The sequence below is a fragment of the Engystomops pustulosus genome, chromosome 2 (assembly GCF_040894005.1).
Source record: "Engystomops pustulosus chromosome 2, aEngPut4.maternal, whole genome shotgun sequence".
NCBI lineage: Eukaryota > Metazoa > Chordata > Amphibia > Anura > Leptodactylidae > Engystomops > Engystomops pustulosus.
This window is the reverse complement of record NC_092412.1, coordinates 129,469,603-129,541,691: the sequence shown is the minus strand read 5'-3', so window position 1 is coordinate 129,541,691 and position 72,089 is coordinate 129,469,603. Positions and strand designations below refer to the sequence as shown.

Here is a 72,089-nt window from a genome sequence, read left to right as displayed (position 1 = left end):
TTCTTGACCACTGGATATATATAAATGCCAATCCAAACAATGTCTATGTTGTTCGAATATCATGTAAGGTGTAAACTCCCTTAAAAGCAATGTCACCAGTAAAGTCTTCTTCACCAACACAATATGAAAATATGTTATTTGCTACAGAGCGTCTCTAAACTACCTACTGTAAAAAAAATGGGAAAGATTTCTCCAATATTAAGTTAGTTGAAAACTTTTGCTGGTATGTTTTGGGTTTACTTATGAAAAAAACTGATATTTTATGTAAATTTGGAAAAATTCTCGATTTTCAAATATTCTACTTTTTCAACACATAGTCATAACAGCAAAAATACTTGATAACTAACATTAACCGAATGCCTGCTTTATGTTCAAGGTTTTAATATGCGTCCTCTCTTTTTTAGGAGGTTATGGTTTGAACTTTATGTGTGATTTTTCACATTGTGTTGCGCCATTCAGAGCAGATTATGCATTGTCACTTTTTAATGGCTTATTGATGAGATTTTATTAACTCTTGAATGTATGGAGGAAAGGAAAATCAACAATTTTGGTTTAGTTTCTTTTTGTATTTTTTGGAGGGCTGTTCACTGACACTAAAAATACTATATTATCTTTATTCCATAGATCACTACGATTATGGTGATACCTCATTTATATAGTTTGTGATATATTTTTACAATTTTACTGAGGAAAAATTAATATAGAGAAAATCTTATTTATTTTTGTATCGCCATCTTTTCGGAGACATAACTTTTATATTTTATTGTTGACATAGCTGAGTTATGGCTTATTTTTTATATGTTGAGTTGTCCTTTTCAGTGGTCCTATTTACGTGCACTTAACTTTTTTTGATCACTTTTTGGAACTTGTTGTGAAGGGATTTTCTGAAAAATGTACATTTTTGGCAAGTTTCTTTGGGTTTTGTTTTAACAGCGTTCACCAAGCATGTCCAAAAATGTTACTGATTTATTGTACAGATTGTTACAGACACAAAGATATGAAACATGTGTGTGTGTGTGTGTGTATGTGGGGGGGGGGGGTTTCATGATTTTGTGTTTTTAACTTTATTTGGTATGTATAGGGGTCTTTTACTTTATTTGATTAATTCTTTTTATTAAAAAATGTTTTTACTCTTCATGCTCAGTGTGCTAGGAGGCAGGACCCGGCTCCCGGACAGGATAGCGGAGCCCCAGGGCACTGGCAGACCCTGGGGCTGCCATCGGAGCAGCGGACCACCGCAGTAAGCATCATGGAGGGGTCCGATCTAGTGCAGAAGACCCTTGCAAGCCGCTGTCAGTTAACATACAGTATATGGACCAGTTCATTATTTTGCATTTTGAATATTGATCCAAAATACATTGTTATCTATGATTTGTCAACAAGCTAACTGCAAAATCCAAGAAAATTCCCACCATATCATCTTAGTACATATCAGTATGTGTAAGTTATTATTATTATCCTAACTTAAAAAACAAATAAAGCTATACAAACTATAGTAAAATAACAAATATCTGCATTTAGTCCACATTTTCATCAGTGTCTCGCATAAATAAATGTTTGTATTCCAGCAATTGAATTTACAGAGAAAAAATATAAAGGAAAGATTTGTACAGTTTTTTTAGATCTACTCTTGATATTGGCGTGCAAAATAAATAATAAATGAAACACAGTAGCAGACAACAGGTGTCCTTAAACCCGGCTCTCACCACCGCTTTGGACGAATCGCCTCAGACCTTGATAAAAAAAAACAAATGGCAGTCAAGTTAGGCCCATATCCGGACAGGTGAAGAAGTAAAACATAACTTTTATTAAAGATATTTAAATAATTCCTCAATAGTTCAAACTGATGTGGCATAAACCACTGGGTGCAAAGGACTCAAGTGAATTAAGAACACAGTGTGATCTGAGTCACAGGCAGTTACATGCAGTCAATATTAGATGCATGGGATAGGGAACACGAAAAGAGTGCTAAGCCTCTATAATTGAACTGCTGTTAGTGCACTAATGGCCAAGTGTAGTAGACTGTCATAAGCAGCGCTGTCATCTTAGGGTAGTGCAGCTTATAATATGTACTGAAGCCCTAGGCTTGAGCCCTGGGCTGAAGAGGCTCAGGTGTTGCCTCAGCTGCACCTACAGGGGCTGCTATAACAGTAGAACTATGCTATAGTAGATGCTACATTCCAAAATCTGACCCTACAGACTGCGATTTATAGGCTTGTAAGGTTTCATATGATTATATGTGTCCCTATCGCGGATAATTAATTTAATAGTAATAGCTACTGCCTGTTCAAGACTTTGCCACACTGCTAATTAAAATTGACAAACAATAGCCCCCTGACATGTTTCGCCAGTACGTCTGGCTTCATCAGGGGTTCGGGCTAATGAGGGGGCAGCTGAGGCAACACCTGAGCCTCTTCATCCCAGGGCTCAAGCCTAGGGCTTCAGTACATATTATAAGCTGCACTACCCAAAGTTGACAGCGCTGCTTATGACAGTCTACTACACTTGGCCATTAGTGCACTAACAGCAGTTTAATTATAGAGGCTCAGCACTCTTTTCGTGTCCCCTATCCCATGCATCTAATATTGACTGCATATAACTGCCTGCGACTCAGATCACACTGTGTTCGTAATTCACTCGAGTCCTTTGCACCTCAGTTTGAATTATTGCGGAATTATTTTAATATCTTTAATAAAAGTAATGTTTTACTTCTTCACCTGTCCGGATATGGGTCCTATTTTGACTGCAATTAAGCAGTTTTGTAAAAGCTTTGTCTGTATGTTCCTGATGTGGATTTTAGCTTTCGGAAAATAAAGATTGCATTTTATATCACCGAAATACGTTGTGCTGGACCTGTGATTCTCTCCAAAATAAATAATGTCATGTAAAAATGACCTCATAAAGTAACTTGTTTAAAATCTTGTCCAAAAATGTAAAATTCTATCATAATAAATTTTGCAATACATGCCACTACAGAAAAATTCTTTTCTTATCAAACTACTCTTCACCTCTTCTCATAACACTCAACTAACTGGTAAGTATTATTATCAAGAAGGATTATCAGCTCACATAGGAATGCCGCTACTGCTGCTACTTATAGGTATATATTCAGAGAAGTGCAGAGAATTGCTGCAGAGAGTAAGCAATGTGTGCTGTGTATTGGAGGATGTACCGGACTGAAAGGCCCTGGGCCGTGCAAGTGTGATGGTTCTGATGGCTTGTCCTCTATCTATCCAGGATCAATGCATGTTCATGTACTCATGTCAATAATATGATCTAATTATGTATACAAGTTCTTAATCCTATTACAGATTGTTTCTAGTTGTAAGTTATTGACTAGAGTATCCTCTAAATTTGTTAGTTCCCTGCTATACTTAATGGTCCATTAGTATTTTTCTGCCTGAATTCTGGTGGGCTTGTTTAACCCTGCAACATGTCAGCTGGTCCCCACCTACTCCTGATATGAGTTATGGGCTAAGGCCATCTGCTCACAATTTATATTATGCATTGAAAATCTGCCGTATAATGCAGATTAGCAGCACAATTTTAAAAGATGATTTTAAAAGGAAGATTACCACAGTCACAGTGCTTGGATCTTTGAGTAAGCGTCTCTAGTTTATCAAGCTTGAGCATGATCTTTTTTTAAGGAAAAGGACCTGTGTAAAATGTATGATACCTGATCTAGTATCCATAAGCCTTTGATGATTAAGCCACTTCTGTCAGTCCTAATATTTCCACATGCAAAAATTACATAATGTTTTATTTTTAACTTTTAAATGCCAAATTTTTGGTATATAAGTCTCAATAATTAACTTTTTTAACTCTTTATAGGAAGGGAAAAGAAAAACTACTATTTTGTTGTTTTTTGTAATGCTATAAATTTATAACATACCATTTGACATAACTAACATGATGTATGGCGACAATGCCAAAGATATATATATATATATATTTGTTGTGGGCCCAAAACAAATCTCTATTCTGATTTATTGTTTTTATTGAAGGGAAATTCATGTTTTTGGTGAATTACCTTGTTTTAATATATTATTAAATATATTTTTAGAGTTGTTTATAAAAAAATACATTTTAAGCCGACAAAGCCCCTCAAAGTAAATTATTGTCACGTGCATGGACATTAACAGTAACTGTGCTCTAAAAGTGGTAGCAGTGCCCCCATAGTAATAGTAAATATATCCCCAATGTTAAGTATCCCCAAAGTTGATAGGAATGGAGCCTTCAATAGCTAAAAGTGCCCCAATAGTTGATAGTAACAGTGCCCCCATAGTGGATAGTTCAAGTGTGCACCTTTAATATACAGTGTGTTTCACAATTGAGTCGTTGTATTAAATGTGTCACAAACTCCTCGAATACCTCTTGTTGGGTACCAAATAGTTTTGCCACTCATGACTACTATTATAACCACTATGTTGTACAGATGTCATAGAATCTAGCACTATGAAATATTTCTTCTTTAATTCTCAATCATATTAAAATATTATACAGCATTTTTTTTGTTCCATGGGTAACAGCCTAACATTTCAAGTATCTCTACTCTTCATCATCTACTACTCATAATCTCGCCCATTTTAAAACAGTTTGGAAACAATTAGAACCACTATAAACCACTACATAGTGACTTTATAATACCACAAAAATTATCCTGAATAATACCACCACTCCTTGACCATTTCCACTACATAAAGAAAACTAATCATTAATCATTTATTGGCTTTCCATTCCCAGTGTTACATACCTCCTTCAACTATTTGGCAATTTAGGTTTCTTTAGATCTAGGAGAGTATATAGAACTAAATTAGCTTTTTTTGTTTTGAATACTTTGAGACACAAGAGCAAAGTTTAAAGTAAAATTCCCTTTCATCAGTAGGTACAGGTGTAATTGTAATGACCATTATGCACCCTCACACCCTGTTACTCATATTTGTTATCAAATAGTCCAGTCTGAATTAAGAAAATAAATGTTAGTTACCTTTTAAAGAACAATGCCCATGTTAGAGTTTTTTGGTCTCATAGATGTTTTGGGTGAAAATTTGGTGGCTGAATTGAAGCAAGTAAAAAGAAAACTGTTTCCAGCTGGACATCAGAAGTCGATTTTTGGATAAAATATAGCAAAATTTATTTGGAATCCATTAAAAATGACACAAATAGTGTATGACTCAGCATAAGGAATAAAAATAGCGTCAAAGCTTACGCGTTTCGGTAGTTATACCTTATTCATAGCTTGACAACAGAAGTCGATTTTTGGATAAAATATAGCAAAATTTATTTGGAATCCATTAAAAATGACACAAATAGTGTATGACACAGCATTGTATGCACCTGTGGCCGAGGTTGTCCGTGCTGGAGTGTCCAGAGTCAAGACCTTGTGGATTGTTTGAACGGAGTAGTTGAGCTGATTTCACAAGATTCATGCCTGTGACTGTTTTTGTAATTGAAGCAAGTATGTTTATGATAAGGCAGACACTACATACTTATGGGTTTCCTTGATGTGGTGGAGAGTAGCTCACTCTCTTCTTTGCTCCTAGTATTGGAACCTTGCTGTTCAGATTGTGGTGAAGATGAAAAAATGTTCAAAATGAATAGATTAACAGTGTTTACAACTTTGTGGAGTTGCGTGTTTCTGTGACCGAGTCCAGAGAGCCACTGTGCATAACATAGGGGATGTCCCATATTGTGTCCTATTATGGTGGTGGCTGCTTCGCTTTCAATGGAGAGGGCTCCTCACCCCTCCTCCTCCTGGTCTTTTTAATTGTGGTGGGGGTATTACTAAAAAACAATATAAAACACATTGTGCAGCGTTTATCAATTGTGGCAGAGGGAGCTTTTTTTTTAGCAAACGATTTGTGCTAAAATTTACACAAAGGAACAAGGGGTTAATGAATTGGCACAAGACCAAAACAGTTAGAACTGTCTCCACATTCATGATGGAAAAATAGAGCTCTCTAGACTAGACTAGCTTTTTGCAACTCTAAGCAGTGTTGGGAAACTAGGAATGGGAATCCATCAGAATCCATCAGAAAATGGTCAGAAAGTCAATAATAAATGCCTCCCATTATGACTGAATAAATAAATAAATGCTATAACAGATTTGAAGTTGCAGCATAGTATTAAAACAAAACAAGGACATTCTAAAATCCAATATGTATTTGATATATTTAAATATTTAAACTATTTATATTTTTTAAGATTTAAACTATTTTGGAGCAATTTAGAAAATGTCCGTTTTAAATGAATCAATAAAAATGTTTTATGAAGACTCCTCATCTCTAAATTAAGTGCTGATGAAATTCCAAGTGCCTGTGAACATTAGCAGACTTCTGGTTCTCCTCCGTTTGACAGATTTAGCTTTAGTATGTATATCTGATCATTTATATTACAGAAAAATCTATAAAAACAACATACTGCTACACCTTGTATTTAGTCTCTGGGTACATTCATATTTTTCAGTTAAGTTGCATTTTTTTTACCTAAATGGGTACAAAATCAAACTGTTGTGGTTTCACTCTAATTTGACAAAAAAAATCAATATTTGGCCATGATTTAATGGTAATTATTGCACTAAAGGGAGTCCACTGTTTACTATCCTCATCTTCACTGCATTGAGAAGGTGCCCTTCCCAGCAGTATCCAATGTGTGCCTAATTTTTTTTTAAATCAAATATATTTTTATTGAATGTCATTTACAGTTATTTTTCTAATTCCCCATATTTTTTAGTACTTCAACATGCTCTTACATTTCATATATACTCTGTTTTCCAATTTGATCAGATTGGTCGTTCCTTCATGGAATTCTCCTACTGATGGGGGTGAATTATTTAGACATTTAGTAGCAATCAGCTTCCGTGCTTGATATAAAGCTCATTGAATATTACATTAAATATACTCATCACCTGGGAGATCTTCCATATAACCTAATATACAATATATTGGCTGATAGGGATACCCTAGTAAGATATTCTTAGTCAGCATTTAAGACATCATTAGGTAACAGACCTTCAAAATTACAAAGGAATCAAAGGTGTCTTTGCATAAAGTGTATCATGAAACAGCACAAACTCTAGTTTGCAATCTTAACTATAAAAAGTATGTAGCAACCCACCTGTATCAACATAAGGGGGGATATTTAAGAAGGACTAAATATTCCTAATGCAATGTGTAACAACACACTAAAAAATAAACATATCTTTTCAGGGAAGATTAGTTCAGTACAAACCATTGTTAAGACTACGTATGGTATCCGCCTATTCTAATGTGTATAAAAGACAACTATCTGTTCAAATAAAGTGTGCTTTTTGCTCAGACTAACTTTGAGTCTGTGTTGATTGCATGTTGCTTGTTAGCTCCCAGAACCATTTAATAATTCTGCTTCCATCCAATATACTCACTGCACTGGTCGACTTGAGACCAGAACCAACATGGCAATGCCGAGACAGAAATTTGAAACACTGCCATGCCAAAACCTGGGCTGAGGCACACAAGTCCAATACATATTAATGTGATCTGCGGGTTCTAAATGGACACTCAGCATTAGATTTCGGCCCAATCAGATGAAGAAAAGCAGGCATTCTATACATCTTATGCAATAGGTAAACCATAGGGACTGTCTCCAAATTAGCATCCATTGCTCCTCCGAAATTGAACCTATATCAGTTTCCCATTTCTGTTAATGAGTCAACGGGAATTGCTTAAGGTATTCACTCAACAGGAAACTATAAAGCATGGAGATAAGCTTAGACATGGGTCCCTGAGTAGCCAATAGTTTTATTTCCACAGAGGAGATCACAGTCAAGTCTACGGACTCTGCCTATGTCTGCCATGCATGCATGTCGCAGTTGCAAATATTTATAAAATTGGCTACGTGGCAGCTGAAACACAATCTGGATTTCTGCATAAGTTTTAAAATCTCCAGCGTTCTGCAACTGTGCTATATAAGCTATCTCCCACTCTCCCAGGAAATGAACCCCTCCATAGAAATCTGGCAGGTGTGGAACCTTGAGTAGGTATGCCAGATAGCCGCATGAAACTCATTGGTTTTTTACCCCGTTCATCCGAACATACACTATGTTGGTGTTGAGACGTTTTATGCTGAAAGAAGAGAATGGAATAAATTTTATTACACTGGTAGTTCCATTGTCAGAGCTGGATTAAAGAGACTCTTTCTCTACTCTATCCATTTAGCCTAATGTGGCTACACTGCAGCCCCGAATTCGTCTAAAAAGTTGCAGGTAAGAAGAAAACACACTTGCATTCCTGATAAAAGTTTTTGTTTCACACCATTCCCCCATTATATATAACTAAGTTATGGCATTCTTACTCAAACTCTTACTGAAACGTGGAAGGGTTTTGTTATTATACTGCTAATACACTGACGCACATATTACAACCATCTAAAAGTGATCTTTGATCTCATTAGCTTGGTTCATGGATGTATAGTCTAACGCTTTGTAAGGGAGTGCATAATATATCTACGCGAAACATAGTGTAATTTTTATCAAATCTTTGGTGCATTCCGCAGATTTACCTTTCCCTCTGCTGCATATTTTTAATGAATATACACATGTGGGGTATGTATGAACTCCTCACATCTTACTCTTTTTAGGAAAGTACATTTTCTTTATATATATACAGACAGTCCTAAACTTTAAAACAAACTTATAGGCGACCCCCTAGTTACAACGGACATTGGTGCTCACTATGACCTCTGGTGAAGTTTTCTGGATCCTTTACTTTAGTCCCATGCTGCTACGATAATAATAATTCCTTTATTTATATAGTGTCAACATATTCTGCAGCGCTACACAGAGCTTGCCAAATCAGTCCAATGATCAACTGTAAGGTGTCTGCAGTGAAACTTTATTGTTAATAATTTAATTGTTAATTTTATTGTTAGTATCCAGTTGTCACAGGTTCCAAAAATAATTTGGCTGGAGTTGCACACTAAATATACCTGTTCCGACTTACATACAAATTCAACTTAAAGAGGTTTGCCCATGAAAGAAAATTCTCTAATTATAACCCCATAGGGATGTTTACACAATAAAGTGTGGTCGAGAACTCTCTAAGCAAACACTTTGTGATCCCTGTGTGCTGACAATGTGGTTACATTTTATTATTATTATTCACTTATACAGTACTATTAATTACATGGTGCTGTACAACCAGTAAGGGTTTCACATACAATTACATTAAGACAAGAACAAATGCAAGTACAAATACAAAACTACAGTGATCAAGAGACAAGTGGAAGGAGGACCCTGCCTGTGTGGGCTCACCATCTATATGGTAAGGAAGATGGAAGGTGAGGGAGCAAAGCAGTTGAGTTATTGCGTATTGTAGGCAATCCTGAACATATCGGTTTTCAGGTTAAATTTGAAGATATGAATAGTGGGGGACAGTCTAAATGATTTTGGTGTAGAGTTCCAAAGTATGGCAAAAGCACGGGAGAAGTCCTGGATACCGTTGTGAGAAGAGCAGATGGTAATAGAGTGAAGCTAAAGGTCCTGTGAGGAAGGGAGATTATGTGTGGGATGGTATTGGTGGATGATTTCAGAGGTATATGGTTGTAGACAGCTTTGTAAGTCATGTTAAGTATTTTAAATTGAATTCGCTGTGCAGTGGGTAACCAGTGGAGAGACTAACAGAGAGAAAAGACAGAGTAGAAATGAGGAGACAGATGGATTGGCCAGACAACAGAGTTTAGTATGGATTGTTGTTTGTAGACTCTGAATTGAGGAAGGGTCGGATGTGAGATATGTTCTAGAGATGCATGTGGCAGGTCGTAGTAAGGGTCTGTATGTAAAACTTAAAGGATAAGGCAGAGTCAAAGATTACTCCAACGCAGCAGACTTTGTGCACTGGGTAAGGAGTGGAGTCATGAATTGTGACAGTAAGGTCTGGTGGGAGGGATGTGTTAGGTGGAGGAAAGATTATGTGTTCTGTTTTGTCCATATTAAGTTTTAGAAAATGGAAAGAGAAGAAGGAGGATATAGTTGATAGGCACTCTGGAATTCTGGCTAGAAGACAGGAGATATCTTTGTGTCAACTGCTTAGGAGTGGTATTGGAAGCCACGGGACGTAATTAGATTTAGATAGTGAAGAGTAGAAGCTCAGGACAGAAACTTGGGGGATACCAAGTGATAGCCACTGAATGTCCAGTTGGAGAGGTAGAAGAGATCTGACACATAGAACAAGAGAGATGAGAGATGATGAGATCTATGAGATGGATATAAAACACAATAACATTCTGCTAACTCAGCTATAACAGAAACAGTTAGCTCTTCTATATTCCCCCCCCCCTCTCCGGATAAAGACCTTATCTTGCTTGTAGCTTGTAGAGTAGGTCTCTGCACATGTGATGTGCCTATGTATCTGTGAGTGCCTATGTGAGCTCATCTTGAAATGGAGGGGGAGGGGCAAAGCTCACACTACATGGAGCAGACAGGAGAAGCAATTCATGAGAAGAATTTGTCTTGCCCGACCATAAATATCAGAAGATTTATGGTCGGATCCCTGCACAACTGATATTGTATACCCCGGGACTGATAGAGATGGGTTGGAATTGTATCTGTTATATCTGCTGTATTTTGTTAATAATAGTGAATTAGAAAATGTGTATACTACATGGGGCTGGCTGTATACACATGGGGGCTGGCTGGATATTACTGGGGGATGGCTATCTGTATACTACTGGAGGCTGGCTCTCTGTATAGTACTTGGGGGTGACTGGCTGTATACTACTGGGGGATGGCTGGCTGTATACTACTTGGGGCTGGCTGGCTGAATACTACTGCTGGCTTTAATGTGTGTTTCATGTAAAAGTGTGTTTTCGTGCCTTGTTTTTCTTTAATAATTTGTGTTTGTCACAAAGTTGCATGATGATGGCACGGGATGTCAACTGTCAATCAAGACAAACAGAATTGCCAGGTTGTCTTCTATTAAAAAATGTATAGCTTTTAAAGGGAACCTACCACCCTGATTCTATCTATAAAGGTAGAAGGGGTGGTAGGTGGATGAATGGGACGTGAGGATAGCCCTTTTTGGGCTAATCCTCACGTCCCGGCTATCTTTTAGAAAACTTTATTAGGCATATGCAAATTTATTTTTGCGGCTACAGGGGCGTGGAGTAGCCGGACATGAGGCTACTAGTCGCGGCTACTCCACGCCCCAGTAGCCACGTTACTCCGCCTACCATTTAATCTTCGGCGCGCAGCTACGAGGAGCTGCACGCCCTCGTCCGAGTCCCCCGGCATCTGCAGAACGCAGGGGATTAGGATGAGGGCGCGCAGCTACGAGGAGCTGCGCGCCGAAGATTAAATGGTAGGCGGAGTAAAGTTTTCTAAAAGATAGCCAGGACGTGAGGATTAGCCCAAAAAGGGCTATCCTCAGGTCCCATTCATCCACCTACCACCCCTTCTACCTTTTATAGGTAGTATCGGGGTGGTAGGTTCCCTTTAATGGTGCCTTTTTACATTTAGCTGTTTAATCACTATATTTTGTATTGTGTGACTGTCTTAAAATGTCTAGCTATAGAGCAGAATTTTGGATATTTCATTTTTAGTGATTTTATGATGATTTATTCATGGGGACATATGACAACGAGGTATCTATGAACTCTACACATGTTCATAAATTACATTTAGGAAGCAAATTATTTTGGACACATTTTTTGCCATCAAAGTACATTTATTTGCATTTTTACATTTTACAATTTGAATCAAAATTCCATTAAGGTGCCTATGCTTATAAACTCCTTAATGCAATTTTGAAAATGGGGCATGTGTCTGCTTTAAGAAAATATATGGTTTGTTGGGGTTTAGTATAATTCTTTATGCTGTAATTTCAGTTCTATTTGTACTATGTGTAAAATTGCTCTAGCCAATAAGGCAACAAAATTTCCAGAAGCAACTGGCAGTGAAATGATTAATAAAGGAATATGTCAGAAACAGAAAAATGGACAGATAAAATAGTATGATGGAAATAACAATGACTTTCTCTACATCAAGCTATAAAGTTTAGTGGGTGTGGTTACTCCCACAAAGACAAGATTCTTAACTGTACTGTAGGGTAACAAAATAACACATTCTCTAATTCAATATTATTAACAAAAATACAGCATTTCACTGAAATCTGTTTCTATCAGTCTTGTGTACACAATTTTGGTTGCCCTTGGACCTGGCCCCTGATCTTCTGACTTTAGGGTCGGCAGACATATTGTTCTTCTGTCTGACACTGCACTGAGCTGGATGCTCACGGCCTCTAGCCCCCACCCTTGAACTCCATCACAATCTCACACAAGCACACACTGACTTTCTGCCAGCAAACAACAGCAGCATGATGAGGAGAGTAAAGCTACAAGCTACAGGCAGATAAGATTTTTATCCAGGGCAGAGGGAGGGAGGTATATAGCAGATCTGACAGTATTTAATGGCTGTGATAGCAGAGGGGAGAATGTCAATACTAGAAGAATTTTTAGAAGCTAAATGAATGTGTACATAAATATGTACCCTGATAATCTAACGACGTAATGACACAAAACTAGAGGAATCATGAAGTGTCTGGTTAAGAACTTTTTTACACTGGCCAGCCTAGGGAGTGGTAGAAGCTAAATCAGCAATAAAACTGAGTAAAATTGTAAAGTAAGGAGTTAAAAATTATATTTATTGTGTAAAAATCACTAGGGGATTGAAATCTGAGAATTTGCTTTCATGGGCAAACCTCTTTAAAGGAAATCTACCATCAAAATCAAGCATGATAAACCAGGGATACTTTAAAATCATTTAAAATTATGCTACTGAGCCAGAAGGGTTACCCTAGCCCTTCTGATACACTGTCCCCCTGCGCTGACATTACCAAAGTGAAAAAGCAGGGGTATGACAAAGTGTGACAGCCTGTAAATTCACAGAGGAGTTAGTGTGGCCCCTGAGGCTCATTAGCATTATTGTAAAAGTTGATTTTTGAAGAAAGGAGTCAGTGGATAACAAATATAAGAAGATTAACAGAGTGACAGTGCTCGGATCTATGAAAAAGTGTCCTTGGTTTATCAAGGTTGATTTTGATGGTAGTTTTCCTCTAAAGGAAATCTACATCTGCTTCATACTTCAAAAAGCAGTTTCACTGACTGAAATTGCTGTGCACCCCGATGAAGGATCTGGATTTTTCATATTTTTTATGATCTCCTTTTCCTAAAAAATATGTTTTGAAATAACACACCTGGGCTCTGAGTGCTACCTCTGTACTATGATAACCAATTTTCCTGCTGGTGATTTTTTCACTTGTATGAACAAACTGTTTTCAAACAGTTATTCAGGATAAATAATATTTTCCAGTGGCCTCAACTACAACAAAATAACTAAATAACTAATACCTACCACTATCATTACTTCTAATTCAACATGGCTCATTCTGTCATAGCCAGTTTTTGTTTTTTTTACAGAAGCTAAGCAGTGAAATTGACATTGAAAGCACCTAATATTGCCCTCAAGCAGCGCATGTACAACAGAGGCTGATGGTGATGGGAGGAGTCACCCTGGACTATAATTGAAGACAGAGGTAAAAAAAAAAAAAAATAAAAAAGAAGGCCACAGAATCTTTGTCAAGCATACATAGAGTGTGCACATGCACATATGTATACACCCATTTCTTAGTGACATCATTTCCGGTTATAGAAGCTTTTTTTCTTTTTATCACAAATTCATATATTTACTATTATAATATTATATATATGAATTTGTGATAAAAAGTAAAAAGCTTGCATAACAGGAAATGATGTCACTAAGAAATGGGTGTATATATGTGTGCATGTGCACACTCTATGTATGCTTGACAAAGATTCATGGTGAATCGAAACGTTGCAGTTTTTTCTATGCCTGTGGGAATAAAGGCTTAACCTTTTTTTATCATATTGGATGCTGTGTCCTTCTCTCTGTTTTTGTCTTGGACTATGGATCCTGCACACTAGGACCCTGGGCTGCGTGCATCAAACAAAACAGCTTTTGGTAAATACATGGGTTGCTGTTTTTTTTCTTTTTTTGAAGACCGAGGTAGCCATTTGCTTTTTTTACATCAGCTGAGGACACTAATAAAAAATATTTATCTCTTTTAATATTGTGCCTCTGCATTTTTAATATTAAAAAATCTTATATATTACAATATTAACAAATGGTGTGTACTTTGTATCTATCCAGGTCAACATCTGCAAAGAGTTTCAAATGTTCTCTCCGTGTTTGTGTGGGTGTTCTCAGGTTTCCTCCCACACATGGTAAGCCCCATTACAGCTCTGTGCAGCGCTGTGGAATCTGTGTGCGCTATATAATTTAAGGAATTATTAATTAATTATTATTATAGCTCTAAAGGGTACAGTGTGTATAGCACAGGCTGAAGTATTGCAGTATGTAAATGAAGCCTTCTTAGCCTGCCATCTACCTACTGCGTATAGTGATGTATAGCTCTATCCCAACAATAATTACACTATTTATTTCCTCTCCTTTGCCCCCCCCTCTTATATTCTAAAACCCCTATGTATTACACATTTTAGTTCTGATATAGATTCAAATATCAGTTCAAAATATTAATTGATGGCCTTTCAAAACAAACAACTTGTGTCTCTTAAGGTTGAGGTTTCATTTATTACAATATTATTACAATATTTTCAATAGACATCATTTCATGGTTAATAAATCATTATTTCTCATAAAGGTTCTATTACAAAAGAATGAAACAGACTCTCAGTTTTATTGCGATTCTCACTACATTGCATTTTGCACTTGTTCTTTTAGTGTAACAATGTCCATCTATTTACATGCATCTATAAGATTCCAGTCAGACTGTAGAATAGATTTATGAGTATGCATCCTTACATATTTCACGCATAGGATATATAGAAGTTTATTCAGTCACAGTTCCCTTGCTCATCTGAGCTTACAATCTTATCTTCAATGGGACTCAGTGTGAATTGTCCAATGTAGATATTCAGATAAGTAATACATAACATCTTTAGTATTGAGGTACTGTAGAAAAAAAATCTAAAAATACAATGACCTGAGATTTCTTTTTTTTTTCTTAAATACAAATTAAAACCCCTCAAGAGGAAACATTGTAAATCCTTGATTCATAATCATCCTGATGTTTTTTTTTATGCATACATATTTTGTGTACATTTTTAAATAATTTTATAACTCTAGTATGGAAATAACTTAAAATATATTCAAATATACTATTTAATACAATTATTTATTTCTGTTCATTTTTAAATAACTTGTAATAATTACATTTTGATTGTCTACATGGCTTTAATACAGTGTGGAATTTGGAGAGGTCTTATTAAAGGAATAATGTCTTCAGTTGCGTTCTTTTTACTAAGCCATGAACTTGGTGAGGAGCAAATTGTATACAGTATACATTTTTTTAATGCCCAGGCGAAAATCCAATCTGTTTCTAAGAAGCACAAAACACCAGCTCAACATGAGTTGATTCTGTACTCCTTTAGGATAATGATGTTAAATAAAACACAAACAATGAAATCAGCAAATATCTTGAAAGAGGCAATATTGTCTCAACCCCAGAAGTGAAGATTTTTCTACCATTCAGTTTTTGAAGAGGCCGGAAATTCTCAACCATTGGGTTATTATCACCATACTTAAGTGCATAGAAATCTTTCATCTGTAAAATAACAATTAGACTAATTATTGTTTATGAATAAAGTTCCAAACTATAAAAGACAAATGCATACACAGCAAAGCCCTACAAAGCTATTTCAAGTGGGATACATAGCCCCCATGCTGGCAAGTAAGACTGCCTCTTAAAATTATGTTTTTTAAGCCAGACTAAACCTTTTAATTCTTGACCATATCGTTTACCATTTTTGTATATCCCTTATTACACCCCCTGTTCCAAAAGCCATATTTTACAGCTTAGAGTTGTATAAGGGCTTGTTACCTGTGGAACAGCATTGTAACTCCTTATGTCAGCATTTAATATTAATGCAATGTACTGGGAAGCTGAAAAAATAGTCTAAGTTTAGTAAAGGGAGGATGAAGTTTGTAAATGCTTGCAGTATGTGTTTTTCTCCTCCAATTGTCCCTTCTTTACACTATGACACTTCTTCTGTGCTCAACTCTTATATACTGAGACCCCCTTTTATTTAATCTGTAGTGCATCTACATTAGATTTTACCTTCAGCATCAAAGAGACTTTTGGCTGTCAAAGAACAGTCTGCCTTCCCCCAAGCAGGTCATGGGAATGGTCAATCTTATTAATGTCTATCTATATTTATTAAAGCACTATATAATGCCATTTTCACTCTGGCCACTTAGCATAATAATATATACATTTTTAAGCTGCAAGTAGGATTTATAGTACAGTGTAGTACAAAAATTAAGTACAGGCGGTCCCTGACTTACGGACACCCAACTTACTGATGACCCCCTAGTTACAGACAGACCTCTCTGGTCACTTTGACCTCTGGTGAAGCTCTGTAGATGCTTTACTTTGGTCCCAGGCTTCAATGATCAGCTGTAAGGTGTCTGTAATTAAGTTTTATTGATAAATCAAGCTCCCTTGACAGCACAAAATTTAAAAAATCCAATTGTCACTGGGACAATAATAAAATGTTGTCTTCCTTTTAAATGGCGAACTCTTCAGGACATTTAGCCATAAGGGGGGACTCTTCTGGACATTTTATTGATGATGAGGTGCTGCTGTTGGACATTTTATAATCATAGTATATAATCATAGTATATAAGGCTGGAAAAAGACACAAGTCCATCAAGTCCAACCTTTAAGAATTAAATAAATGTTTTATCCCCATAACCCGTGATATTTTTTCTCTCCAGAAAGGCATCCAGGCCTCTCTTGAACATGTACATAGAGTCCGCCATAACAACCTCCTGCGGCAGAGAGTTCCACAGTCTCACTGCTCTTACAGTAAAGAACCTTTGTCTATGTTGATGGTAGAATCGCCTCTCCTCTAGGCGTAGAGGATGCCCCCTTGTCCTGGTCACAGGTCTAGGTATAAAAAGATCTTTGGAGAGATCCTTGTACTGTCCGTTCAGGTATATGTACATTGTAATGAGGTCTCCCCTCAGTCGTCTTTTTTCTTAACTGAATAAGTTTTGTAATCTGTCATTGTATTCTAGTCCCCCCATCCCCTAATAATCCTGGTTGCTCTCCTCTGCACCCGTTCCAGCTCTACTATATCCTTTTTATACACTGGTGCCCAAAACTGTACACAATATTCCATGTGTGGTCTGACCAGGGATTTGTATAAGGGCAAAACTATGTCTTTATCATGAGAATCTATTCCTCTCTTGATACATCCCATAATTTTATTTGCTTTAGCAGCAGCTGCCTGGCTCTGGTCACTAACATTAAGTTTCCACCAATACCCCCAAGTCCTTTTCAGCTCCTGTTATTAAAGAGTAGTTGCTGCATTTCCTACCCTAGGCTTATACTTAAGTCAATACATTGGCCCAGTTGTTTTGTGGCAAAATTAGGTGTCTTGGCTTATACTCAAGAATATACGGTATACCTATTCAACTTAAGTACAAACTTAAGAACCTGCCAAGTATGTATTGTAGAAAATGATTTTCAGATAATATTTACCTGATCTTTACTGAGCTCAATTACTTCAGGAAACACAGTCCAAGTAACAGTCTCAGCGCAGTCAGGAGTAGTAAGTGAGCCTTCATATCTGTAGAAAAGTTTTAGACTTTCTTTTTCTGGAATCAAGTCTTGTAGCTTTACTTTAGAGATGGTAGTATTGGTATCTGCAATGAAAAATTACAAATGTGATCACATGGCTTTCCGCATAATGACTTAGAAAAATAGAATGAGATTTAATTTGAAGAAGTTATCTCTCAAAATTGACCTATGGGCCCCCTTTTAAGAGAATCTGTCACAGACATACCAGCTGCAATCTTGCTAAATGTACCCTAAGGAGTTTGTACCATTCCATCAGATTATCAAACTGTTCTCATCGCATGATCAAGGAGGGATCATTGATGTAATTTTCTGAGCTTAAGTAGAGCTTAAAGCTCAAAAATATGGTGAACTCCACTATTAAAATGTTATATTTTATTAAATTAATTTTGTTTGGAAATGTTTACATAAGTGACAGAACATTAAAAACTGAATTATAAAGAATATTTCCGTTCTTAACTATAAAGCTACACTTCTGTTAACTAGGCTGACTAAATAAAGGAAAGGAGATAATAATGATTAATAATTAATAATTAGAAGAGTAAGCAATGACTGATTACCATGTTTAGTGCAATGTTGCATTAAAATGTAACTTCACTTTTTTTCTCCCTTTTCTCCTACATTTATGACTGGTTATAAAGAAACTGCCATTCCAATATCACATAGACAATAAAAGGAGTTCTTAAAGTTTAAATAACCTATCTCCTTAGAGTTACTTGATTGATGTATCTCCTTACAAAGCTGGATAAGCAAGTGAAATATTCTATAGGCATGTATGAAGTTACATTTTGGCAGCCATCGGTTTGCTGTGTATGGACTTTGTAACTACTCTAGATAAATTGGTCAGTGCGGAGGAAAAGGAGTGGATAATATAATACAAAAAATCATGTCGTTCATAAAGTACATTACAATGAAAATTGGTCTTGTCTCTTGAACAACATGTATTCACTCAAATATTATATTGAATAGTAATATTACAATACCTGTATCAACAACCTTCTTCAAGCCATCAATTATATTTTGGTAATTTTTATTGGAATTACCCTCCTGCAAAGAGAATGGAAATAGTCAATTGCAAAAAATCCTGGTTTGAAGGGACCTAATAGTTTCTCCAAAACACAAGTTGCTACTATAATTTTCCCTCCTTGTCAAAAACTAACTAGTTAACATTAAATGGATTTCTGCAAGATCTACACAGACATTACCAATCTAACAATGGAAGGTTTCTATGGTATTATTAAGTAATTTTATGTTAATTTAATCCACAGATGCAAATTCTTCTTTGCTCCAGAAATTATATCTTTAGGTCAGGTGTCTACTGTAACTCTCAGATACCCATGATACAGACTTCCACACACATCATATTTATTTAGACTCTTGACTATTCCTAAAGCAAAAACTGTTAATTATTTATACTGAGGTTTTAGTTTAGAAAAAAAATGTAATAAGTTTACATATTTTGCCTTAAAAGAGAAACATGACAGCCCCCGGCAGTTCAGGAATCATCACCTTAAAATAGCGCTGAGTGCATCACGTTCCGGGACTGGCATCTGGTAAACCCTGCTACAATTGTTGGAGAAGCTCATCATCCATATGAGGTCATGACAGTGTCCTAATTATAAAAGGGGCAAGTTTTGCCACCTTTCCAATTCAATATTTCATTTCAATATCAATGAGGGATAATTTAACGTCTATAACGATTCTGATGTTTTACCTACTTTAATACCTAAATACATTATCTCCTGGGAAGATGGTTTTATGCCCAAGTCAGGGTTTTTCCAATCTTTGAGATTACTAGGTGAAGCTAGTTCCAAGATCTTGCTGTTCCCCACATTAATTTTATGCCCAAGAACTCTCCAAAATCTTGTATAGCTGAAAATACACAAGGGAGCTAGCCCACAGGATTCGATAAAAACAATATCACGTCATCTACAAATAACACTATTTGACCACTTTCTCTCTGCATTGAATACCATCATACAAGGGTATCAGTGCAATATCAAAAAGCAAAGGTAATAGACTACATACCTGGTGAGTTGCTTTTAGAATTGGAAAAGGGGTTGATAAAAATCCCTGTGTACTAATTTGGACCATGGGGCCATCATATATACTCGCCAAATACGTAAAGAATCTACCCGTTATTCCCATATAATGCAGCACCATCCCCAGCCACTGCCATCTGACTTTATCAAATGCTTTCTCTGCATCTAAAGCCACCAATATTGTTTTTTGTACTGTCTGAGGATTACGCTGGACCCTATCCAAAACCACAAGCACCTTGCATATGTTAATGACTGCTGAACGCACTTTTACATAGCCCATCTGTGATTTATCTAGCTAGTACCTTTGATAACAATTTCATAACCACATCAATTATGAAAATTTTCTTAAAAGAACCTAGAAATAGATATTTACCTGGTTTTGGCAATAGATTGTTTTATGCATTTTTGAGTCCCTTCTATGTACACCTGTCTATATGACAAAGTTAAAATATCTCCTCATTTAAGGTACAACTAAATCACACAACCCCTAGTAGAACACGCCAGGGTAGCCATCTGGCCCCAGAGATTTACCCCTCGCTAACATAACCCTTAACCTCATCCTCAGATATGATCACACTTATTACTTTGCTCTTTATTTAGCTAAGGTAAATTCACCTTACTGAGAAAGTCTCTTCCTTTTCCCATGTCACAAGAACCATCCTGATATAATTCACTGTAAGAATCTCTGAATAGAGAGTTAATCTCTTGGAGTTGAGCCCTGACTATGCCAGCTGAGTAATGCAGTGCTCCCACATGTGGTACCACATGGTACCACATGTTTATCTTAATTTATTGTATGTTAGCATACATTTACCTTCAGCTAACTTGGCCAAGCTTCCCTGCCTTGTCACCATATTTATACAGTTTCACTTTCCATTCGGAATGGTAAAACTCCTTACGCTGTACCCAATTATCAAATTCCATCTTTGCCAGCAACAAATTCTCTTTCATAGTTTGTATGAAAGTAGAATAGGTTGTGCCTAAATGTTGGCTAAATCTAAGGAATTTAAGCTGTGCCTCTCGCCTTTTTGCCTTTGCATATGATATAACTCCCTCCCTTACCATAATTTGGGCTAAAATGCAGTAGAGGCAAGGGTCATCAATGTATTGTTGGTGCATCTAATTAAATTCAAGCCCCCATCCCTTAAGCGGGGACATAAAGAAAACTTTAAAAAAAAGTACATAGATTTCTATATACCAGTGCATTAGGCTTCTATTGACGCTCTTTGCAAGAGAAAATTGTCCTATACACATCCGTTGGGGTACATTTACTAAGGGTAGAGCACTGCCCTTTTGTCAGACCATGCAACTTTCTTCATGGTTAAAACTGCTTGCACAGGTATTTAAAAAGTGTCTACACTCCAGTTGTGTCGCACGCGACCCTCTTGTGGCGCAGCTGCGCTGGCTTCCATGATTTGGACCGAGCGCCATATTTAACTTTCAAATTGTGTCCTACACTTGCTACCCATCTATAACCATGGATATAAGACAATTCAGCAGTCTAATAATGCTGTACATTAGCACAATGATATAATGTCCCACCACAAACACTGACTGTATTGGATGCACTGCAAGCAACAGACTACAGCCAAACATATTGATGATCACATGACCTGCCCGGCCAGGTGCAGGACATGTGATATGGGTATGTGACCAGTGGCTTCTATCCTGTTTCTCCTCCACAGGGACAAAGTCGCAGGACCGATTAAAGGGCCAGTAGCATTTTAATTGTTCATTGTAATGTATGACCACTACATTTTTTAGCTTATATTTTAACGACTCATTTGAATATGAATTATGCTTATTCCTGGAATACCCCTTTAAGACCTCTTGCACAAAGAAAATTTGTATGCACAATATCTATTCTATGTCCCTTTTCTCTATTTTGTACAATTTTACGAGAATGTTATGAAACAGTTTGTGATTTCATTTGTAATTATTATTCATTTGTAATTCATTATTCATACGTGCAATAGCTTGGTTATTTAAAAGGTATTTCATTTTACATTCTTTTAAAATAGATTACTTACTGTAATTTTCTTGGCTGGAATATTGAGCAATAAAAAAACTCTGTCCTATAGTACTAGTATCAGGAGCTATTTCCCTAATATCATAAAGGCTTGACATATCTATAATCTGAATGCAAATGTGTAAACATACCATAATTGTATTTACGGAACTTACTTTTAGGAAGAATCCAAGTACTGCTAAACCTCCACTTTCAGTGCTTCCACCACTAGGTTCTGATCGTTCAGTTAGTTTTGAGTGTACTATGTGAAGCTGTATAAAAAAGATAAATATCTGAATTACTACTGGGAAAATAAAGGCAGACTCCATAGGGGTTCCTTGTAGGATCAAAATTATCATCTAGGTACTCCACAGTTTTTTGCCATTCATCTTATTGCTTATATAACAGGATAAGTTAACTCTCTGGCATAACAGCAACATCACATTGATATAGTCTTGATTTATTTTTACTATTACTATTTTTAAAATATATGTCTTGCAGAACAAAAATTCTTATTTCTTTCAATTTCAATATATTTTTTTGTTGAATTGCTACTTTCTATGCTGCAGAACCTTTTTATTTTTTCTGTCAAGGTTGTGCAGCCTTTTTATTACTACATGCAATCCCCAGGTTAAGTACAGAATAGGTTTTGTAGGTTTGTTCTTAAATTTGTATGTAAGTCAGATCACGTATATATATCATTATAACTCCAGAAAAAAAAAAAACATTTTTTTTGCCCCTGTTGGATTTTCAAAAATCTGGGAATTAAGTATTTTTGATCATTTAAGCTTTTAAAGATTTTTTGGTTATAGACAGGAAACAACAATTGATGCACAAAACTTCAGTTTGTCATGGATGTGAATTTCATTGTGATTGTGCAGGGACAAAACAGCCTTTAGGGACACTGATATTGCTGTAGGGACAGTGGAATAGTCTTGTGGTTGGCTTGGTGCTTACTGGGTGAGATCAATCACTGCATCACAGTAGACTCTAAATTCTTACTGCTGTTGTTGAAACTACTGGCTTTGAATTTTGGGGTCTTCGAAATTGTCTGCCTTGTCCCTAGTGCATTGCTGTCAATTGGTACTTCATGATAATGGAACTTGACTTGATTTTTGCACATTACATACATTTTGGGGGCAACCCTGAAACGTTGCAATACTTGAATAAACCTCACCTTTGATCCTGCAAATTGGAGTGCTGTATCTGAAATGCAATGAATTATCTGCCAGGTTCTAATTGCTAGTGGAACAATAATTTATTGGGGGTTCATTTTCTCCTTAAATATATTGAGAGGGTCACCTTTCCCTTTAACTACTTTACTTTTGGGGCTCGAGTTTGGCTACTTTGACATTCACTGTTGTATCTTGTTTGGTGCAAGTCAAAATGAAAGGGGCATTCCCATTTCAACAAGTTACTGTTATTTTCTGAATAACGAAAAGTTATACATTTTTCCAATATACTTTCTTTATCAATTCTTTATTATTTATTTCCAGTGGACATAAATCTGACCATGGTCACACAGGTGCACGGCTCATTATAGTACACGGCTCTGATTACTCTTTGTGATACTAACAAGCCAATCACCGGTGTGACCGTGGTCGGATTTCTATACACTGGCATATCTATCTATCCATCTATCCTTTTTTTGTGCAGTACTGTAAAACTTCTTACATCTAAAGCAGACTCCAGACCCGCGCCTGCTGATCGGTCAGTGTGCGATCCAGGGGGGGTTAACACCAGTGTTTGCAACAAGACTGTGTCATGTTTCTCCTTTTCCTAATGAATCACCTCTGCTTCAAGGTGTTCCTTCCCTGTCTGGACTCGTGAGTTGGAGATGAGTTGGTTTTTTTCTCACTACCTGACATCCACAGCTGTATTTGCCTGGGTGCAATTGAAATTTGACTAGCCGTGACAATTGACTACTTGCAGCAGAGTGACTACTGGCTACTGAGAGCTATTGGTTGACTGTTGGTTACGAAGCACTACATGACTTGGCTCCTGGGGGCTCTGTGACTGGTTACTGTATGCTGCATCTCAATTGGCTACTGGGGGCTATGTGCCTTTTGGCTAATAGGGCTGCATAACTTTTGGCTACTGGGGGCTCCATGTGTGTTTGGATACTGTACATGCATAACTATTGGTTATTAGAGGGAAACATAGCTTGGCTACTGGGGGCTCCATGTGTGTGCTGCATAACTATTGGCTACTGGGTGGTGAATCTGGTTGCTATGTGTTATGTTGGCTACTGGAGGCTCTGTGGCTATTTGGCTTCAGGGGAAGGGGGGTATTCGACTATTAGCTGGTTAGGGCTGTATGACCACTGGCTACTGTGAGCTCCATGACTATATGCTAATCGAAGCTGATCAACAATTGGTTTGTGGGGGCTCCATGATTTGTCTACTGGAAGATACATGATTATTGGCTACTGTAGGTTCCATGACTACTGGATTTTGGGTGCTGTGTGTCTATAGGCTGCTTGGGGATTCTTGATTATTGGCTTTTTGGGGCTACATGACTATTGGGTAATGAGCACGCCTTTATTATTGGCTAATGGGTCTGCATGCCTATTGGCTACCGGGGCCTCTGTGACTATTCACTACTGGTTGCTTCATGTCTTTTGGCTATTCAGGGTTTTTGACATTTGGCTTCTTGATGCTGCAGGTCTATTGGCAACTGGGAGCTGCATGACTGTTGGCTACTGGAGGCTATGTGGCTATTTGGTTACTTTGTGCTATATAACTTTTGGCTACAACAGGCTCTATGACTGTTTGACTTCTTGGGGTTATGTGACTATTAGCTATTGAAGGCTCCATGACTATTGGCAACTGGGGGCTGTATGTCTACTATTTGCTATATAAGTGTTGGCTATGGGGAGCTATAGGGGGTTCTATGACTGTTTGGCATCTGTAGCTATGTGACTACTAGCTTCAGGGTGCTTTGTGCCTATAGGCTGCTGGTGGCTCAGTGGCTATTAGCTAATGGGAGCTGAATGAAAATAAGCTTCTGGGGGCTCTAGGACTTTGCTACTGGGGGATGCATGACTATTGGTTACTGGGGTCTACGTAATTATTGGCATAACGGGGCTGCATGACTATTGGCTTCTGGGGGCACCGTAACTACTGGCTACTGTGACTATTTGCTAGTGGGGGCTGTATGGCTGAATAGGCTACTGGGAGTTCTGTGGTTATATGGTTACTTCACAATACATAACTATTGGCTAGTGGGGGCTACATGACTAGGGGCTCTGTGACAGTTTTCCTTCCAGGGGCTACTTGGTGTACTGTATGCTACATAACTATTGGTTACTTGTGGCTGTATGACTTGGCTACTGGGGTTTTGTGAATTTTGGCATAAGTGTTGGCTACCGGGGGAATTGTGACTACTGGTGAAACACAGATTCATTAAGCCTAAAAATAGCACTTCAAATGCATGATTCATGATGAATAAATTTGGATTAAACCAAAGTTTTAAAACCATTAATGAGAGGAGTTCAGCTAAAAGGAGATCCTGGAAATTGCTATGCCCATTTTAAATATGTGCTTGAGTTCCTAACTGCTTATGGATTAAGAACATCACACGTGTAGAGAAAGTTGAGGTGCAGAAAATGTGTAGTATGGTGTATAGGAATAGCTGGATTTAGAGACAAGGAGGCTAAAGCAGGTAATTAGGTAATTTTATATTCAATATATATCATGCTGAAATGTAAAGTTGGCTGTAAAGTTTAGATGCTGAACATGCAACTTACACAACCTTAATAAACGATTGTCAACTTGAAAGAGTCAAATTAGGTAAATTTGTGTGTGACCAGCTTTAGGAAAAGAGATGTGCTAATGGGAGAAAGAAGGCATGCTGTATCCTAAACAGTCCTGTCTACAGAAACCATTATTTTAACAATATACGGACACTAGAAATAAAAGTGAAATGAAATAGATATGATGGAAATGCAGACATTTAGCAAATTAGCTTAGTTTTGTTTTCCATATTTACCAATAAACAGGTATGGCCAAAATCACATATTTACAGATACGGTCAGTGTCACATATTTACAATCATATATACATAAAATAAATTCTATACATTTATCCTTTACATTTACTCATACCTCAAAAGCATATCTTTCTCCATTTAAAGTGTGTTCTGATCCAGGGTTGTCTACAGTGCCCCAGTGAAAATGGATCTGGGAAAATGTATATTTGCCAGAAAGGCCTCCTCCAGAGATCTCTATTGTCGCATGAGCAGGATTTAGCCGAGCTATGAATAAAATTTTAACAAGGCATATAATTATTATATTTAGTGGCTTTTGCAGCTTTTGAGAGGCTTCTTACTAGGGTCAAGGAGTAAGAGTTCTCCTTACAGAGAGTTTGTCAATTATAGTCACCTTGCAGTGTGGAGACTTATAGCTTATTGATGCTAGGGGATTCTGAATATTCAATTAAGTTCATGTTAATAGACATATTAAACTTTTTTCCTATCTTTGTAGTTTACCTAGTTTAGGCTACTAATGATACAAAATGATACATGCCAGTAATGATGTCAAGAGCAAGCTCTATTTTTATTCACATCTCAATCCTGGCATTTATTTATCACATGATCTATAATGATCAATGCATGATCCAAAAAAATAAAATATATATATATAATTGTACAGATTTGCACTTTATAAAATATATTTAGATCTTGCTATTCATACATAGTCAGGGGCGGACTGGCCATAAGACTCACCGGGAGAAATCCCGGTGGGCCGATTAGTGTAGGGCCGGTCCGGGGCCGGTCTGGGACTGGTGGGGCCGGGGGAAAAATAAAAACACACAAAACTCACCTCTCCGATGCCCAGACGCTGCTCCCCTGCTTGGTCAAGTCCGTCCGCGGTGAAAACAACGTACGCGCCGGCGTCGCACAGACCATGACGTCGGCAAGCGGCTGACATCATGGTCTGTGTGACGCCGGCCCGTACAGAGCTGTCACCGCGGCCGGACTGGGATCAAGCAGGGGAGCAGCGTCGGGGCATCGGAGAGGTGAGTTTTGTGTGCTTTTATTTTTATGCACTGTCTGGCGCTGTGTACTGGGGCTATGGGCTGCCTGGCTGTATACTGGGGCTATGGGCTGCCTGGCTGTATACTGGGGCTATGGGCTGCCTGGCTGTATACTGGGGCTATGGGCTGCCTGGCTGTATACTGGGGCTATGGGCTGCCTGGCTGTATACTGGGGCTATGGGCTGCCTGGCTGTATACTGGGGCTATGGGCTGCCTGGCTGTATACTGGGGCTATGGGCTGCCTGGCTGTATACTGGGGCAGGGGCTGTCTGGCTGTATACTGGGGCTATGGGCTGTATACTGGGGCTATGGGCTGCCTGGCTGTATACTGGGGCTATGGGCTGCCTGGCTGTATACTGGGGCTATGGGCTGCCTGGCTGTATACTGGGGCTATGGGCTGCCTGGCTGTATACTGGGGCTATGGGCTGCCTGGCTGTATACTGGGACAGGGGCTGTATACTGGGGCAGGGGCAGTCTGGCTGTATACTGGGCGGATACATATATATATATATATATATATATATAGCTGGATGTATACTGGCGTGGCACACTGACTGTATCCTGGGGGGGGGGGTGCTGGCTACTAATAATAGTATATTCCTGTACATAGGGGGCAGTAATATAGGAGTTATATTCCTGTACATAGGGGGTAGTGTTATGGTAGTTATATTCTTGTACATAGGGGGCAGTATTATAGTAGTTATATTCTTGTACATAGGGGGCAGTATTATAGTAGTTATATTCTTGTACATAGGGAGGCAGTATTACAATATATTTTACTTAGGGGCAGTAGTATTATAGTAGTTACATTCTTGTTTATTGGAGAAGGTATAGTAGTATGTTTTTAGTGTACATATATGGCAGTATTAAGTTGTGTGCTCTTAAAATAGAAGTATTATTCCTTTACAAGGAGGCAGTATGAGTCTCTTTCTCTGCGGTGTACATGTTGATTTAGACCATCTATTAACAGTTTGTATGGAGTTTAGTGACTCCACCCACATCACAAGGCCACACCTACTTATTTTGACCCCCGCCCACAGAATGGGGCCACTTTTACAGTTTTTTCCAGGGCCACTTTAAATTCCCAGTCCGCCCCTGTACATAGTGTACCTATAAGAATATAAAGAATTCATGTTTTTGACATTAAGGTACAGTATAATTTTAGATAATTTTATATAAATAGACAGTATATATATATTATACATGTGTTCTCATACAGCAGGACTCCGATATGGTGTTTTAAAGCAGGGTGATCTTTATTCCAGGGATGCAACCTTTTTCAAGCACCCACCGAAACATGTCCCATCCCTGGAATAAAGATCACCCCGCTTTAAAACCCTATATTGGAGTGCTACTGCCTTTCCTGAATTATAATTGAATCCCTTGCAACGGGTCTACAGAAACTGCACCCAGCTATATATTTTGTGCTGCCTTGAATTTCCTTGTTTTGTATATATACATCATACATATTTCTACATACATACATATAGCACATACAGTTGGTAGTCCATTTTATTGCACAGCTGTTGGGTGACAAAGTGGTAGATTGTTTTTAGTGTGGAAGGCATGGTACCATTGGATTCCTAGACTAGCTTTAATTGTTTTTATCATAACTATTTAATTCACAAATACTGAATCTAAATGTTCATTATACAGGTTATGTATATATAGTAGAAAATACTTACCTGTATGACCATTATTTATTAATAAAAAATCGATTTCTTTGTCATATCCTTCAAATTCAAATGGTTTCAGACTTGAGTCAAATGTGGCACTACATGTAATAATGTTAACTGGAGATTGTTTTTCATGCCCACAATTTTGAAACTCATCTTTCCATTCACTCGGCCCTTGTGATAAGAAATATAACAGGCTGTTAAATTTTTAATGTTAGGCAAATAATTTTTACACAAACATATGAAACTGCCCGTATGCTACCCATACCATACCATTTTTATATGGGTAGCATAAGGCCACATTCATTCAATGGGCAATGCAGCCATCTGTTTAAATGGCTGTATTGTCCACCATATCATATCATACCGTGAGCGAGATGTAAAAAAAGTATAGAGCATGTCCTATTTTCTCCAGTATGTCCAGTCAGTATGCCCTGTAGAATTCTATGGGAACATTTAAAATACCTATTGCTTACATGCTGCATATGGTTGTACACAGAACCAGTGTATGGTGCATTCTATCAGACAGGCAATAGTCATCCATTGCATGTGGTATGGATACAGTGACATGGATGAAAAACCTATATATGCGGATTCATGCGGCACAGAAATACAGGACTGGAGAAATCATACGTTTGTGTGAAAGGGACCCAAGGTTGAAGTTATGTTAAGCCTCTTTATTCCAAGTCCATCTATCATACAACAACATACACAAATCTCTGATTACACAGATCTCCAAGGCTGCAGCCAAACACTGCAACTTTGCATGGTGAAAACTGCCAGTAGATTCTATTTAAAATGTCTTTTGGTAAAAGGAAACACAAGATATGACCGTGCATGTAATTTAACAATATGGCACAGAAAAATAAACCTCTTCTATGCTATATTGCAAACCAAGCTGCGTCAGAAGTAAAGTTTAACTTTCAAGGCATGAAGTAGAAAACAATTATGTATACATTTACATAAACAATGTGAACAGGTAAACTTCCAAACTCCCACTAAAAAGTAAAGGCTTCCACACTACTGTACATTACGCAATACAGTATAAATATGTTCAGCTATTTCTTATTTAACATAAATATATAAAAATATAATGGAGAGGAACCATGAAAATCTTTGTTGCTCGTAGCAACCAATCAAAATGCAGCGTTCATTTTTAAATAGAGCAAGAATATAAAGTTACTGAGTTACTGGTAGCCTTAGAAGCCATGCCTTCTGCTGAGTTTATGACCTAATTGGTAGTAAAAGAGTCTTACCTTTGCATTGACCATTTTTATTTTGAACGTCATAGCACCATTCTGCAAGAGAGTAAATTTAAAAACAGGTTATCCAGAACATTTAAAGCTTAACTGTGAGGTTATAATGATTTTACCAAATTATTATATGTGATTCCCACTTTGGAAAGAATAGGACGAGCAGCACAAAGTAGGCATCGTTCTGTTTGTTTTCAAAGTTATGGCATTTTCTGTTCTGAATGTGTTTGGCAAAAATCTTTATCACCAGAAGTGAAGTAGGCGGGGACTAATGTCTGTCAGTCTATGCCCTCGAGCTAAGTGAATTTGCCCACAGATCCCATGATGCCTTGTGTTTTCTCTCAAAGTAATTTAGCATTAAATCCATTTAGTTTCCCTCAAGTAAATCCACTGAACACTGCACAGTGCACATACAGGATGTATATGGCGATCAGCCTGGCAGCTTCCATCACATGGAGGAGCAGTGAACATGTAATAAGTGAAATAAATCATTATTTTCTATGCATATTATTTGTATGAAAACAAAAAGGGCAAGAGACAAAGAATACAGTAGATGTGATTCTTTGTTATTTATATTCATTACACTGGTGAACAAATTTCTGAATTTAGTACAGATTTATTTTGATTAATAAATTAAATATACCTGTTTTTAAAAAGGGTCTAATTTATGCTTAAAATAGGTCATCAATATCATATCAGTGGGGCTTTTATTGCCAACACCCACAGACTTTGATAGCACCAGACTTGCATAGCTTAACCCCTTAAGAACCAGGCCTTTTTTTGTTTTTTCCTCTTTATTTTTCACTCACCACCTTCAAAAATCTATAACTTTTTTATTTTTCCATGTAAAGAGCTGTGTATGGTCTTGTTTTCTGTGTAACAAATTGCACTTCATGGTGATGGTATTTATTATTCCATGCCATGTAATGGGAAGCGGGAAAAAATTCTGAATGCAGTGAAAATTATGAAAAACCGCATTTGCACCATTTCTTGTGGGCTTGGATATTACGGCTTTCATACTACAGTATGGCAGTATATGGGGATTTTGCACATTTATGCAAATCGTACATTGTAATAGATAGCATAAAACATAATAGCCTTGGATCTTTGTGTGACCTGAGGCTGTCATGGCAACAGATCGCCACTTCCTGATGACGTCACAGGGAGCGATTATCGGAGCCCAGCTCATTAATGCCACTGGCAGCTTTGCCGGCAGTGATCAAAGGGTTAACACCCGCAATAGGTGCTAGCACCGATTACGGGTGTTAGCGACGGGTTTTTGTTTCATTGTGAAGGAAACACCCAGTGAGTATGAAGAGGGCTCAGCCCATGATCCCTCTTCATACTCCCCTCTACACAACAAGACGTACAGGTAAGTCTTTTTGCGCTGTGGGGTGAAAGAGAACCTGACAGCGGAAATTTAACTTTAAAACCGCTAGGCTGTATGTTGTAAGGCAACTAAACACCTTTCAGATCATGTTTTTTCATGATTGCATTGCGGTGGTAAAACTTAACAGTGACGTCAAGCTCTCCCTGAACATCCCCACAGCTGTGATTGATAACTGTGAGTCCAGGAACATCAGTTACCACCTCTCCAAATTTTGGTGCATAGTGTCAGTTACAGCTAAGTGGGCATTCTAAAACATGAAAACTTGACTTCCGTGCTAAGCTGGACTTTATACAACCAATTTACATTTCACAGTAAAGAACTGGTTGCTGTTGCAGATGATCAGTGGGGGTGAAGGATTTTGGAAACTCACCTATCTCATGATGTTTCCTAGGGATTTATCAAAATATCTAGTCCTGGAAAGCCCAAAGCTAGTGTGAAATATTTTAATTTCAATATCTAAAGCAAAATGTGACATATTATGCACTGTAAATGCTGATATAAAGAGGAAGCTTTAATAAAGAATACCGTATGCCCCCTTCAAATCCTTTATTATTTGTGCACCTGTTATTCATAAGACCACTTTCTTATCAGTGCAGCACTTTTTAACTCAAATTCTTAACCCACATCCATGACAATCTCCTGTGATCAGTGTGTGGATGCTATTTGTTTCAGCTTACAGCAAGCAGCAGGAAAATGCTTATCTACTTCCAGCTTCTCGCAGTTTAAAATAGACTATTTACAAAAAGTTAAGCTTGAAACATTATATCCTGGCACATTTTCAAGAACTTTGTTAAAAAAAGAGAAGCTTGCTTTCTTTCTCCAAAAGTAGCACAAACCTTTATCATGAAAACAGATATTGTTCTGGGGTCTGATTCAAGCTGAAGTATCTAAGCATTCATTTACAAATGACAAGGGAAAACAGATATATATGCTTTACCCGCTTGTATACAAGATCAGCAGAGATGTTCAGGGTGTTTAGCAAAGATTCTTTCTCTAGATTGCATCAATTTATTTGAAATCACTTACAGTATCTTATTTTTTCCATATCTACTATCAATTCTGCACCACTGGATTTAACAACTGAAGTTTGCTTTCTACTTATGATTAATATTGTTAATGGATGCAAAGAACCCAGAGAACCCAATTTGCTTGTTAGCTTCGAACCTGAACCACAAAATTCAGGTTCATCCCATCTCAACTTCCCCCTGCAGTTAATGCTTGCCATCGGTGCTGGCACAGATAGTGGGCGTTAACTCTTTAATTCCCAATGGCAAGGTCACCAGCAGCAGTTATATAGCTGTGGCTGTGCACTGGCACTAACTTGCCGATGGCACTTACTGTTGCCATTTGGGGGGGGATCGTTGCTCACTGATCATAGTATCATAGCCATAGTATCATAGTAAAGACAGACAAAAAGACATAACTCCATCAAGTCCAACCTTTAAGAATTAAATAAATGTTTTTTCTCCATAACCCGTGAAATTTTTTCTCTCCAGAAAGTCATCCAGGCCTCTCTTGAACATGTACATAGAGTCCACCATAACAACCTCTTGCGGCAGAGAGTTCCATAGTCTCACTGCTCTTACAGTAAAGATCCTTTGTCTATGTTGATGGTAGAATCGCCTCTCCTCTAGGTGTAGAGGATGCCCCCTTGTCCTGGTCACAGGCCTAGGTATAAAAAAATCTTTGGAGAGATCCTTGTACTGCCCCTTCAGGTATTTGTACATTGTATTGAGGTCTTCCCTCAGCTGTCTTTTTTCTAAACTGACTAATCCCAAATTTTGTAATCTGTCATTGTATTCTAGTCCACCCGTTCCCCTAATAATCTTGGTTGCTTTCCTCTGCACCCATTCCGTTTCTACTAAGTCCTTACACTGGTGCCCAAAACTGTACACAATATTCTATGTGTAGTCTGAACAATGATTTGTATAAGGTCAAAATATGTCCTTATCATGAGAATCTATTCCTCTCTTGATACATTCCAAAATGTTATTTGCCTTAGCGGCAGCCACCTGGCTCTGGTCACTAAAATTAAGTTTACCATCCACCAATACCCCCAAGTCCTTTTCAGCTCCAGTTTTACCAAGTAATTGGCTATTTAGAACATAATAATACTTTTTGTAGTATTACAAACTATACATTTGCCTAACTGTACATGTATCTACATTAAACCTCATCAACCATTTCTCTGCCCACCCCCAAGCTTTCACAAATCCCTATGTAATGCTTAACTATCGACCTCAGTATTTATTACTTTACACAGCTTAGTATCATCTGCAAATATTGAAACTTGACTGTGCAAACCCACTAAAAGGTCATTAATAAAAATATTAAAAAGAAGTGGCCCCAATACTGACCCCTGTGGCACACCACTGGTAACATCAACCCAATCTGAGAATGTGCCATTAATGACAACCCTCTGTTTTCTATCACTGAGCTAATTACTTACCCAAATACACAGATTTTCCCCTAGTCCCCTTTATTTAAGCAATAGGGTTAACAATATAATAAGTGATGTCTATTATTATAATTTAACTTATTGCCTGATATTTGGAATATTTAAGTATTCCAAGTATCATGCCTGATTTTAAATTAGTCCCCTCATCAATATGTATGACATACACTTATTTTTTTTTCTTCAACTTTTTTATTATTTTTTTTAACAATACAAACACTTGTGTGCAAGCAACATATCACAGAAATACAATATTACAGAAGTGGTATAAGCATATAAAGCATGTCAATAGAAGCAAAGATGGAGAGACCACGAAGGACCTCTAATCATGACATAAAAGGTAAGAGACAAATCAAGTGTCTTAGCTGCAGATATAAAAATAAAGAGCAAGGTCGAACATATTGAGAGTCCCTTATACATTTGTGGTTCAATCGTATGTAGTATTTCCTGTAATATAGACTGTAAAATGGAAGATAAAGGGACCTAGGGTCCTAAAAATTAACATGTCATGGTAAAAACATAACAAAACATATCCATGGATTTCTTTTCAAGTAGGAGTTAACATCAAGGGTTAAAATCTGACCTTTAAGATGTAGGCAGGTTGTCCCTGTTTGTGTCCCAAGGGGACCAAATTCTAAGGAATTGGTCCGTTTTTTCATGTATCAAAACACTGTCATGTGTTCCAATGTGCGAATGTGCCTGAAGCGGGAATAAAGATCTAACATAGAGGGTGGTGTAGATAGTCTCCAATGTAGGGAAATCAAGGTCTTAGCAGCACATAAAATATGGAGGAATAGTTTTGTTTGTAATTTCCCCAAGTCAGGGGGTGGGAGCCCCAGCAGGAACATAGTCGGGTCATCAGCTAATCTCACTTCCAGTACCCTTTCTATTAAATCTTGGACCATTGCCCAGAAAGGTTGTATAATCGAACATTCCCAGAAAATATGGTATAAGGTTGCCCCGGGAGCATCACATCTCCAACAGACGTGTGGAATATCCGGGTTTATTTTATGTAAAAGCGCAGGGGTATGGTACAAGTGCATTAAGATTTTATATTGGTTCTCTTTATATATAGTAGACAATGAAGCTTTTGGAGCCTTATCCTATATTTTCTTCCAGTCCGAAATAGACATCCACTTATAATGGCAGCTAGAGTGTATTCTACCTCATTAGTTTACATCTATGATTCATTAATGTTACTGATAAGACTGCAGTACTTCGGTCCATTCTTTAGTAAGAAATTAAAATGAACTGTACTTTAGCCTTAGAACACACATCCAAAACATAAAACACAATGTAGGTGTGCCTAGATAAACACATTACCTTTTAGCATCTGGAAATATTATCACTAATTAACTAGGAAATCGTAAGTGAATTAATGACCTCAGGATTGTAAGATTGTGTAATGTAATTCTGTATTTTTGTGAAACTTTGCTTAGCAGATGACTATATCCACATCCAAACATAAATCAGATTCATCTAATACACGTGGATAAATAAATAGACATAGAATCAATAGACAGATTTGAGAGAGATGGATACGTATTTAGCTAGGATTTAAAAGGCTATTCCCATCTGGGCATTCACATTTATTTTAATTCATTTGCCATATGTTAACATTTCTTCAATTGGATGTTATAAAAAAATGTTCCTGTGTGAAGATAATTTCTAATAAATTAGCCATGTTGTCCCTTAAGAACAAGATAGCTCCTCGGATACGACCACCTTGCACTCTGGCAGCGGTGGCCAGGCATGCGCTATTGAGCCGTGCCTGACCACCTGGCTTCGGCAATCATTACCACAGGATGGCTGTGGGACCTGCAGACATAATATATACAATATATATACAAAAACTTTTTGTTTCTTTGTGCAATCACTCCAGCAGAGGTGGTCGTATCCAAGGACACAGTATTGTTTGTAAGGGACATGACAACATTTATGAGAAATTATCTTCACACAGAAACATTTTTTTAATAACATCCAATTGAAGAAATGTTTACATATGACAAATGAATTTAAATAAATGTGAATGACCAGATGGGAATACCACTTTAACCTCTGTCATATCTGACCTTACGTTGAATGTCTAAAAGAGATTTCAAGCCTTTCTTCTAAATAAAGTTTTAATAAGCATGAAATAATGTTTAATAAAAACTGTACAAAAGATCTATTCAGAAAAGAGCGTGTGTTTTATGCTGGAATTTGTACTGTAGTTTACAACCTTTTTTCTAACATAGTGAATACCGTTAAAGCAATATAACCTTGTGCCGTTTTATTAATATTGATTTGATGGCTAGAGATTAGATGTGACAGGTTTGCTCCAGATAAGCCTTTCAGATCTTTTTCTGTATTCTCTTACCTTAGGGTAAATTTGCTAATTTACCTCAGAAAACAAGGTTCATTATATAAAACACACACCAACACAACACTGTTATTTGTGAAAAAGAATATTGTTTCAATATTAATTGATCAATTTATACATATTGAACTTATTAAAGTATGTAAAATATACAGCACTATATATTAAAATATAATATTAAAGATGTCCAAAACTGTCTGATGTTGCCCATCATCAAGCTTTGTCAAGTGATTTCCAATATTACAATTTTTAAAGATCTTGTGGAGTAAACATAATTAGCTTTGATTAGATTTAATTAGATTTACAGTGCCTGATTACAAAACAGAAGGTATATCACTTTTTCTGGGGACACACAGGTTCATCAGAGCACGTTGCTTATTAGTTGTAGCCATTGTCAAGTGCCAACTCCTTTTCTACTTATAATTAGAGTTAAATCTTTATTTAAAAATATCAATAATTTACATGCAACTATTTCTCAGCAAATTAAAAAAAAATTGTTAATTTATTTGCCCATAGTAACCTAATGGAGATTGTTTGTTGCTTCAATAGGACTATGATCCTGCAAAGTATAATTCAGTTCATCTACTTCCTCCCATATCTCTGATTTAAGGATATCACTATCATTTCTGCACATTAATGTTGCTACTAAAAATATTTTGTTTGCAACTTTGCTTATTATTGAGAGTGACATTAACATATTTAGAGTAAATGTTTAGATTGTTGGCATTATGTACTAGAAGTTTTCCTGGGGTCAGCCAGGACAATGCTTCTCCCTTCTGTGTTCACAATAAAATATTTTGAACGGATTTGCTCATGTGGGCAAAAAAACAGCACCTGAAGCAAACAAGGCAGAGTTTTTCTATTCTTAGCTCACCATGTGCTTTGTTGTCTTGGGAATTTATGTCATTTGATCTAATAAGACTTATTCTTTTTGATTGGTCACCTTTATTCAAATGCTTTTATTACACTGCTGCACTACAATAGATAGGCATATTTATAAATGTTCCTAGATTAAATAGTTTAAAGGAAATCTACCAATAGGATGAAGATTTGTATAGCAAGCACACTTACATGATGATGTGCGCTTGGACTTGATCCTCGTGGTAGATGTCCTTTAACAAAAAATAAGCCAAAAAAGGTAAAAATTTTATCAGATGCTACTGATTAATTGCTCATCAGCAAGTGTGACCCCTCTATAAAATCTGAAGTTTAGACAGCTTGGAGCATTACATTGCCTGTTAACACCAAGGAGAAGAGACAGCATGAATGATATTAGAGAAGCAAAATAAGTGTTATATGGTCAATTGTTTCTAAACAATCAGAAATCAACCATTCAACCGTAAGAAAGATTATTAGCAACTGGAATACATTCAAGACAGTTGACATTCTTCTTAGCAGTGAGCATCCCAGCAATTTCACTCCATGATCAGAACATGTGATACTCAAATTAATTGCAAAAAAACTAAGAGCTACATTGCAGATGCTACAGGCCTCAGTACGTTAAATGTTCATAACAGTTCTATTAAAAAAACTGTTGACTTAATTGGACAAGTTGCCAGGAAAAAGACTTTTCTATCTAAAAAGAACATGTTAGCATGGCTTAAGTTCGCCATAGAACAGATGCTCACAAACTTCAATGAACTTAAGCAATGTTAAAAAAAGAAGAGTGGTTAAGTAAAATCTCCAGAATCTTGTGAGAGACAGAAAGTCATACAGTAAATTACTTTAAGTTATTGCTATTATATTTACATCGGTTCCACAAAATACACACATGTTGTGTGTTGTTCATCTGAGGTTATTTATTTACCTATTTTTTGTTATGCTGTACTCAGGGGTGAATCAAGCCTTTCTGCTGCCCGAGGTGAGTCATAGAGAGACCCCCCCCCAGTGTACAGCCATGTGGAATAAAATGCATACAGCGTACAGCTATGTAGTATAAAATACAGCGTGCCGGCATGTAGTATAAAACTAAAATTGCCATGGTTCAGAAGCCCTGATAAATATCACCAATACTGCATAAAGATACAGCATATATACACACACATACAGTATATACAACATCTACACATATACTGAGTATACATAGAGCAAATACACATATATAAACTGCATAAACAGCAAACATACGTATACCATATACAGAATATATATATATATATATATATATATATACATACATATATATACACACACACACACATATATATATACTGTATATATATCACACACACACATATATATATATCACACACACATATATACAAACACACACACACATGTATACATATATACAAACACACACACACATGTATACAAACACACACACACATGTATACATACACACACACACACACATGTATACATACACACACACACACACACGTATACATACACACACACACATGTATACATACACACACACACACACACACACACATGTATACATACACACACACACACACATGTATACATACACACACACACACATGTATACATACACACACACGCACATGTATACATACACACACACACATGTATACATACACACACACACACACATGTATACATACACACACACACACATGTATACATACACACACACACACATGTATACATACACACACACACACATGTATACATACACACACACACACACGTATACATACACTTAACTCACTTATTTCTTCTTTTCTTCGTCTTGGCAGGTTCAGCGTGGGGGTTGGGGGGGGTGGCGAGTGGTCTGGAACCGGAGCCTGGGCTGGGGAACCGGAGCCGGGGGTGGGGGGAATTGGAGCCGCAGAAGGGGGGGGGGAATCGGAGGGGGGGAAATCGGAGGCGGGGGAGAATCGGAGCGGGGAGCGGAGGGAGTTGAGCGGACTTTCGGCTGGGGGCGGCACATGCATGTACATGTGGCAGCCGGCGCGCTTGAACGTGGTGGGCGGGGGGGCGTAACGGTTGGCGGAGCATATGCCGGCGGGCAGGTAGCTGTGTCGGCCGTCGGGAGGATCGATTTGCCGGCTGGCTTGCTGGGGGATGTGCCTGCTGGCGGTATGCGGGAAGTGCCGCTGGCCGGCAGGTACAGGTGGCAGGCAGGGAAATATGCAGCAGGAGCTCGACGCCACCCCTTTGCCCAGCAGGAGGCGTGCCGCCTGAGGCGAGAATCTCAACTCGCCTCATGGCCGGTGCGCCCCTGGCTGTTGTGAATGCAAATAAAATAATAATGTATTAAGTTTATGTGAACACAATTATTGCCTTGTGCTGGCTGTCTTAGGTCATTGACCTCTGACAAGAATAGACATTGTACAACTCTGTGAATGACAGCTGTAGCTGGACTCTGCAAGACTTCCCCCATCACTAAAGACTATTTTTATATTTAGTTGCACATTCTAGCTTTATCATCAGCTTTATGTAAAGGACATATATGGTATCATGTGTTCTCTTATGTCATAAGTCACATGTTTATGTAGATTGTGAGGGGCAGTCCCAGGATTTCACTATATATAATAAAGTTTATTTGAATGCTCTGGGGGCAAAGGTGGATGGAGCACTAAGCAACAACGTGTCACCTGTGTCTCTGTCCCTACTCCCTACCCCCACCATCTCCCATGGGGGGATGACTAAGTTCTCTCTGTATGTCTGTCAGTCTGTTTCTCTCACACTCTCACACCCATAGAAAACTTGCTGTTAGCCGCTGCAGCGACATTACTTGGGGGCTATCGTCCGCGATTATGGAAGGAACCAAAAGAAATAATTCATGGCGGGCAGTGGCTAACAGGACAACAGGGAATCACGCCATTGGACTGGTGAGTAAGACAATTGACAAAATTGTATTGGCTGCTGTCCAGGAGTTGTTTTCTCTGTGTTAAGTAGGAAGTATAGTTTTCTGTGGGTTGTGAATATGTACAGTTGTCTATGTTTAGTTGTTGTTAGAATAAGAAAGATGACTACATGAGTGAGTGAGTGACGTGTGATTGAGATAAGGGAGCGCTTGAATTGTGATCTCAAGAAACACACCCCTGAAAAGATTCTTTACTCACTTCCATACAGCACGTTCGGGCGCAGTGAGTCTAGTGCTTTTTCATGTGTGTTGAGATCAGAAGGCAAGTTGATCCTTGTAGAAGTGACAGAAACCTGTTGATAGTCTCTCTTCCCCTGTGTTGAGAGTAAAGGGAAAAGACACAGGTTTTCTGCCCCATGAGTCGGGTTAGTTCCCTCGCGGTATCTGGACCGTGACCCATGTGAGGCTCGCCCAGCCGGGGGAAAGATAGACTTTGTGTGAAATTGTGAAAGTGATGCAGGTTGTTAAGAAGTACTGGAGTACGAGCTAGGCAATGCTCCAAGGGCCAGTGTAACATAGGATAGATTATTTTGAGTGCTCCTGCATATGATAAGTAACTTATTGATGTTGTTTAAGGCCTTCTGCATGGAGCCTAGCAGATTCTGGTGGTAGTTTAACTAGCTGCGGTATACAAGTTGATGCTAGACACTTGATCCAGTGGAAATTAGGATTACTGATTTCTAGGTGTCGGATAGTGGGAAGATTGCCGATATGGGGGGTTTGATCAGCCTCTTGTTTAATTAGTTGCGCCTGTATTAAGGTAAGGTGCGGAAAGGTAAGGTGCGGACTGGAAGTATGGGAATATCGGGGTCTAGAGCTAATGCAGAGATGACCACAGAGGGTGGGGAGCTACGGCAGCAGAAATAGTTACTGAACAATGTGGAGAAGGGAGTTAGAGAATGGGTTCAGATACCATGGGCTGAGTCCATTTAGAATTATAGCGGTTAAAAGATGCGGCCCCTGGGAGCCAGAGATAAAGTGATGTGATTCTGAGAGACACAACATAATGAACTAACAGTAACTTTTAACAACTTTAAGAATTGTGCCTTATCTGGAAATAGTATGAGTGAATTAACGTGTTTACGTTTTTTTTCCAGGTAATGTGAGTAAAAAGAGAGAACTGTCTATTTGTAATTTCAATATGTTGAAAATGTTTGATGTAAAATGTAACGGATATCCTTCAAATTGGTTAATTGGTACAAGGTCACGTGACAACAAATGAGCTCAATTAAATTTTGCATTCTGTGTGCATTTCGTCTGTTTTTGTGTAATTGTGCATGTGCATTTTTGTGGATGTAAAAATTTGACGGTCCTATTTTTAGGTGCATGCCTTTGCTTTTTGGTGTTATGTGCTGTGGAATTTTGGATCCATGCCAATTGATTGACAGGAGCAAAGTGCCATCTGTGACCATTTGGGGCTAAGAATAGGTTATGTCACATTTTTGGTGTCTGTTTAAATTTCACTTCAGTGTAAAGTTAATGTATTATTGCACATGTTAGGTATTGTATTACTTATGGTTTTTGGGTAAAGGCCTGCCCAGGCATCCAATGTATAAGGTAAATTATAAGATTGAATACATTTGCAATTAAGATCTTGGCAATGTCTTTATTTGTTTTATTTGTTTATATGTGAAATACAACTAACTGTTCTCTGTGTTAATTCTGCGCAGTTGTAGTTGGAGCTCCAGTGAGAAATTTGTCATAAGTGTCATGTGGGCCCATTGTCTATTTATGTGAAATGTATTTTGTACTACCCTTTTTGGTGTAATTTGTTTCACTTGTGATGTCAGACAGATGACACATACAGTGATTTGTATTTCTTATTTGTTGTCTACAATAGGTACGAAGTTTACTTGTGTGTGGATCATAAAGTAATAGCAACATAGAGTCTGTTTGAGACTATTGTGGAAGAATGGTTTCTTTATGCATCTTCACTCAATGTTTACTTTATATTTGTGTATATATCACTTTTTGCTTATTTATTACCTGAGCTATTCAAATTGCAGATTATATTGATTTACAAGGCCACAAACAAATATTATCATCAATTATGTTTTAGTCTGGTTGTTTAGGTTGGTGAGATACTCGATCTCCTATTGAACATTTGTCTGTGTCAATGGGTATAACATTCTTCCTTTATTTAATTCAGTTTTTTGTATCATTAGTGGTGTGTTTTGTACCCTGCTATATTACATATTCAGAGTCCAAAAAGACGGGAGATATGATATGGTTAAATAAGGAATGACAGACATATGGGACTTTGGGATAGAATACAGACTGGTCACAGGAAATTCTCATAGTACACAGGTTGCTCATTGTCTAACTGATACTTTAGGTTGTCTTGTAGATTATGTCCTGAGGAATCTACTAGATCAGAGATCTTCTTACCATCCTGACAGCTGGGATAGAGAACCACTCCTGCCCTGTCATCACAGGAGGGGGAGCTGAGGGCATTCGCTGATACATGTAAGATGGTAAGAGGTGTCTTTAGTATTGTGGTTATGGCCAAGTCTGGAGATGTAAGACCTTGCTGGGTCCTCAGGAAATCTCATGATGGATGTTGATGAGTGTTTGAGATCCTGACACTGCCTCTGTATTATGTAATATCAAGGTGTGGGCACACATATGTTATCTGATGAGGCAGCTGAGGCTGCTGCCCTGCTCTACCTTTCCCATAGGATATGGTCTCTTTCATGACTGTGACGGATAAAGGTCCTGTAGTCATGTTAGATGAGCTGCAAGGATGGATCCCACTGGCTGAGAGGAAGCACTGGGAAGCCTTCAGTGTATCTTGGAGTGATGGGAGCAGGAATAAAATAGTGTCTGCCTAGAACTATGTTTCCATAATGGTTCAGTTTGTGGATGGAGGGACAAGTGTCAGGACCAGGAATATGTGCGATTTTGCATGATGATGGGTCACCCTGGGATCTAGCAATGCTGCCAGATTTGTGCAATGATATATGTGTCTGCCATAACTTTACAACACTGTGTGAGTTACAGAAAGACACATGGAACAGCTTACACATCTCAGCGACTGCAAAGGGGGTAACTTGAGACTGTCAAGGGTTGGTAAGTATAAGGATGTTCTGGTCTTTGCAGATCTCTTCTCAGGTGGACAGAAGGTAGATGTACCGGTAAGAGTGATAAAGGTATTGTGTTTACTGAAAAGGTACAATCTTCACTTAAAACTGAATGTTTTAAATATTCTGGACATAGAGGTCAGGCTTTCCACACTCCTTAGCCTGGAAGCAGTGGGAAGGGAAGGTGGAAAGACTGAATTAGACCGTCCAGCTTGGAGTTCAGGAGGCAATGACAAATGTTTGTTAACAAATGAGAAATGTGTGTTAACTAATGAGAAATCATCAATAATCAGGAACTGGAAATTTGTGTTAACTAATGAGAAATATTTGTCAACTGATGAGAAATCAGGAAAACCAGTTAGATGTCTCCTGGTCTGATGTTTATATGTCAGCCTTTTTAATTTTCATATAGGAGTATTGGGACTATAAGCTTGTTAAACATCATGTGACCATAGTAAAATATAATTATTATTATTATAAGTGTTTCCTTTTTATGGAAGTTTTTTTGTTAAATTATTGGGACCTGGCATAGTATTGTTAAAAGTATTGTCTTTTCCAATAGTATGACATGTGCCAGGTGGTGGGTTCTATCAGTTACATATAGATCCTTTTGGTCTTTGAGGGTCTAACATGATGTTGAGCAAGTTTAAAGGTTAAGGGAAAAAAATTCAACCATTATTTCTAACTCAGTAGAGGATGAGAATTTCTAGTGACCGTCCTGTCTTAGTTTGTTTAGTCAACTGGTGGTGGCCTTGAGGGATTAATCAATTTTCGGGATTTTAAATTTATTGATTATAGGGATATGTATTTTTGCTGTTTTTGCTGTCTTTTAAGCTTGTGTTTTGCTTTTGTGTAAGGTAATTTAAAGCAACAGCTGAAGATGCTGAAACAGTACAAGTCCTTTGTGGTCCAAGCCCAGCAGAGTCCAAGGGGAGATGATTAAAGCTTTCTGAAGTCAGATAATGTGACCCTTGAACTTCTGGAGTTTGGCGCCGCATAAGAAGATCACCCTACTTCAATACTATATTTGATACAATCCCTTAGATATAGTGAAATAACTGGTCTGCAAGAGTTCCAGAGTTTTAGTATTTCCTTATGAGGTTGTGGCCCAACTGGTGAATGACGTTCGAGTGTCCTGGTCCGGGGGATCCGGCCAGAAGTAGCTGTTTGGGTGCAACAACATAAGGAGGCAATAAATGTGTTCAAAAGGAGGAAATGTGAATGCAAATAAAATAATAATGTATTAAGTTTATGTGAACACAATTATTGCCTTGTGCTGGCTGTCTTAGGTCATTGACCTCTGACAAGAATAGACATTGTACAACTCTGTGAATGACAGCTGTAGCTGGACTCTGCAAGACTTCCCCCATCACTAAAGACTATTTTTATATTTAGTTGCACATTCTAGCTTTATCATCAGCTTTATGTAAAGGACATATATGGTATCATGTGTTCTCTTATGTCATAAGTCACATGTTTATGTAGATTGTGAGGGGCAGTCCCAGGATTTCACTATATATAATAAAGTTTATTTGAATGCTCTGGGGGCAAAGGTGGATGGAGCACTAAGCAACAACGTGTCACCTGTGTCTCTGTCCCTACTCCCTACCCCCACCATCTCCCATGGGGGGATGACTAAGTTCTCTCTGTATGTCTGTCAGTCTGTTTCTCTCACACTCTCACACCCATAGAAAACTTGCTGTTAGCCGCTGCAGCGACACTGTACTATATAAAGTACACTTTCCCCACTTCCTATTATGTACACTGAGCAGGCAGAGGAGGGTGAGGGATGATGTGGACTAGAGAAAGGAGACATAGGTACACAGGCACACAGACTGCTGCAGCTACCCCCTCCCCTACTGGGACTCACCACACACAAAATAAACTATTATAAAGTACTGACAAATACATTTTTAAAATAAGCATAGCACAGGCTGTTGGAACCTGTCACCAACTAAAAATGACATTCCTGGTGACAGGTTGGCTTTAAGCCAATTTTGTTACAAAAAGGTAATTTGTGATGTTGAAAAGTGATATAGTATCCTACTGTGGCCCATAGATAAAACAATACTGAATGTTGTAAATTTGACTGCTGACAAATAAAGTATTATTCATTTTTGAAGACCTGGACATGTTTCGAAGTTTGCCATTCCGAAAATGCAAATACCATGATATTTTGAGATATTTCAAATTTTATACATTTTTTTTTATTAATATACAATATAGTAAATATCCTCAAGATTAAAACAAATAATATGTTTTGAATGCTATATTAGGATTTTACACCAAGTTTCATTGTAAAATACAGCTACTAAATTTCAGTAAGGAGAGATCATTAGATGTTATTTAACAAAATAGACCCAGGTGTTTTCAAATTGCAAATAAGAAATTAGACATTCCCATTGATAAATTAGCACAGCCAAGGTTATACTGCAGCTGTTTGGTTTAAAGTTTACTATGAATGTATATTCTTTCAGATAAGACTCTCTAGTACAGCAGTACTTTTATTTTAAGCCTACATGCTTATTTACTCTAGGCAATTTCTGTCAGAGGAAATCAAGAGAAAATATTACAAAGTATGGCATTGAGGGTATCAATAATCTGTCAATAGGAAAGATAAGAAGAATCCTAAAAAGCAATGTGGTATAGTTGGTAGAAATATATTTAGTATGGTAATCTGCCCCTTGTAGACTATGTGTGAGTGGTCAGATTGAACAATAATTCAGACTAATGGTCTATGGCACGTCCAAGTAACATACAGATTAGGGTTTATTAGGTAAGCAGGTTTGTTAACCCACATACCAACTTCTGCTGATATGGATTTAGATGTGCTCTGATTTCAAGCCAATACATGTATAAATGTATGAATAAATGTGACAATGACAAAAAATTTTTTTTGTAAAAATATAGACCTTTTAGATCAAGTTATATAATGTAAATGACAACCTATTACGTCTATGGTTTCTAGACACTACAACGCTTTTGGTTATACTTTACGGAGTTTTATTTTAATTTTCTCCAAGATAGAAATAACATAATAATAATGTTACAGTATGCAGGTGGTTAATTGATCTGCATCAATTACATTACATTGTGCAATACAAAAATAATAATCAATTTTAGATATAACATCAGAGAACAGTATTAAAAGAGTTTAGAGACACTATTTCCAGAATCCTCAAAGTTTTAGCAGCAGTGTAGACTGAAAAAAAAATATAATACAATGCAATAATATTTTTGTTTAAGTTGTCAAAACCTCTTTAAGTTTTGCAGAACAAATACTGTTATTCAGCATTTTATCTGCAGCCTTCTTGTGGAAAACTTACACTGATAAATGAAACAAGTAGGACTCTTGAATTTGTCTCCTTGCCCTCATTTTGTGTACAGTGAACAGAATACAAAGCAATTTGTCAAGAACATTCAAGGTAGAGAAAAAGAGATGAGAGCTGACTAACCTGCTCCATTAGCTATGATAAGATGCAGCATGAAGGAGAGGAACAAGTAGAAGAACTTCATTTCTGCATAAAGTGATGCCTTGAGTCAGGATCAATAGGCACCTTTACACTGGAATCATATCTCAGCAGGGACTTTTATACAGGAGAGGACACATTGCATGGAAGGTGAACTCCTCCTTTTAACTCCTCCTATTGCTGAGTATCCATTGCTTTCACCAATAAATGTCACTGTTTATCCTTGTACAATGACAGTGATTGTAAATACTTTTATTTCTAGCAGGGGCAAGGAAACTGCATGCTTCTTTATGATGTACATCAGTTCAGAGAAATGTAAAACAAGTCTCACATCAGATCATTGCATTTTTACATGTGAAATAGCAGATTAATATCTAGATTAATAGAAAATGTTAAATTGGAGATACAATTTGGTAGACCAGTAACTGGATACACAGATGGCAAAAAAACATCATTTAGGTAGTAAAGAAAATATAATAATGACAGCTTTAAAACACTCAATGACATTCACAGTGCCCACATAGTCACCACCTCACTTTTTTAACAATGGCAACAACTATGCACCAAATGTCATCCATTAAAATCCCTAAAGCTTCTTCAAAGCACCAACTGACACGCAATGGTTATCAGTGCCTGAGACCAGTTGCACTGAGTATAAAGCAAAAAAAGGAAAAAGAGATTTTTATCAGCTCACCCTATAGCCACGTGTAGTAGGAGCCGGTGCACGGATATTCTGAGCCGAATCAGGAACAAGTGCAGCAAAGGGAAACGTTTTGATCCAGCAACCAGGCATGCATGAATCCAGGCAATGGTGGAATAAAACTTCACATTTATTTCATCTTGTATAAAATTTAAAAAAGGTACCAAGGCAGGATAAAGTGAGGTGTTTCGAGCTACAACATGTTTTTAATCAACTATGATTAAGAGCATGTTGTAGCTCGAAATGCGTCAGTTTATCCTGCCTTGGTACCTTTTTTAAATTTTATACAAGATGAAATAAATGTGAAGTTTTATTCCACTATTGCACTGCGTATACATGACCCCTTTGAACCTGTGTCAGATGTGTAGACTACCCTCAGATTTGTGTACTAGATGGTGCGGGTACCTTCTTCCACATGGTTTGGGAATGCCCATCCATTCAGGATTATATGATAGACATGTCTTCTGGGCCTGGTTTCTTCCTTCAGGCTTAATTTGAAATAGATCTTTTTAGTTTACTAATGTTCTTTGGTAGGAAGGTGACTTTGATAAATTGGAAGCCTCCTATGCTCCCCACACTAACTTATAGACTCACTTAAGTGAGAGGGGCTACCCAGACTGCTTCAAGTGTGGAGGAGGAATAGCTCTGCATGTGTATGGTGTGAATGGTTGGATGAGTGCGTGTTCTCCCCGTTCATAGGCAAGGGGTACTTCTTTTTGGGACAATTCTCTTTTTCCTATGTTGATGTGTATGTGCTGATTGTCCATCTTTTAAGATTGTATTCTATGGTTCACTGAAGGGCATGTTCTCTATTTGTACTATTTTTGTAATTCTTTTAAAAACTAAAAATAAGGTCTTTAATAAAAAAAAGTGACAGGCTACATACCGTGTGTTCTACGATCTACAGTCTAAAGACTACAATGTTCTCCTCACCAGAAATGCTTGCAATGGAATCTGAGGTACATGTACTTATTTACTAAGGGTTTTTGGGATTTGCGGCGCTGGGACAGGTATTTAGCAGGGGATTGTGTCGCACGTGTTCAAATTTTGTCGCAGCTGCGCTGGCTTCCATGCAACAGAAATGGGGGGGCGGGCCATCAGACGATCCGATGAATTCGAACAGTGCGTGGGATTTAACTTTCAAATTGGGTCGCAAGACAATGCACTTACATGCACCAGGAAGAAGAAGGTGAATTCCCGCAGACCTGAGCCGCGAAGCGACACATGCAGGATACTGGCCGCACGATCTTTATGAATCGCAGCACAGGGCATTATCATCAGAACAATGCACTTTGGGTGAACTCCTCGGACAGGCAAGTAAATGTGCCACAATGGGGGTCATTTACTAAGGGCCCGATTCGTGTTTTCCTGACGTGTTACCCAAAAATTTCCGATTTGCGCCGATTTCCCCTGAATTGCCCCGGGATTTTGGCGCACGCGATCGGATTGTGGCGCATTGGCCCCGGCATGCACGTGACAGAAATCGGGAGGCGTGGCCGAACGAAAACCCGACAGATTTGCCGAATTTAAAACAAAAAATGTGTCGCGGAGCTTGCACTTACCTTCACTCAGCCCCGCTCGGTGTATTCCAGTGCGTTCCAGGGAACTTCAGCGCACCTGGTGGACGTCGGAGGAACTACCTTAATAAATCCCGTCCAGGCCCGAATTCACCGCAGAGAATGCGCCGCTGGATCACGAATGGACCGGGTAAGTAAATCTGCCCCAATATGTCCATAATGTGGAGGGGACATGGAAAAACACTGATCTATTTTCCTTGCACAGTGACAAACAAATCCATTGCTAATATTTGGCAGCTGTATGGTTGGCATCAATGGAGAATGGCCTCAATATTTATTTCAGACACCACAACTTTCTGTGTGCCCACCATCTTGGATAAATGTATATTGCAAATTTGTGTCAAACCAGTTTGGAGTGTTTTGTTTTCTCTCTTCTCCCTGTTTCACATGTGAAATGTGGATCCCATTGCAATTTCTGCACACACCCATTCTGAAAATTTAGCACATTGATAAATACAGTCTTTAATGAGATAATGTAGTAAGTAGATGTTTTGATGAGAAATACAGGTAGATGCCTATTGATTACGCAATAAAATCAATTTATACTGTAGCAGGACAGTGACCCGAAACATACAGCAAATTAGTTTATTTATTTTTGGGTTTTGTTCACTCACTTTGTTAACTTTTTTACTTCAATAAATGCAAACAACACTTCTATGATTCTATTCAGTAATTTGACATACCATCAAATACCATCAAATGACATAGGTTAAATATGTCACATCCTCATGGATTGAATAGCAATTAGTCCTAAGTGTATTCTTTTGCCTGACTTGTTCAGGATTACCTTTGAGCAGAGGGGCCGCACTTAGTTTTTTACAGTTTCTTTGTCAATAAGTACTCCATATGAAAATTATTTATAAAAGTGTTGAAATATTTTTGCACATATTGAATGTTTTTGTTATTTACACGATTCAGTCCTACCTTGTTCAAGATTTAGGATCTTGATTGTCAAGGGCATAATGCGAATACCAGTGTTTGATACAATTACCTTAACTGTCCTATAAAATTTGGTCCTCCCTGTCTTTTTTATGAAATTTATCATTTATCAAAACCAATGCAGTTTGCCTGTGAAATGTGTAGAGTCTGCCAGATCCATGAATTGTGGTGCACGTTCTTCATGAATCTGGCGCCCCATGAACTACTCCAACCGAGTGCACCAACTTTATTTGGTGTACCTTTAACATAGGGTGTGCGACACAATTCTGTTGGACACTGCATGATAAATCTGGGCCTTTTAGTATTTCTGACTGTTCACTGATACCATTTACTGCATACCTTATACCATACTGTTACAGAATGTATAACTGCTTATGGATTTCTTCAATAAGCAAATTGGTGAAGTAATACAAATGTGATATGAAGGTTGAATTAAGGATCAGTTTCCTACCTTAGCCGGACAGGACTGGCAGGACCACCACACCTCATACATTCCTGTGACACTCCTGCGGTTGCTTGGGGGGATGATACAAACTGATATTGCTGGGTGACCTAACAAACACCCTGATTGCTTATCATGTATGTTTCATATGTACACACAGCTGTGTAGAAGGAAGACCGCTGGACGGTAGCTATGATCATACCATTACAGATATAATACTGTGCACAGATATTGTAATGTTTTATATGTTTGTATTTGTTTAGTGTAGTTATTCTATTTATTGTTGGGTTTTTTCTGTTATTCCAACGAATGCCAGTTTTAGAACCTTATAAGGAGGTATAGAACTGTTTACAGTGTGATCTAAAATCTTGGATGACGTGACTAATAAAGTTGTTTATTAGAGCTCATTGATGTGGTTCTAAATACTTATAAACCCAATATAGTTGTATGTATCCATGTGGTCTAACATATGGATACAAACATCTATATGAAATTGCGTAGCAGTTTTGACCACCACAAAGGGACCGCAGAAATCGAGTATCCAATTGTTATAGCAACACCTTATTCTCTGTTAGATAGGCTATTAGGAGGCTATACCCCCTCTACCAAGGTGACGGTGCAATAGTTCTATATAATAATATATAATAATAATTCTTTATTTATATAGCGCACACAGATTACGCAGCTAGAATTGATGAATTGTATATTAGAATAACCCTTAGTTGGTACCAAACATAAGGGGGAGGATATACTATAGAAAATGTAATAAACCTTCATAAATAGAATAGGTAACCTTTAAAAAGTTCCTACACCATGGGGGGGATTCAACAATGTGTCTCAGGTTCCGCCAGCTTCTAGCTGGAAAACAAGTTTTGCTGCGCCAGATTTATCACTGTGATGATTAATTCTGGTGCAGCATTAGACTGTCGCTTCCTACTTAGATATCTTTAGTTGGTCTAAACTGTGCGCAAGAATTTTGGACGCACGGATGATTTACCATAGACCACACCCCTTTCTTTAAAAGTCGGGAAAGTGCCAAAAAAAGGTCTAAAAGCCTTGATAACTGTGGTGCAAGGCATTTTAGGCAGTGTTTTTGGTGCAAAACCACCAGAATTGTGGCGCAAGTGTGCAGGATTGTTACAAATTGCCCCCCCCCCATATGTCAGAAGAACCTTATTGGTTAAGTATAACCTTACTCATATACAGTACATATGATGCAGAACTGGGAAGTGCAAGTGTAAGGAACTATAATGGCTACAGCCTCAATACTAGAGAACTTTGTAGTAGCCTATATCAAAGAGCATAAGAGTTTGGACTTTGCTTGTGATACTAAAACTAAAGAAAATGCCGGGGCTTATGTCCACGATCTTTTTGGTGTCAGTCATGTTGACATCAATAATAAGTAGTCCCAATAGAAGGGAATGGCAATGGCAGCTCCATATGCTGCATACCTAGCAATGAATTCTAAAATAAATGATCTACAACAGTGTTCCCCAACCTTTTTTCTATCTGAGATTGGCTGTACCTAAAAAAGTTTTTCCAGGGACCGGGGCTGGGTAACCCTCTTACAATGGTCATTGGAAAAAAAAAGTGCCACACAAATACTCAATATCTAACCCCATCCCATATAATTCCCCCCCTGCATTCACCTCTATAAGGCCACCTTCTCTGTAGTCCTCTTTTATTGTCTTGATAAAAAGATGACTACAGAAAAGGGGACATTATTATACCACTTTCTCCATAGCAACCCCCCCCCCTCCAAACACACACACAATGGGGCAGATTTACTTACCCGGTCCATTCGCGATCCAGCGGCGCGTTCTCTGCTGTGGATTCGGGTCCAGCTGGGATTCATTAAGGCAGTTCCTCCGCCGTCCACCAGGTGGCGCTGCTGCGCTGAAGTTCCCTGGAAAGCACTCAAGTACACCACCCTATTCCTACTGAAGGTAAGTGCAAGCTCAGCGACATTTTTTTTTTAAAAAAAATGCGTCGGTTTTTCCGAATCTGTCGGGTTTTCGTTTGGCCATGCCCCCCGATTTACGTCGCATGCATGCCAGCGCCGATGCGCCACAATCTGATCGCGTTCGCCAAAATCCCGGGGCAATACAGGGAAAATCGGCGCAAATCGGAAATATTCGGGTAACACGTCGGGAAAACGCGAATCGGGCCCTTAGTAAATGACCCCCAATAGCTTTAATGTCCCCTTGTCTTTGGACCTTCACTGAAATGTCCCTAGCAGTGCTGCCCCGCCAAATGAAATGTCCCCAGCTGAGCCCTCCCAACGCAAGGTCCCCATGAGTCCTCCCCCATTAATGAAATGCACACAATGTGCCCTGAAGTGCTCCCTAATGAAATGCCCTTGCAGTGCTGTCCCCTAATGAAATGTCCCCTGCAATGCTCCCATTAAAGAAATGCCCCTGCAGTGCTCCCATTAAAGAAATGCCCCTGCAGTGCTCCCATTAAAGAAATGCCCCTGCAGTGCTCCCCCTAATGAAATGCGCCCAGCAGTGTTCCCCCCTAATGAAATGCTCCCAGCAGTGTTCCCCCCTAATGAAATGCTCCCAGCAGTGTTCCCCCCTAATGAAATGCTCCCAGCAGTGTTTCCCCCAAATTAAATGCCCCTAGCAGTGTTTCCCTCTATTAAAATACCCCCAGCAGTGTTTCCCCCATATAAAATGTCCTCAGCAGTGCTCCGCCGTCATATAATGTCCCCAGCAGTGCTCCCCCAACCCAATGAAATGTCCACAGCAATGGCCCCATAAAAACAACACTGGCGCCTCCGGTGCTCCTCTTCATCCCACGGCTCCGACATCACCTCCCCTCAGGTTCTGGACAGTGGCATGTTTCTGCCGTCTGCCAGCACACAGCGCTATGATGTAATCAGCCAACGACACAGGTGCAACATAGTGGTGAACGCTGGCAAGCGGCAGAGATGTGCCTCTGCTCGGAACCTGAGGAGAGGTGAAGTTGGAACCGCAGGGTGAAGAGGAACACCTGACCTAAGTACCAATTTTTTTTCCAAGTTGAAGTTTTTGGACCGGGACCGGGTATTCAACGGCCTGGTCTTGGGCCACGGCCCAGCAGTTGGAGACTGCCGATCTAGAGAATATGTTAAAGGTATCTCAACGGGAGATATCTAAAGTAAAGAAAGATAGCGATTCCTTAGAGAACAGGGTCACCTCTTTGGTAATTATTAAAAGGTTATCAATTCCTCAAAAGATGAAATACAATTAAAATACAAAGATACCCAAAAATAAAACAGACATGTGAAATGTGCACTAGATGAGACCAGTAGTGAGAGAGATATTGTAAGTGCCTTCAAAGTTTTACAGAAAACAAATTGATGTACCTAAACAGGGCAAATCAATTGACCATGCTACCTGCATAGAGAAAGAGTCTCAGTAACTACATGATATATCTGTCCTTAAAGAGGACAAGTGAGCAGCTCCTAGTGCTACAACAGGTGTAGCAGTGTTACACTGCTAGCGTTATCGGAACACTGCCGTGCTGTACAATAGGAACGCTGGTGGTCCGTGGTCCAGTGTAACACTGCTACATCTGTTGTAGCACTAGGAGCTGCTTACTTTAGTACTTTAGGAGCTCCTAGTGCCTTTTTTTTATAGGTGACAGGTCCTCTTTAGGGACAAAGAGCAATGGCAAATAAAATAAAATCTCATTTAGAATCAAATTCCAATAGGGAAGGACTTGCGTGGGAGCTAGGCAATGCTAATGACTCATGTTCCAGAGTGTCAATAGCCATAGGGGAGATAGCAGGTCCAACAACTAATGCGGATTGCTTATACTTATAGGACATGAAAGGCTGGGTGGCACTACTGGAAGTACGTCAGATTGGCTAAGGTGCTGGTCTATATATTTCAATACGATCTCTATCAAAGAGTCCCAGTATAAGACAAGTGGGTATTGGAACGTGGAACAGTTGATAGGAGCGCTGTGGTGCTCTGAATTCCTAGCGTGAGGGCATACAAAATGTAGAAAGATAAGAAAAGGAATGCCACTCACCGCGTTGTCTCCTTCCAATGTAAATTTATTTGTGCATACTCACAACAAAGACAAGGAGTGTTGTTTACAGGTCGAGGGGAGGGGAGGACGCAGGGACTCAAAACAGGACAAATAGAACAGCTGTTTCGCGCTCGGCGCTTCATCTGGCTTGTCTGTTCAAACACATGTAAAACATAGCGGGCATTTAAACCTGCTAACCACGCCCCCTGAAACAGGAAGTGGATTCTATTGGTTCTTCCACAAGTTAGACAACTCCCAGTGAAAGTAGAGATCAAATGCCTTTGTTCACTAAATATACCCTACAAGTCAATGCACTCACCGGTGGCTAGGATGCGCTGTGGTCCGCTCTCATCCAACCTACATCGGTATGGACGGGGCGTGCTGCGCACAGCCGTCCCGCATCTGGCGCCGGTGCGGCTGCCGCATCGTCATCGTAACGGGCCAGCTGTCACATGACACGTCACCCCCCAGCGACGTCAGAAACGACCTGTATTTAAAAACTGTTTACCATTAGTACCTCATGTCAGAATGGACATGGGAACCAGTGCTAATTTTTGCCCCAGAATCTTGAAGTTATATCTCGTATTGGGGAAAAAATAGCTGTGTATACAAATACGCAGTGGAATTGCATATTATTACATAATGTTGCAATTGGTGATGTTTCTTAACTTAGTTTCTTTTTAGTTGGAAATAGGGATTGTAGGTACATGTATTTTGTTACCTTTAGTGGGCGTAAAAGCACATATTCTGGACCATATTAAATAAATGCACTCATGTCTAATTTATCATTAAGTCCCAGGGGGCCTAAGGCTCCTGTGCGCAGAATCCATTTACCCTCTTTTTGTAATAGGAGGCACTGTCTGTCGCCACCTCCTCTCAAAACAGGTACTCGTTCTAGACCTGCGAATCTTAGGGTCTTAGGATCAGAGTTGTGGTGTGTTTTTATGTGCTCTATTAGTCTGGGTGCTCCCAAACCTGTCCTTAGGGACCTGATGTGTTCATAGAACCGTCTGTTTAGGCTTCTAATGGTTTTTCCTATGTAAAAATTACCACAGTCACAGAAGATCACATAAACCACATAATCAGTCTTACATGTTATGAGATGTTTCAATTTCACCAAACCATAATGGGGATTGTCCAGTGAATAGTGAGTTACGAAAGCAAAATGAGGGACAGTTGACTTAACTGATATCCAAGTTGCAAGACATCGTTAATAATTTTTCAAGGCTAGAGCCCTGTGCAGGACAAAAAGGGAGGAGTAGAGTGAACTCCAGATCAAACATCTCCAACAAGGATCCCATCCAGAAACCTAGAGGTAAAATGTATGGTAAGAACATGTAAAAGAAGGATTGTTAAAAGTGCATCTCTAGTAATGGAACAGTGTAAAAGATTTGGACACAAATTAACCTGCCCGTGTGGAAGTAATTTAAGGCGTTAAGCAATATCACAGAAGAAAATTCAGCATGTGGTACACCCACTGTACCACCGCGAGCAATCACGTAAGTTGACACCTGGGAGCAGAATCTAAGCGACACCCAGTTTTCACCAGAGCCTGCCGCAAAGCGGTTGATCTTGCTGCGGTGTGATACTACCAGGTCACTCCACAGGCGCGACTTTGCGGTGGTGGCAGGGTGTAGTAGAGAATAAGGCTTGCAGCGTAGTCGAGGGCAGGCTAGAGGTCGGAAAAGGCGGCACAGGATCAAAGTCAGCTGGAGGTCACAACAGGAATCGCAGAATCGCATGCGTAACAACTGGGAAGCTTTCTGTAGGGCTCTAGGTGTAAAGATCCGGCAGGGTATGCAGGAAGTATTATACTAAAATGTATACCTAAGACCTCAGCATTATCTCACATTATCTATTTCTGGCGTACTCTTAAACATTTTACTAATCGTACATATACCTTTTGTATTGAACTTGAATTTGTATTTTGCACTTACACCAATGTATTATTATTCTATGCCTCCTTGTAGATAGATAGAATTACCAGCTTCCAAAGCATACTTCTAGACCCGTTTGCAGGTCAGGAGAAGCCCTCAAATGGTATTTTTAGATCTAGAGAATTCCAAGGTTTAGATGGAATAATTGGATCAATCTCTGGGATGTTTGGGTCCAGTATGTTAATTTGGAATAGGGCTTGTCTGGAAACAATTCGTAGACATATTGGTATTTTTGAGCAAATAGAAGGGCACTTAAAATTCTGTCCTGCAGGTTGTTGAAGGTCTTGCCAAGTAAGAAACGTTTACTGTATATAATATGCATGATATAGCTGAATTATTTTATAGAACACAAGAAAAGTTTTATGAAATAATTGAAATTAATAACAAGGAAAATGTACAAAGTAAAAGGGGAGCGGAAGTCATCTTTACTGCCTATGCTAGCTTTGTTCACAACACTATTACTAATGTGATTAGGGATTGTGAGGATGAAAGATCCCTGATATTGTAAAAGATGGAGACTTGATCCAATGGTATCGTCCTCAAAATGGAGTGAATGTCCATGATAATCCACATGGAGACTGTCAACCTTTACCTGTCTCCACCATTAAAAATGTAGGTATTGTGACATCACATCCAAATGTGGGTGCTGCCTACTGCCTTCAGAACACACGTGCCTGTTCACTAAATGACACTCTGTATGTTTCCTATACAGTGTTGCTACCTGTTTGTAACCCAGAAGAAGCATTATTTGATAAAATGGTGAAAGTACATTCCATTGGATAACTAGAGAAGAATATCTACAAAGAAAGAAGACACTTACCTGAGCTGCTGGTGAACGTCAATAGTAATTGGAGAAACACTGATGCACAATGAAAGAAAGCCGCTACTTGTGTCGATGCAATGTGTTTAAAGTAGACACCCCTGTTTATTGACTAAACTCGATGTATGGTGGTAATATGACATGTTAAAATGGCAAATTCATCTGCATTGACTGTTGATGACAAACCAACAGCAGTGAAAGAAGAAATTACATCTTGAGCTAATTCTGCTGAAGAAGGTGAATCACTGCTGTTAAAAGGGGAAACTGGAACGTCAACCGCCCTAAACATGGACAATGCTATAGAGGGCCAAGCCCTGGACTTGAATATAAAACCTTCAGAGAACATTAACAATGAAGACAGCACATCAAGAATGATGGAGACCACCTGTTTTGTGTTCCTTACCAAATGTAGGATTCTGGCTGTTACATACAATATGGATTGGAAGTACTGTGTTGTCACAAACTAGGAAGTACCTGCATGGGGATCAATTATGTCAAATACCTAACCCTAACGTCTGCTTCACTCCTAAACAAGTCAAAACCATCAGAACAACTATAATCACTCCAAATCCACTGTACAAGAGTGATGAGGTAATAGACAGTGAACCAATAGCTATATAGCCACTATCTATAAATTTAGAAAGACTTTTAGATATGAAAGGTAGTCATTTAATTCACATTGGTAATGATATTGAAGAGGCAGATGCAGCCTTAAATGAATTACTACATGAAGGAGACTTTAAAACAGCACCAACAAAATCAGGGCAAGAAATTGGGCTGCTTTATATGGATAACTGCTTCATATAAAAAAGATTATTATTATTATCCATAAGCAGTTATCCATTCTGTAACAGTAGCCCCCTTGTGGCCATGGAAAATTCAAGAAATGGCTACACATCATCTAAATAATTGCTTATGTCTTTCTTCAATTAACATTTGCAATCTATATACTGTATTCAAGGGTGAAGGGTTTTGGTGAGTAAGTATAAATAAGTATTATACTAAGTATAAATATATATACAAACACCCTGATTGCTTATCATGTGTATATATACACTCACCGGCCACTTTATTAGGTACACCTGTCCAACTGCTCGTTAACACTTAATTTCTAATCAGCCAATCTCATGGCGGCAACTCAGTGCATTTAGGCATGTAGACATGGTCAAGACAATCTCCTGCAGTTCAAACCGAGCATCAGTATGGGGAAGAAAGGTGATTTGAGTGCCTTTGAACGTGGCATGGTTGTTGGTGCCAGAAGGGCTGGTCTGAGTATTTCAGAAACTGCTGATCTACTTTCACGCACAACCATCTCTAGGGTTTACAGAGAATGGTCTGAAAAAGAAAAAACATCCAGTGAGCGGCAGTTCTGTGGGCAGAAATGCCTTGTTGATGCCAGAGGTCAGAGAAGAATGGACAGACTGGTTCAAGCTGATAGAAAGGCAACAGTGACTCAAGTCGCCACCCGTTACAACCAAGGTAGGCAGAAGAGCATCTCTGAACGCACAGTACGTCGAACTTTGAGGCAGATGGGCTACAGCAGCAGAAGACCACACCGTGTGCCACTCCTTTCAGCTAAGAACAGGAAACTGAGGCTACAATTTGCACAAGCTCATCGAAATTGGACACTAGAAGATTGGAAAAACATTGCCTGGTCTGATGAGTCTCAATTTCTGCTGCGACATTCGGATGGTAGGGTCAGAATTTGGCGTCAACAACATGAAAGCATGGATCCATCCTGCCTTGTATCAAGGCTGGTGGTGGTGGTGTCATGGTGTGGGGAATATTTTCTTGGCACTCTTTGGGCCCCTTGGTACCAATTGAGCATCATTGCAACGCCACAGCCTACCTGAGTATTGTTGCTGACCATGTCCATCCCTTTATGACCACAATGTACCCAACATCTGATGGCTACTTTCAGCAGGCTAATGCGCCATGTCATAAAGCTGGAATCATCTCAGACTGGTTTCTTGAACATGATAATGAGTTCACTGTACTCAAATGGCCTCCACAGTCACCAGATCTCAATCCAATAGAGCAGTGATGGCGAAACTTTTAGTGGCCGAGTGCCCTAACTGCAACCCAAAACCCCCCTTATTTATCAAAAATTAAAGCAGTAACTTTTTGCTGCTTGTTCTTCAACAACTTTCAATCATATTGGCCTCCTGAGGACAGCAACACAGTAGAAAATGTGGCTGGAAAATTTGCATCATTTTAGCTTCTTTCCATTGTCCCTCTGTACACAGAGAATTGAGGGGCCAGCAGGAGGTCTTCCAAAGATAATTCAACCCTGTTTACTCATTCTCCCTCTTCCTACAGTCCCAAATAGTGAAGTATCACTTTAATATATGACTGAAAGCCACATCTTTTAAGTTGCTTGGAACTGCAGGAAGATTATTTGAGTCCTATCTGGTGTGCTGGGGCAATGGCCCGGGTGCCATAGGTTCGCCACCACTGCAATAGAGCATCTTTGGGATGTGGTGGAACGGGAGATTCGCATCATGGATGTGCAGCCGACAAATCTGCGGCAACTGTGTGATGCCATCATGTCAATATGGACCAAAATCTCTGAGGAATGCTTCCAGCACCTTGTTGAATCTATGCCACAAAGAATTGAGGCAGTTCTGAAGGCAAAAGGGAGTCCAACCCGTTACTAGCATGGTGTACCTAATAAAGTGGCCGGTGAGTGTATATTATATACACACACAAACATATACATATATATAATTTGTACAGGTAACTGAGTATGGTGGCCAGTAAGGAAGACACACCATGGGTGTCCAGGAAGAAAGAAACACCAGGAACTGCTATGAAGAAGGAAGACCGCTGGACAGTAGCTATGATCATACCATTAGAGCTATGATTTTGTGCACATTTATCTAAATGTTTTGCATGTTTGTATTTGTTTAGTGTAGTTATTCTATTTAATGTTAGGGTTTTGTCTGTTATTCCAATGTAATGCATGTCAGTTTTAAAACTTTATAAGGAGATATAGAACTGTTGATCTAAGATCTTGGATGACGTGAATAATAAAGTTGTCTATTGCAGCTCATTGATGCGGTTCTGAATTCTTATGAAACCAGTACAGGCAGCCCCCGGGTTACATACAAGATAGGGTCTGGAGGTTTGTTCTTAAGTTGAATTTGTATGTAAGTCGAAACTGTATACTTTATAATTGTAGATCCAGATAAAAAAGTTTTTGGGCCCAGTGACAATTGGAGTTTAAACATTTTTTGCTCCAATGGGACCAATGATTATCAATAAAGCTTCATTACAGACACCTTACAGCTGATTATTGCAGTCTGGGAATATAGTAAAGCATTCAGAAAGCTTCCCCAGAAGTCAGAGGGGTCTCTCTGTAACTATGGGTTGTCTGTAAGTCGGGTGTCCTTAAGTAGGGGACCGCCTGTATAGCTGTAGGAATCCATGTGTTCCAACATATGAATACAAACATCAGTATAGTCTTAATGAATTCGCCCCAAATGATCAATCTGGTGCAGCATAATAAGACTGGTCTAGACTAACTGTACATTTCCTTACCTTAACACAGGGTCTGTGCTTAATATGCTTGGAATAATTTGTGTAATATTCCTTCATTATTCTACTATTAGCAAAATCACTAGACAGGCAATGGAACAAAGGAAAATGAAATTCCTTATCATATAATCGAATTCTTTAGACTGGTTATAACATCTGTATTATAATAGAGGGAAACTATTTCTTTATACATCTGCTACGTATACTATATAGTTAACACGTACAACATGTCAACTTTCATAAAAATATGTTAGAGGAATTTTTTCATTATGTAAATATTGTACAGTATGAATAACAGGAAGTCTTCAACAACTACCAGCATCTGCAACTATGGTATCACATTATCAATTGGGTATCAGGTCAACATATGCTATTTTTAATAAAGCATCCAGGGTTATTACTATAGGATGCAGAAGCAACAGATACAGCAGGGCCTAATGACTGAAAAGACCCATAAACACCTGCCAATTGAAACACCTCTAGTATATTTGAAATATAGTAGGTTGAGCGCTAAAGAGTTGTCTCTGTGTCATACTTCAGCTTCACACTTTATATTTAATGCAAATGGCGGAAGGGATAAACGAAGTTTAAGACTTGGAACTAAATTGAAGCATTGCCTTAACAAGGGCTACTAACTCATAGATCCAGCAACTGGGACTGTGGTAATTTTCTTATATTTGATATCCATGGCCTTTTTTCTTCTAAAATCAACTTTTAAAATTAAGCTAATGTGCCTGAAAGGCTACTGGGTCCTAGAGCCCCTCTATCAGGGGTATAACTAGGAGAGGCAGAGCTCCATAGCAGACTTCTGTATATGGCCCACCTTTCCCATTAAAAACATTCATATTTGTATACATTAGCATCAAAGGTAGAAGCTTCTGGACCTTACAGGCGACTTTTGTGGTGCTGAGCGCCAAAACAATAATGTAGGAGCTTGTAGGAATCCAACAGAAACGGCTTTATTCAGCTTTAAAACTATTACAAGAACAAAAATAACAAACAGCTTAGCCTCTACTTAAGGCACTACCTTACTTCTTGAACCCTAGCTCCCTTCTAAGTTCAAGGAACACTGCTGGGGTTCCTCCTCAGTACTCTGGCTCTCAGTGAGCTCCAACAAACATTGTCCTTACTGGATTCCAGTCCTCTTGGTACAGATTACCTGTCTGTCTCCAACTGTTCCCAAGTCCTCCTGCTGGCTGCAGGACACACAGCACTCATCCTCTGGAGTTGGCCGGGGATGGGAGTGGTCAAGGTCCTTTTCAACCCTGGTTGTGGATCGCTCTCCAGCGCCCCCTAGGTTCACACTCTTACATATCCTCCCCCTCAGCTCACCACTTATGGGGTGAGCGACCCTTCGACAAGACATGTAATGGCAACGTCCCTTTTCACTTAAGTTGACATGTACAATGTCTGTCCACATTTTCTCAACAGTAGCACACATCCTGTCTGGTCGTCTCATCTTCCAAGTTCCTGTCATTCTACTTTCCTGGTTCTTAGCATTTCTGTTTCTTTGTTAAGGTTCTCAGACTGAACATTAACCCCTTCCCGTACGGCGCGCGCCGGGTCCCGATGCATGGAGTTGGCTCGCGGGCCGAGCCCTCTCCAGAGCCGGTAAGTCTTTGCTGCATATTGCAGCAAAGGCTTACCAGTAACACCCGCGATCGGTGCTTTCACGGTGATCGCCGCCGGCAATGCTGCCGGGGGCTCCAAAAAGATGGCGCCGCCATCTTGCCGCGGATCGCCGCTCCCCGGTGATCCGTTGCCATGACAGCTTCGGGTCTCACGAAGGCCCGAAGCTGTCTCATTTTAACCCATTCATTACAATGTGCTATCAGCACATTGTAATGAATGAGGAGTAAAATCCCCATATATTGCCATATTGCAGTATGGCAGTATATGGTAGGATCGATCAGACAACCTAGGGTTAAAGTAACCTAGGGAGTCTGAAAAATAGTAAAAGTAAAAAAAAGTTTAAAAAAAAAAAACTATAATAAAAAAAACCTAAAAATTCAAATCACACCCCTTTCCCTAGAACCGATATTAATATTAATAAACAGTAAAAATCATAAACACATTAGGTATCGCCGCGTCCGAAAATGTCCGATCTATCAAAATATGATTACAGTTTTTCACTGCGTTTAACCTCGGAACGGAAAATAGCGTCCAAAGTCAAAAATTAAATTTTTTTGCCATTTTGGAAAATATAAAAAAATTTATAAAAAGTGATCAAAAGGTTGCACAGTCCTAAAAATGATAGCAATGAAAACGCCATCAAAAGTCGCAAAAAATGACACCACCCACAGCTTTCCAAATTATGAAAAAGTTATTGCCGCCAGAAGATGGCAAAATCAAAAAAAATAATTTTGTACAGGAGGTTTTAATTTTTTTAAATGTATAAAAACATTATAAATCCTATACAAATTTGGTATCCCCTTAATCGTACCAACCCAAAGAATAAAGAAGACATGTCATTTGTGGCACACAGTGAAAGCTGTAAAATCCAAGCCCACAAGAAAACGTCGCAAATGTGTTTTTTCACCATTTTCACAGCATTTGGAATTTTTTTCCCGATTTCCAGTACGCGCCATGGAATATTGAATACCGTCACTACGAAGTGCAATTTGTTACGCAGAAAATAAGCCATAACAGAGCTCTTTATGTGGAAAAATAAAAAAGTTATAGATTTTTGAAGGTGGGGAGTGAAAAATGGAAGGGAAAAAACGCCAAGTCGTTAAGGGGTTAACAATGACTTCCAACCATCTTTTATTTTTGTTTGTTAAGAAACACGGTTCAGTTTCACAATTGCTTTTTGTTATGGACATAGAAACTCTACATTTCAACTGTTTCGTCCTGAAATCTGCATCAGGATGTAAAGCCTGTATTTCACCTTTTATTTTCAAGTCTAGTTTCTTTTTGCATTTTGAGGATAACATGGAGACAATATCCACCATGGGATTAGGCATTTTAAGGGCTGTGACAACGTACCTCTGGTCACTCTTAATGACTCTTGTCCTTAATGGGCTTCAACCTTATTGGCCAGTTCACTGCACTCATAGTACAGGACATTTTTAATCTTCTCAAACTTGCCTTTTAACTGCTCTTTCACTCCATTGTTTTCCAAAACTATAGGAGATGGTTTCACCTCTTCAACAGCCTGTAGGTTTACATTTAATTTTGGCTTCTTAGTTTTATTATATAGCTTTTTGTTGTACGAAGGTGGAGTCTGACTTTTCAAGCCTTTGATAGCACCAACGCTAGGACAAGAAGAGGAAGACAACTTAAACACTTTACTCTTGTTTGGGTAAACACCAATCCCCTTTTCTCCTGGTTCCATAGCCATCTGTGTACGGCTAGCCTTCAATTCCAACTCCAGAACTTTCTCCAGGATCTTATACCTCTGAGTAATGTTGCTTTCTGCAAGTTTGACTTGCAAATTTTCCTCCAATTTGCTCACTTGTGCTTTTAATTTAGTAGTTTGACTTTGTAGATCTACAATTTGAACACATAAATCAGAATGTATTTTCTCAAACTGAATCCTCATGTCCTTCATCTGATGTTCCAGGTTACTATTAGTTTTGTCTATTTTGTCATAAGCCTCAGTCTTTTCCTTATACATTTTCTTCACGGCTTCCAGGTCTGTTTCAATTTCTCCACGTTCAAAATGTAGTCTGTGCAAATTCGGAGAAAGACAGAATGACATCTCCATCATTTCTTTGTCCTTCTCTTGCATCAGAATAGACACCCTTTCATTACTGGCATAAAAAAATGTTTAGCTCCTGCTCCGGCTCACAGATTTTAGTTTCTAGAGTCATTACTTTTTCTTCAAAAACTGCAGCTCTGCCCTGTCATTCCTTTACTTCATTATTTATGTGAGCGTCCCTTAGTGCATGTGTGGTCCGCTCTGTCTGCAAAGTCTCCTTCACAGATTCTAAGGGTGCGTTCACACGTTGCAGTTAAAACTGCATGGCAATCAGCTTTGAGGTGGTTTTAGGTGCAGTTTTGTCAATTGAACAGGTGAAAGACATGAACTGAACGAGTGAATGACATTTGTGGAGCAGGTTTCCACTTCAAAATGAAATTCACCCGTTCAGTTCATGTCTTTCACCTGTTCAATTGACAAAACTGCACCTAAAACCACCTCAAAGCTGATTGCCATGCAGTTTTAACTGCAACGTGTGTACGCACCCTAATTGTGCATCTCTGTCAGACACTGCTTTCCTCAAGTGTGCAACTTCATTCTACTTATCAATCAATTCAGCTGAGAGGTATTTATACTTTGTATCTTGAATCTCCAACTGATTTTGCAAAAACTCACTTTGCGCACTTTTAGGCTGCATTCACAAGACTGGTGCCCGCCGTACCGTAGCACGGCGGGCACACGGCAGCGTGCGGGGAGAGGAGGAGGGGGAGAGCGCTGCTCACCCCCGCCCCTCTCCATAGGGATATATGGCGCACGGCGCCATATACCCTGAAAAAATAGGACATGTCCTATTTTTTCACGGGGCACGGAGCAGTATGGTGCCACACGTGTGCGGCACCGTACCGCTCCCGTAGGGCGCCGCACGCCCATTGCCGTCTATAGGGGGCGTATATCGGCCGTATATACGTCCCCCTTGCGGTCGTGTGAATGCAGCCTTAGCATGTTTGGTGTTCTCAAGCTCTTCTAGCAAATGAAGATCACACCTTAATTTTTCAATAGTGCATTATCTTACACAGTCATCTTGGCCATGCTGCTCCTTTAAATTCTGCAATTGCATCTCCAGCACTTGCTTTTGCTCCACACTATGTAGAACTTTACTAGACAGAGAGCATTTCATCTCATCAAACTCCTTCTTAGTCCATTCCAGGCAAACCCAGCACCACATTTTTACCATTACTGCAGCATGAACTTTTTATGGAGTCAAGCTCTCTCTTTAAGTTCACATTTTCTTTATCAGACGCCCCAAGTTACCATTTCCAGTCAGTTATTTCTTCCCCATACACACCTAAAGGGTTTTTATCTCATCTTAAAGCTGCTGAACCACATTGTTTGGCTCTCTAGAATATTCATCATGTACACTAGTATGTGACACAACAGCAGCAGGATTATATTCAATCATTGAACAGAGGTGCTTCATAAAAATTAAATGACTTTCATGTAGTGTATTTGCTTTAGTTGCAAACCCGGTTCCAGGTTTTGCGACCCTCTGCCTTGAGACTGCTGCACTAACACACCTGTGTTCAGCTTTGCTTTATTACACAATGAAATTTTTTTGCCCATTGTTGAATATCAGCAAAACACAATATTTAGAATAACATTTTTATAAATAGTGTCACGTTTTACTGTTCTCTTTGTAGTCAATAGCATTCAACAAAACAGTCCTTCTGTTGCACTACAACAACCAGCATTTTCTTCTGTCTTCACATAAATACAGGCTATTACAATTAAACATTTAGGTCTGGTCAGCCTTACTTTCATACAGCAATACTCAGCAGTTCAGGATACTGTTTTAATTTGTTGCCACTAGCAATATACACGCTTGTGTGCCACAGCATACACAAAGTCCATTGCCTGGATTCCACTTCCAGAGTTTAAACGTCACCAGTTTTTCAAAACCATTTGATTGTGAATTCACTCACCCAACCTTGGGTTTCTGCCTTGCAATTACTCCTGCTGTTTCAGCTGTAGGCCACAATCCACATTACTGCAGTTCAGCAAACACGTTTTCTTTGGCCCTTGCGTGGATCTTCTCATGCCCGGATCCGAAGCACCATATGTGGGGTTTGAGGGTAACTTAGCATCAAAGGTAGAAGCTTCTGGACCTTACAGGCGACTTTTGTGGTGCTGAGTACCAAAACAATAATGTAGGAGCTTGTAGCAATTCAACAGAAATGGCTTTATTCAGCTTTAAAACTATTACAAGAACAAAAATAACAAACAGCTTAGCCTCTACTTAAGGCACTACCTTACTTCTTGAACCCTAGCTACCTTCTAAGTTCAAGGAACACTGCTGGGGTTCCTCCTCAGTGCTCTGGCTCTCAGTGAACTCCAACAAACATTGTCCTTACTGGATTCCAGTCCTCTTGGTACAGACCACCTGTCTGTCTCCAACCGGTCCAAAGTCCTCCTGCTGGCTGCAGGACACACAGCACTGGCCGGCTGTGAGCTCACCCTCTGGAGTTGGCCAGGGATGGGAGTGGTCAAGGTCCTTTACAACCCTGGTTGTGTGTCGCTCTCCAGCGCCCCCTAGGTTCACACTCTTACAATACCACACATTGATACTCTCAGAAATACACAGATATTTATATACTGTATATAGTCAAGTATAAGTCGACCCAAGTATAAGCCGAGACCGCTCATTTTAACACCAAAAACTGGAAAAACCTATTGACTCGAATATAAGGGTGGGAAATGTATTGGTCACAGCCTCTCCCCAGTATATAGCCAGCAGCCCCCCAGTATATAGTCAGCCCATGCCACCTATTATAAAGCCAGTATCCCCCTTGTATATAGCCAGTGCCTGCCCCCCCAGTATATAGTCAGTGCCTGCCCCCCCGGTATATAGCCAGTGCCTGCCCCCCAGTATAAAGCCAGTGCCTGCACCCTCATGTATAGACACAGCCTGTCCCCCAGTATAAAACTAGTGGCCCCCGCCCAGCCTAAAAAAACTAAAAAAAACTCTGAACTCACCTTTCCAACGCCCCTCACAGGTCTTCAGCTCCGGCTCCGTCTTTGGCTCCCCTGCGGTCCCATCGCACACACAATGACGTCAGACATATAGTTATAGGTCAAAGGTCAGAGCTCTGGCTGGGCCAGACAGGAATGGTCACAGAGTTGTTCCTGCAGCTGAAAAACACTGATTTAGCAAGATGCTGCCACCACCATGTTTCACTGTTAGGATTGTAATTGGGAGGTTATTTCTCATAGTCTGGAAGCTCTTTGTATGTTTTTTGCAAACTGTACACAAGGTTTCATATGTCTTGCATTGAGGAGAGGCTTCCATCCGCATACTCCCACATCCACCGACTGGTGGGGGGCTGCAGTGATAGTTGACTTATCTCTTACAGCAAGGCTCTTCTCCCACAATTGCTTAGTTTGGCTATATGGCAAGTTTAAAGAAGAGTTGTGGTTGTCTCAAACTTTTTCCATTTACAGATTATGGAGGCCATGGTGCTCTTAGGAACCCTGAGTTATACAGAAATTTTGTAACCTTGGTCAGATCTGTGCCTTGCCATAATTTTGTCTCTGAGCTCCTTGGGCAGTTCCTTAGACATCATGATTCTTTGGTACTCTGACATGCACTGTGAGTTGTAAGGTCTTATATATAGAGGTGTGTGCCTTTCCTAGTTAAGTCCAATCAGTTTCACTGGACTCCAGTGAATGAGTAGGACCATCTCAAGGTGGATCCGAAGGAAATTTACAGCATGTGAGTTAAATATGAGTGTCAGATTAAGGGTCTGAATACTTATGACCATGTGATATTTCATTTTTTCATGTTTAATAAATTGGCAAAAATATCTATATATACAGGCAGACGAACATGCAGACAGGTACAGCTACATGCAGACAGACACATGCATACAAGCAGGCAGACACAGATACCTGCACACACACATGGATGTAGGCAGATGCACACATGCATGCAGGTAAACACGAATACATGCAAACAGACATGCATGCATGCAGGCAAACGTACACATACAGACAGATACATGCATGCAGACACACATGCAGGCAAACACATCATCACACATACGGTACACTCATTATATGGATCTGTAATACACATCTGTACATGTCTTCACAAACCCTGTGGTGTCTGCAGTAAATCCTGGTATCGCACAGAGCAGTCTCCAAATTTCACCTTTCTCTGCAGCTCCAAGTAAAGAGGTGATGAGAGGGGGGGGGGGGTTAAACTATAATGTACTGCATCAGACAGGGTTCTAAATTTTTTAGTAGCCTATGCATGTACTGTGCTGAGCTAAAGGTGTTGTGCCGAGAGGTAAGTATATATTTATTTTTTTAAGCAGCCCCCTCCCGGTCACCAAGGTTTTTTTTTACAGTCTCGGACAACCCTTTTAAAATGATTGGGGAAAGAGCAGGGCAGGACGTGAAGAGTAAAGATGTGCACGGCAGCTGTGATACTACTCCTCAGCTTGTGTGGGCCCCCCAACAGCTCTCTGGGAGCCGTCCCTGTACACAGACATACAGCATATACATACACATACAGTATATACATACAATGTAGATGAAACAGCAAAAAAGAAATAAGTACAGCTCACCCATCCATAGCGGCAATGTCTACTGCATCAAGTGTGAACGGTGCCCGGAATCCAGAGGAGCAGAGAATCCTGTGTCGGCTCAGGTCAAGTAGAAATCACAGGTGAAGAGATCCAGCACTCATTCGTGGAGAGTTAAAAAAATCCATTTTCTTTATTAAGCATTGTTAAAAAGATTTAGAGAAATATACAAAAATAGAAAAAAGTGGATGTAAGCTTTCATATCAAAAATAAAAATACACAGATGGACCTACGCGTTTCGGACGCTGTATATTCCATCCTTAGTCATGGTCTGGCGTGTACTGTGTATGAAGGATTTTTAAAGTGGATGTTGGGCGTGGGTAAGCTTGTGATGCGCTTGCGTGTAGTTTGTGAGTGGATTGGTGGTTGGACCCGTGGTGGGAATGGACACAAACTAAATGAAAAACATATAGACACTATTGGCATGGTAGTGCCCTAATATAGATACATTGTGTCCGATCTATTATTTAGTCCTGCAGGTGCTCGTGTATCCAATTTTAGTATCCAGAATATCTCCCTGTTTCGGAGCTTACGGATTTTGTCTCCTCCTCGTTTGGGGGTGGAGACCCTTTCTATAGTTGTCACTCGCAAGGTGGTAGTGTTACCTTGGTGAGAATTAAGGAAATGTTTCGATAGGCAAGACATGCCTCTATTGAAACTATGTTCTTTTTTCGTAGCATCTCGTACATGCTCCGATATTCTGATTTTCAGTGGTCGTATAGTGGAACCCACATATTGAGTTTTGCATGCAGTGCAGGTAGCCAAATATATGACATAGCGGGTATTACAGTTATTCATAGATAAAATGTTATATGTGTGGTCTGAGCCGACAGAAGCAAAAGTTTTGGTGGGTGAAATATATGGACATGCATTACATCTGGTTCCTCCACAAGGGTAGGAGCCTTTTACATTTAGCCATGTTTCGGGGTGCATGTCTTTCTGGCTCAGATACACAGAAGGTGAAAGGACGTCACCTATAGAGGTAGCTTTCCGGGCTAGGAACCGACAACCATTTTTTAACATGTCATACAGTTTATGATCTCCTGTCAAAATCGGCAGGTAAGTTTTAACAATATTTACTATTTTATAATATTCATTGCTGTATGGGGTAGAGAATACTACCTGTTGTAGTTCATTATTTGAATATTTTCTTGTTTCTGCTAATAAAGATGATCTGTCTCTGTTTATAGCTTTTTTTTCCGCAATATTAATGGTGTGACTGTTGTAACCTCTATGTAAGAGGCGTTGTCTCATAATTTTACATTCTGATTTAAAAGTATAGTCATCACTACAGCTCCTACGGGCTCTAATAAATTCTCCCACTGGTAGGTTTTGAGTGACATGTTTGGGATGACTACTTTCTGCATGCAATAAAGAGTTCCCAGTCGTGGGTTTCCTGTATAGACATGATGTGATAGTGTTTTTATCTGGATGGCCCGTTAGAAGGAGATCTAGAAAAGGTATGACATTGTTAATATATTTAATGAATTTGGACACTTCCTCTGGGGGACCCTTCCATATAATGAGCAAATCATCTATGTATCTACCATACCAGGAAATAAATTCCTGGTATGGGTTACTGGCATTATAGATAAATTGGTCTTCCCACATGGATACATAGATATTAGCCAGTGATGGAGAAAAGGAGGATCCCATAGGGCATCCCAGGGTCTGAAGGAAGAAACAACCGTCAAATGAGAAGTAGTTATTCTTAAGAAGAAATAGGGTCGTGTTCAGAATATAATTTTTTACATCTGAGGTATATGTAGTATATTTATTCATAGCATACCTGAGTGCTTCTAGTGACTTATCATGGGGAATGCACGTATATAGGGCAGAAATGTCGCAGGCTAGCCATATATGTTGTTCAGACCAATTTTGTTTAGACATAGCATTTAGGACTGATTTGGAATCCTGTAGGTAAGCCGGGGTCTGTTTAACAATAGGCTGTAAAAATCTATCTACCCATGTACTTAATCTTTCTGTAATGGATCCCACGCCCGATATGATAGGGCGTAATGGTGGTGGGAACTTGTTTTTATGAATTTTTGGTGTTGCATGGAAAATCGGTGTCATGGGTGCATCAGGAATCAGATATTCTGCCTCTTTGGTAGTGATGATACCTAATTGTGTACCCCAGTTGATATGTTCGGCTAGTAGTGGCTTAATATGTGCAATAGGATCGGTGGATGCAGATTTGTATACTGAGACATCTGCTAACATTGTTTTAATTAACTGTTCGTATAAACCAGAGTCAAGTATAACCACTGCACCACCTTTATCCGCATTTTTTATGCAGATATTGGTGTTCTTCTGCAGGTCTGAGATAGCCCGTCTCTGTGGTAAAGAAAGATTATTTTTACATGTTGCTTGTTGGTCATAAAGTTTCTTAAGATCTCTTTCTACCAAAAATTGAAAATTGTCCATGTCTGTAGTTCTGGACGATATAGGGTAAAAATGAGGGTTTTTAGGCAAAAAGGGAGGTAGTTGATCCAAATGAATTTTGTTTTGTGCCTGGTCTTGTGTGGTTTCACAGTGAAGATCCTTGAGATGGGAAAGTAGACATTGGTCTTGAAAGTTGAGGTCCCTAAACTCATTGTTTAGACTGGTATATGTGCGGTGGTTATATGGGACTCGATTGTCGTCTATTCCATGGAAATGGCGCTTTACCGTCAAAGTTCTTATGAATTTGTTTACGTCTAGTAAAGTGTTGTAGAAATTAAACTTCTTTGAAGGTACATAGTTTAATCCTTTTTCCAGGACTGACACTTGTATTGGACTGATGATGGATGCTGATAAGTTTACTACTGTTAGTTCTTGGGATTTTTGTTGTTCTGGTATTTCCTCGTGTTCGGGTATTGACCAGTGCTTGTTCCTATGTTTTTTCCCCGCTCTTCGTATGTTTTTTCTAACGGTGGTTTGTGGTATGTTTGTCCGCCGTAGTTTTTTTGTTGTTGTTGTGTCCGGTTTTGTGGATTTTGGTTGTATTGGTTTTGGGCACCGTTCACATTGGGAATGTTGGACGCCATATTTGCTGCTTCATTATCCGATAAATCCGTATTACAGTCTGTGGATTCTTGATCAGAGGACAAAAATGAGACCTTGGCTTTTTGATTTCGTTTCTTCAAAATAGATTTTCTAGGGAAATATTTTCTATGTCTTTGCCAGGTATAGATTTCTCCCTTGTGGTAATCAATTAGATCGCGATTAAATTTACTTTGTTTAATATCCATTATTTCTTTTTCCATTTTATTGATACTTTCTTTGATTCTTTCATCTGTTGATTTGAATTCATTTGTATCAACATATGGCTTAATTGAATCCTGTATGTTTTTCATTTTTTCATCCAATTCTAACAGGCGAGTTTGTTCTTGATCCGCTATCAGACGCATCAGTTTTATGGAACAGTCTGTTAATATTTCATTCCATGATGACATAAACGAATCATTATATACATTCGTAGGAAATTTTCTAATTCTTAGACCACGTGGGATCATATTTTTTTCCAGGTAATTGAGT

The 72,089-nt window shown here is 39.0% G+C and overlaps 1 protein-coding gene across 1 annotated transcript; it reads right to left on the bottom strand.

Annotated features, from left to right (window-relative positions):
• Positions 1-14,664: 14,664 nt before the first annotated feature.
• CA4 (carbonic anhydrase 4) lies at positions 14,665-46,438 on the bottom strand. The gene is made up of 8 exons (XM_072136417.1): positions 46,304-46,438; positions 29,730-29,771; positions 28,483-28,647; positions 25,867-26,015; positions 21,938-22,033; positions 18,695-18,758; positions 17,616-17,779; positions 14,665-15,674 (listed from the first exon to the last, which is right to left on the bottom strand). The coding sequence occupies exons 1-8, from the start codon at positions 46,362-46,364 to the stop codon at positions 15,498-15,500; spliced, it is 918 nt and encodes a 305-aa protein (XP_071992518.1). The 5' UTR covers positions 46,365-46,438; the 3' UTR covers positions 14,665-15,497.
• Between the last annotated feature and the right edge of the window lie 25,651 nt (positions 46,439-72,089).

Coding starts and splice junctions, on each gene's coding strand:
- CA4 (XM_072136417.1), bottom strand. CDS start 46,364: ATGAAGTTCTTCTACTTGTTCCTCTCCTTCATGCTGCATCTTATCATA. Junction 29,772..46,303: donor TATCATAGCTAATGGAGCAG/GTTAGTCAGCTC, acceptor ACTCTCTTGCAG/AATGGTGCTATGACGTTCAA. Junction 22,034..25,866: donor GAGAAAGATATGCTTTTGAG/GTATGAGTAAAT, acceptor TTTTTTATACAG/CTTCACATAGTACACTCAAA.